The sequence below is a fragment of the Panthera pardus genome, unplaced genomic scaffold, assembly GCF_024362965.1.
Source record: "Panthera pardus isolate Hobbes unplaced genomic scaffold, ASM2436296v1 HiC_scaffold_10, whole genome shotgun sequence".
Classification (NCBI taxonomy): domain Eukaryota; kingdom Metazoa; phylum Chordata; class Mammalia; order Carnivora; family Felidae; genus Panthera; species Panthera pardus.
This window is the reverse complement of record NW_026526655.1, coordinates 83002838-83074926: the sequence shown is the minus strand read 5'-3', so window position 1 is coordinate 83074926 and position 72089 is coordinate 83002838.

Here is a 72089-nt window from a genome sequence, read left to right as displayed (position 1 = left end):
CATGAAGCAGCAATGAAAGGCCTGACTTCTGATCATGCATAAACATACATTTAAAATAATCTTTCACAGCAATTAGAGCTAATTATATATACTAAATATACCTTCTTTTAGAAGCAGGGCTTGCTACTGAGTTATGATGATACCATTGTCAAGTGCTGGCTCCCTGAATACCACCAACATAGCCTGTTGATTTGTTGAGGCAAAGCTAAGTTTGTTGCTTACCATGTAAGATACCACCCTGACAGTGCTTTGGCAGTGTCTGAGAAAGGCAAGATCAGAATTTATCGAGAATTCAAAGTTTGGTTTAAGGTAGTTTTTTAATTTAGGAGGTGGGGTTGGAGGTGGGGGGATTGGTTAGGATTGGTTAAGGATTATAAAACAGCAAGGCAAGAATTTCTGAGGCAAGGAATTCAAAGAATTTGAGGGTGCAAACTGATGAAGCTTTCCACTGAGGAGTTAAAGCCATTAGCTTGGCAAGAGTTTTATAAAACAGTGAAGTTATGTTACTATAGATGGTATGCTGTGGGGCAAAGTAGTTTTAATTTTCAGTGTCCAAGTGTTTTGTGTGTGTGTGTGTGTGTGTGTGTGTGTGTGTTGGGGGAGAGGCAAATTATTTTGATTCTCCCATCCTAAAGAAAGGGAAATTCTCACATACTATTAGAAGTAAGTTTCTTCTTCAGAGAAGGAACCTTTTACTACCAGTGCCTAGCAAATACCTGGCACTGAATTAAATGTTGGAAGGAAAGAAGGGAGTGAAGAGGAATTCACAATGGATATTCTGCAATCCCATAGAAGTCCTCAAGGGTACTGTAGGACTCAGGGACTACCAAATATTTTCTCATGTGCAAAGAGTTTCCTAAATGTAATATAAAACCAACAGGGAAGATTCTGGTGGTCATTAGGAGAGTGAGTTGCTACAATGTGGATCCTACAATGTCAGTCTGAAAAGGGCTGGTACTCCCTCCAAAAACAAGTTTGGAGGGTCCCCAAATTCCAGATGTATAGACAACCAATGCCTGTGACAGGATTATTGTTCATCTGAATTGGAGTCAGCTCAGGGCAAATCAGTATGAAGAGATTAATGCCCTCTCTCTAAAAATGCTGCATCCTGGCACACATTTATAATTAACATCAACCCCAGGGAGAAACAGAGGGGGCAAATCTTAAATTTGACTGGATTTAAACTTGAAATCACTGAGGGGTACCTGAGTGGCTGAGTTGGTTGAGCATCCAACTTCGGCTCAGGTCATGATCTCACAGTTCGTGAGTTGGAGCCCCACGTCAGGCTGTGTGCTGACGGCTCAGAGCTTGGAGTCTGCTTCGGATTCTGTGTCTCCCTCTCTCTGCTCCTCCCCCACTCATGCATGCTCTCTCTCTCTCTCTCTCTCTCTCTCTCTCTCTCTCTCTTAAAAATTAATAAAGCATATGGGGCGCCTGGGTGGCTCGGTCGGCTAAGCGTCCGACTTCAGCTCAGGTCATGATCTCACAGTTCGTGGGTTCGAGCCCCGCGTTGGGCTCTGTGCTGACAGCTTGGAGCCTGTTTCGGATTCTGTGTCTCCCTCTCTCTCTGCCCCTCCCCTGTTCATGCTCTGTCTCTCTCTGTCTCAAAAATAAATAAACGTTAAAAAAATTTGAAAAAAAAAGAAAAAAAATTAATAAAGCATAAAAAATTTAAAAAAAAAACTTGAAATCACTGAGAAACCACTAAAACTATAAGAACTAAATGAAGTTTTTTGCTTCGGACTGAAAAGGGGGCTCAAGATTAAAATTAAGTTTAGTAATGGAAAGATAAAGTAATATTTTTGCATCTCTGTGGCTCATGCAATTTTTACATTGCTATACAAACATATATTTTTCCTTTCCAATAAAAGGACTAGGCTCCAAAACTCCCTGTGCCAGCAGAATTCACATTTCCAAAAAAAATAAGCCTTTAAAGGAAAAGTAAGTTTGGGCCACCAAGGTTGAACGAAGCTCTATGGAAGTTGTTTTAAACAGATTTTTTCGTTCTTGAAAGCCAAACAATGAAGACAACATACCAAAATCTCTTTCCAGCATTTTCAACAACATACCTGTATATATATTCTATGTAATGTCACATGCTTTTCTGGATGGATGAACAATTTGTTGATCCTTGCCTCCTAGGTCACATGGCCACCTCAAATATGTAACTTAACTGAAGGAGCCCTAGACAACTTTTATTCAAGAAACTAGGCAAACCAAATAGGCACCTCTCAGGTCTTCACATCCTACCCACTAACAGAACTTTGGGTCTGCTAGAACACATGCGCCTCTCCACCTTCCAGCCAATGGGATGTGGTTCTAACTTTACCTCAGCCACCTTAATTTCTACCAAGGCTGCATTTTAAAAATCTCTCTCCTGCTCTGCCACCTGTTCTACCTCTTTTGTCTCTTTTTTAAATTCCCAACTCCTTACTCCTTCTTTTTCAAACTATCCCCAACAGGTGTGCATCTAATCAAAGTAAGATTCTCCTGATTGGGGGAAAGTGTGCAAAAGCAAACCACATATGTACAATTTCATGAAATGGAAATTGCTTTTGATAAGAACTTTTCGTAAATGAAATTGTGTGTGAAAATGCTACAGTAGTTCTGTGGACAAACTGCTTGAGAAGCACTTGAAATGACTTTGAAACTTCAACACCAGGCAGCTGAAGGCAAGAGAAATCTGTAGTAGAAACTGTGCCAGGAGAATTCACATTTCCAAATAATAAGTCTTTGAGGAAAAAATAAGATCGGACAGCCAAGGTTGTGAGTGAAACTATGAAAATTATTATAGCTAACTTTCAGTAGAAACTGGGTCTTTGCCTATAAATCCACTAATAAGAAAACCACAGTCAGATTTCATTTATTGATTCACTTATTCAACAAATATTATTAAGAACCTAATATGTTCTTACATCTGTGTTAGGCATTGGGAATACAAAGACAAGCAAATACACACTCTGGCCCTGCACTCTTGATTCTTGGAGTCTAGTTTCCCCACACAGTGACTGACCTCTGCCAAGAAAAAGCAGCAGTCCCCCAAGGAAAGGGAAAAAAACAAACAAACACACACTAAAACAACTATCTTTCTTCAGTTTACTATGCTTTTAAAACCAACCAAGTCTAAAATGAGATCCAAATGTTTGTTCTCATGATCATTTAACATTTTATAAGTTATTCCATAATTTTTCCCTTAGCACTTTTTTGTATTTTAGAATCCAATCTTTAGTACATGTCCTTTTCTTCACAAAGTTTGATACTAGTGAAATATCATTAGACTACATTCTTTCCACCAATAAAATCAAAATGCATTGCTGTAAAAAGGTCACAATCCTACCATTTCTATAGGATTCATTGATCTACCTATGATGTGGAAGAAACCACATTCAGTGCTGTCAGAGCAGAGTCCAAAGTGGGGCTCAAACTCATGAACCTGAGCCAAAGTGAAGAGTCAGAAGCTTAACCAACTGAGCCACCCAGGTTCCCTTGAAACCATATTTCTGTCTTTACTGGAATTGTCTTATTCATGAACTCATTAGTGTATGCCTACATGCAGAAATTCATTTCAACAAATATTTGATGAACAATTACTATGTGCCTGCCATTGAACTAAGACATGAAGATACATAAGATAATAAGGCATAGTCTCTGATAAATAACTATTAGACTACTACTACTACTATAAACAATGATAATAATAATTCATTATCAGTGATATAAAATATAAACAAATTACTTTTGGAGGAAGGATTGACCAGTTCTGCGAAAGTATATTGATCAAGATTTCACAGAAGATATTTGATCTACTCCTTAATAAACACATAGAATTTTGCCCTAACATATAATCTGCTTTCAAAACAGGATCTTATGTAGTGTGTAGCTCCCATTATTCTGTTTGTTAGTAATCTAGTTCTACATTTTCTTTGACCTAAGCAACCCATGAGTAATATGTTCCTAATCTGACTAGCCTACTCTGAAGCATGTTTTTAAACATCCCATTTTTTCCTTCATAATAAGCAACCCACAGGTGTCATTGGTTGACTGAGCTGTTTCTAATGAATGCTTTGCTGTAAGTAGGTTCTGCATAAAATTAAATCAGATCTTACAACATAGTATGTTGTGGTACCTAGAGTGTCGATGATATTTTCTGATAGGTAATACTTCTCTGAAAGTAAGGGACAAGAAGGTCTAAACAACAGTCCCTCCATTAATAAAGCTGGCAGAGCATTGTCCTAACTCTTCTAAGGAAACAGTTATAGTGTACATTAGTGTTTAGAACAGAAAATTTAGTCTTAACTCCAAGACTCAACACATAATCATGGCAATTTAGCTTCAAAATTGAGAACTAACATTGAAAAACAATGTAGTATTTAACTTTGGAAGAATAAACTGGGCAATTATAACCATAGGGCTATTAGAGGTATAGTTTTTCTAGGCAAATTAACCCTGGAAATTGGCTTTTTTTACTCTTACAATATGATTTTTCAAATAGGCTGAAAAGTTACTTGCATCTGGTTGGTAGGCAGGTACCCCAAGTGTCCTCAGCACTGGGGAATGGACAAGGGGGAAAGAAAAATCCTAACGAGAATGGTGAATTGAGCTTCCCCTCCATACCTGATAGTCTCCTTACCCTACTCAGGTGGTGTCACTGGCATTGGGTCATGATTATGGAACCTGAAGTCCACAGAAGCTTGTCCGATCAAAGGGCAATATGCTTCTTCATCTTTTTTTGTCTATGTATCATAAATTATATTCTTTAGCTACAACAAAGGACTTATACCTTCTGTCCATTAGCATTTCTCCATGGATCACCATCAGCCCATGGCAGCTACATAGGCTATTATCTGGTGTGTTAAAGATTGTTGATCTTGATTTAAAGTGTTCTAAACCTTTAGCTTCTAATGCAGCCACTCTCAAAATCTCTAATATATGTATGAAGAGACTCCCTCCCAAAGGGCTAAAATCTTCAAGTCTCAAGATAATATCTACTAGCAACTCAATGCCGACATCTTAGACAAATACAAATCAACTATAAGGAAATAAATCTGAATTTGAATAACTCTATTCAAAGTTTATCTTATTAAAAAGACTACCTGTAAAAGGGGAAACGTACATCATACCTCAATTTCATACCATTATTTTAACTTAGAGTATAAATGTTAAAAACAAAACAATAAAACAAATGGAGCTACTACCTCTCTTTATACCACTTTCTTGGGTGATGAGAATACTGCTTCTATACAACACCCTTATACTACAAACTTTCTAAATCTCTTCCATGAGAGCATTTCACAGGAAATAATTGGGAAGGAAGGAAGAAAATGTTAATGCACATCATACCTTAGAAGGTCTGATGCCCAGAAGTAAGGGTTATACACAGAAAAAAGGACTCTGAACAAAGTACATGCTTAAAATAAAAATTTTCAATTACCTCCACACCTCGTCACAAAGAATGTTTGGGAATGTGATATATCTAATGAAGAAAAATAAAGGGGTTTGGTAAACAGCTAATAGTCTTTGCCTTATATACAGCTCTACCAGATTAATTTTAGACAGATATTAGAATTTGCTCAGGAGCTGGCATATTGCCCTACCCTCCTGTTATAGCCCTATGAAAGGAATTTCTCTAATGTTCAAGACTGTGGCAAATAGGACTAGCGCTCTGGCCACCTGGCATAGTATCAACTTAAAGTATTAAAACAGTGTTTCAAACCCTCTGAAGTCCAGAGCTACCTTTTTCTGCCAAATAGTTTGTAGAATCCCCATTACTGCCCTGAAATTAAATTCATATATGATATAAACTATTCACACAAATACTCCTCAAAAGTATTAGTAACCTGCCTTAACTGTACTATGAAGTAAAAAGAATAGAAAGGTAATTTGTAATAAAATGATATGTATTTATAAATGAAAATGCTCAGGTATAATAAAAAGAAGCCATATGAAGTAGTCAGATGTTTGTGTCTATACTTAGAATCTGTATGAATGTGACAACTACAAATGGAGTCAGGTACAGGTGTGTTGCATTGGCAACTCAAATACCACAAATGGCGTTGCCATTGGTGATGTGATTTTCTGAAATGGTGAGCAACTCCTGATAGAGCTCTAACAAAACAAATTTTACAATTTTTTTCAATTTACAATGTAGCTGCATTCCTAGAAAATTCAGCATATATTAAAGTCACACACACACACACACACACACACACACGCACACACACACAAAACCCTGTGTTTATACATAAAATGGAATTAGGTTTTAGGTCTAGAATAATTTTAAGTTGATCTTTTTCACCTACATGAATGCCTGGAAAAAATATTTGAAAATCATGTAGGATTCAGAACTGTGCTTCATTTCAAGGACTGTCCTGCACATTGCAGGACATCTTAAATCTCTGACTCACACACACTGTTAGTAATGCCACCAAACATCACAACAAACTAAGACGCACCCACAGATTTAAAAAAAAAAAAACAGTGTGTGGTATTTCCCTGTTAAAGAAATACTAAGAAAGGAAGGCAAGTATGGTTAGTGCACAGAAAGCAGAAGAAAGTAGTAGGAAATGAGTCAGAGTGGTAGGAAGGGGCAAAATTACATGGCTGTTGTTGTTGTTTTTAAGTGTGGGAAACCAATAGAAGATTTTGAGAAGGAAGCGACATGATTTAATATGTTATTTTAAAAGATCATTCATTTTACTGTGTATAGAATGGATTATAAAGGTACAGGAGTGGAGGAATTTATAGGTCAATTAGGAAGTCAATGAAATAGACTGGGAAATATGATAATACCTTGTATTATACTAAGGTGGCAGAGATGGATATGGGGATACCTGTGTATTCATGATTTATTTTTGAGATGAAGACAAGGGAACTTAACTGATAAAGTGATGTGAGAGCCTAGCGGAAGAAATGAAGAATGCTTCAGAGATTTTTTGGCAACTAGGGAAATGGTGGACAGTTTTTGAGATGGAAAGCACTACTGAATAAAGAGGTTTTGGTGAAAAAACAAGAGTTTTGTTTTATACATATTGAGATGCCTACTAAATATGCAAATAGAAATACCAAGTAGGCAATGTCTATATTGGTCTGGAGATCAGTGAAGTAGTAAAGGGAATTGAATGACTTAAGTTAAAGAGTATACAGATGAATCAAACTCTGACACAATCAAAGGTGACACCAGAAAATGACCTATTAGAGACTGAGAAGGAGTAGCCAATGAGGTAGGAAGATATGGTATTACTGAAATCAAGAGAAGGAAACATTCTTTAAGAAAGAGGCACGTATTTGTTGAATTATGCTGCAAATTGATTGAGATGAGGGTTGAGAAGTGATCATTTGGTGTTGGCATCATAGAGATGATTGATGAGTTTCTTAAGAGCAGTTTCAGGATGGTGAGGACAACAGAAATCCTATTGGATTTTGTTAGGAAAAAATGGAGAGTGAAATCATATGCAACTACATATAACTCTTCCAAAAAGTTTCTATGTGAAACAGTGGAAGGAAATAAGGCAGAACTGGAAGGAAATGTAGGAACTTTTTTCTTTTTTAGGTGGGAAATATTCAGAAGTTTTTGTGCTGATAGGAATCAATCAGTAGAGAAGAAGTGGTGGTTATTGAAAAAGAGCAAGACACATAAAGTACTGAAAAAAAGGGAATTAATGATCAAAATCTGAAGTTAGTAGGGCTGAGAAGTGGGGCAAAGATGTTGTTAGTGTTCTGTCCGCATCCTCTTCACTCACCTGCACGCGCTAAGAGCTGATTACTGGGTAATACTCTCAACTCTGCCTAAGGACTATTTTTCTGGACACAGAAATGAGGTTGGTCTACATGGTGGGCAAACTGAAAATACCAGAGAGGTAATGTCCCCCAAGCAGTTTTCAACCATTGATGGGTGAGGTGGATAAATAGGCCAGCTTCTTCACCACTAGGTTAGGGTGATGCTGAGATATGTTCTATACTATTTCCCAGACATTCCCAACCAGGATTAAGTGCTTGGTACCTACAGTGGTAACTTTCTTGAAACACACCTTTCATTAACTTCCTTCCCTTTACTATGTACTTCACTGCCAGTATTTCTTGAGATGACCTCTCAAAGTATTAGTAATTATATATTTGCCTTAAGGTCTATTTCTGGAAGAATGCAAACCAAGCAAGACCCAAAGCATAGAATATCAAAGCAATAAATAGGATTTCAACTTTGTTAAAATACATCGTTTGAAGAAAGGCTGATATAATACAACATACATAACTTGAATCCATTTATGAGGAAAAATCAGACAAACTCAAACTGAGGGACATTCCACAAAATAAGTACCCTGTAATCCTCAAAATTATCAAGGTCATAAAAGTCAAGGAAGGACAAAGTAACTGCTTCAGATTAAAGGGGACCAAACATTCATGACACCTAAATGCAAGATGTGATTCTGGATTAGATCTTTTTGCTAAAGAAAATATATTACTGGGAAAAAAAATTTTTTTTAATTTTAAGTTCATTTATTTTGAGATAGAGAGAGAGTGAGCATGTGTAATTGGAACTGGGGCAGAGAGAAAGAACACCAAGCAGGCTCTGTGCCTTCAGCTTGGAGACTGAAATCTGGCTCAATCCTACAAACCTCAAGATCATAACCTGATCTGAAATCAAGTGTTAGAGGCTTTAACCAACTGAGCTACACACCCAGGCACCCCTAAAACTTGAATGGGTTCTAAAGATTATATGGTAGTCATATATCAATGTTAATTTTCTGATTTTGATCATTTTATTGGGGTTATTGTAGAAAAATGTCCTCACGGTGGGAAATATACACATAAGGATTCAGAACTGATGGGACATGAGATCAGCAACTCTCTTGAATGGTACAGGAAAATTACAGCTCTTTATACTGTTATACTGTACTTAAAACTTTTCTATATTGCTAGTGATTCAAAACTTTAAAAAATAACAGAAAAACACTGTATAGTGTTGACTTTTCATTTAGGAAGTCCTTGTAAACCAAATCACAATCTTGTGTGATGGTAGTTCTTTCTCCCTTACTCTTCTTGTACTAAACCTGAGTGAGGTGTCTAAATTCTCCCAAATTCTAGGTTCAGTCCCATCCTTTATATAAACCATTTATTGTCCCTTGGCAGGGAGAATGTAAAAAAAAAAAAAAATCTACTTTCCAACTTAAAAGTTCTCTAATCCATTTTACAGGTGTTGGGAGTTTTCATCTTTGTCCTTCTGACCTGCTATCAGAAGACTGTTTTTAGGCCTGTTTTGCTCTAGCTACTTTGACTAAATCCTCGGCGTTCAGTTAGTCTTTCATTTTTTTCTTTCAGTCAACAAAAGACAGAAAATACCTGAATACCAGCTACATGCCAGACACCATCCTAAACACAGGATAAAGATGTAGCCAAGGCTCTTCTTACAAACCTCTGGGATTGAAACTGACAGGACTGATAATCTTCAGGAAAAAGGTCACAAGTATTACTCTTCACACACACACACAAACACACACACACACACACACACACACACACACACACACACACACACTAGAAGGGAGAAGATAATTTTTAAAAAGGGCTTTTAGATTGTGATTCTGATGCCATTGCTATTGGAATGGACAGCACAGTCCTGGAAAATAAATGACCAGTACCTGAGCCTATTAAATTGCTGTGACTCATTCCTAAAGTATCCCATTTGGCTTATAATGCGTCTGAATGAATTCTATTAAAAATATCATTAACACTTGCTTATATCATTTACATAATGTGAAGGGACTAAATTAAAAGAGTTGAGAACAAACAGTCTATCTCAAGGCCTGGATTTAGTGTTATTATATGCCACACAATTCCTAGCTCTTATTACAACATCCTGACACCCATGCTAATGTAAAAACACTTGTCTGATCCTTAAATGTTGTCATTTATAAGCAACATATCTATACTTTTAAATGACTTACAGATATAAACATTCTGCCACAAACTGAACTGCTTCCCAAGAAACATGGGAATCAGATTATTTTAGTGCAGGTTAATGCATTAGGTTCCAAACTTCCCAAGAAAATTTCACAGTTAGGGTCTTGCCTAAAGCTGTTTACACATTGTACATTAAATACTTGAATTAAATTTAAGTTTTAATTTTATTTAAAAAATGATAATCACATAGGTGTTTAAAATTCAAGATCTTGGCAGTCTGGCTGTCTACATAAGCTACACAATTCCACCCAGATCTCATGCCTATCTGATGCCCATAGGTACCACTACTCTATTTAGACCATATCTTTCAAGTAGTAGGTTTTCAGTTTGACGTAGTTAATCAAACAGACACCTTTTACAACCCGTTTCCTTTGTTGCAAATCCCTGGCTCCTTTTAACCTAATCTACTTTAAAACCCATACTTGACAATTGTCTGTTCATTCTGATGCCATAAACTGTATGCAGAACAGGCCAGAGTGTGCTACAGTCCTTAAACAAATCAGCTATAAAAGACAGAAGCTCCTACTCTTTACTAACTTCCTGTCATTTTCAAAACATTATAAAGCCCTCTCCTTGTGAGACCTCACCAATTTATTCAGTTATCCCTACACATGGTGAAAAAGGATGTATTGTTAGAACCCATAGCATGGAAGGAGAAACACCACAAACAGGATGGTGTTAATCTTTGTGGTCTCTAGACTCCATATTTAATACAATGTTTCACATTGCACTGAAAATGGGGTTGAGGAAGAAAGAACATTTTAACTTAGATGTAGACAAAGAAATAATTTACATTCAAATCTAAAACTCCAGTAGGGAGACTCAAAGATGAACAGGTTTATCCTACTGCCTTCAAACTAGTACATTATCATCATCCAACATTAAAAAGCCCATGAAGCTATGTCCCCTACAACTCCCTATCTTCAGAACTTGCATTAATGCTGTACTCTCTAGGATGTTAGGAAAGTGTTAGAAATGTGCATAGTATTCTTGGTTATACTCAATGTGTAATGTATACTCTACTTCCCCAACAGACTGTGAACTCTTCAAGGACAGGGAATTGGTTTGTCTTCTCAGAGGTCTGCTATACCACCCCCTGTACATGAATAATACCTGGAACAGAGTGGTGACACTCAATACTTTCTGAATGATTGGCTGAATTGGGAGGAAAAAAAAAGCTCATGAAGGATATAGGTTAAGCTTTAATATGATGTAAATCTAGAGGTTCATCTGTATGCCTAAAATAATCTCTCTTACCATTTAACTCAAACTCTTGTTTTATTAAAAATAAAAAGCAACTAAAAAAAATTTAAGGGGCACATAGGTGGCTCAGTCGAAGTGGCAGACTTCAGCTCAGGTCATGATCTCGCAGTCCGTGAGTTCAAGCCCTGCATTGGGCTCTGTGCTGATAGCTCAGAGCCTGGAGCCTGCTTCTGTTTCTGTGTCTCCCTCTCTCTCTTTCCCTCCCCCATTCACACTCTGTCTCTCTCTCTGCCTTTCAAAAATGAATAAATGGGGGCGCCTGGGTGGCTCAGTCGGTTAAGCGTCCGGCTTCGGCTCAGGTCATGGTCTCACGGTTCATGGGTTCAAGCCCCGCGTCAGGCTCTGTGCTGACAGCTCAGAGCCTGGAGCCTGTTTCAGATTCTGTGTCTCCTTCTCTCTGTGACCCTCCCCCATTCATGCTCTGTCTCTCTCTGTCTCAAAAATAAATAAACATTAAAAAAAATTAAAAAAAAAAAGAATAAATGTAAAAATAAATAAATAAAATAAAAAGCAACTGGTGACATTTCTTCGCACAGAAAAATTTTATGCATTTGGTGATGCCAATTAGGAATTGGGTGTAGATGACTAGAATCCAAGCAGGGAGCTAAATTGATGCTGGATTACAGATTCTGTACCTTGATTTATGTAACTCTGGTTCACCAATCCCACTGTATACCTTCCAGAGGTCCCTACAGAGAGACTGGTGAACTCTTCTTGCTTGACAGGTCATGACTCCAATTTTTGGCCTCTTTAGCGCCAAGAGGTTGCCAAAACCCCACACTGCTTTCCAGAGACTTTCTAGTTTGTCTTTCAAATACTTGGCTCTCCCAGCTCAAGAATTTCACAAAAAATTCAAAGGAGAATCTGAAAATATTGGCTTTATTTATCTGTACCTCCCCTCTCTCCACCATCCCAGTCCCTCAAGTCCTGGCCACCTCATTACCCTGTCCTTCAATTTTTATCACTTCCACACGGTGACATTATCAGAAGTTCTGCTGGGTTCTCTGACTCATTGCTGCATCCCTCTGCAGGATTCTTAACCTGCCTCCATAGGCCAAGAATTGGTAAATATTCCTAGGAGGAAGGCAGCTCACAAAATATCAGCTCATCTCTCAGTAATTACCTTCTATTCTAGTACCCTGGCTCCTCCATTGTCTCAGGAGCTCTCCAAATTCTTCAAACAAATCATTGTATATTTTGTCCAACTCTTCTGTCATTTCCAGTAGGAGTATTGTTCTGCTATAAACTAATGCATCATGCATTTGGGGATCTTTTTTGATGAGCTTTTAATCTGAACATTCATCATAGTTTAAAAGAATGCAACTTAAATGCAAGTTTGTAAAGGAGATTTGTAACTCCTACTCCCATGTTATTGCAGCATCTTATCTCAGCTGATGTGATTTGAATAGTGTAGAAAAGAGATGCCTGCCACAAAGTGTTTTAGTCACACATACCTGTGTCTTAAGATCCCACCATAAGAAAGATATTCAGGGCATTGTCTCCGTTAACATTCAGTTGCCTCTAGAAGATTAGCAGTCATTAACATTGATGATGATGAATATCAGACTTTTGCAAGGGGAGAGAGAGAAGGAATAGGAGTCTTGAGTTTTGATAAAGAGAGAATCCCAAGACTAGATTCAAGCTACAAGTACCCAAGAAAAGGGAAAGAAAGCACAATGTAAGGAAAATATGGTGACAGGATTAAGCTTTTTTACTACATGTCTTTCCCAAGACTGACTCTAATCTGCAGGATTATTGCACCTCTATCCAGATGAACAAATATTAGAAGTATCATGTCTACCAAAGCTGGCCACTCTTCCCAGGTGCTGATATGGAACAACATTTGTCTGCCTGCTTTGTAAAGGGTGTATAGCCCCACTGGGCCTGAACTAGTCTCTACCTTCTTATTTCTCTCTTTACTAGAGGAACATTTTAATTGATCCACTATGTTAACATTTGTTATATATTTGTTGCTTTACCGATCATGAAACCCATGACAAAGTCTTGCATGTGCACAGCAAAAAAAAAAAAAAAAGTAATAAATATATAGAAATTAAACTTTTGATCCTTATATGCTTGTGCTATGAGCAACATATGCTAAATCAAACAATTCTGTATGTCCAAACTCTGGACTTGGGTTTGGTTTGGACTAAAGAAGTTTCTGTTACTCATTATGAAATGGGTGTGCTTCCTGTTACCCAGGAAGTAGGAGCTGGTCTGCATCCAGATGCTTCATACAGAGAGGAAAACCACAAATCAGTGTATGTGATCAGTATTTGACATTCTACGAGCATGGTGCAGCTGCTTCCAGCTCCGCTGGGATAAAGCGTTGACACGTTATTTGATAAGGTCCATGTGAGATGGACTGAGCTGTGAGAGGAAAGCCACAAGGCCAAACTGCTGCAATTGGTATTGTTTTATTTTTTTTCCCAAAGTGAGCTAAAGTGGTTACAACCCCTGCCAACCTTTGGCCCTCATGGCCAAATCTGTCCTAAAACCAAGAGATAGCACCTATATCTCAAAGATCCGCAGATGGAAAGAAATGGAAAAATGTTTCTATAAGCAGTAACTAATTTCAAATGAGGGGTGGGGAAAGGAAATAATATTTATTCATGGCCTACCACATACCTGCTAGGCTCAGAGTTTATTTACATTATAACATTAAACTTTCAAATTAGTCCTAGGGTAACTGGAGTAACATTTTTAAAAAGAGATATGTGAGGCTCTGAAAAATTAAGTCATTTACCCAAGATGATCCAGTAGTGAGTGGCAGATCTGAGATTTAAACCTGGGAATTACAGTTTCAAAACTCATATGCTTTCTATTACTCATGATGCTGAAACACCCACTTTGTACCATCCTGTCTTTTGGACTTTATGAAGACCATATAACCATGATAAGCCAAATTCAGTGTCTTTTAAAGTCACATGAGGCATGTGTTCCTTATGTTTCACAGTGAAATCGCTGAAGACATAAATTAAGGTCTAAGCATGTACTTGCCAGTGCCCTGATAATATCATCCTGGCATAAACTGACATAGTGGTGGGCCTCCTCAATTCAAGTTCTGTCAAATCCAATCACATAATTAAAGCCCTGGGTATGATGGGAATTTCAATAGCAGGGCACTCTAGGAGCATTCTATAATATAAAGCAAATACAGAAATAAAACTACTAGAGAGAACCTATCAAAGCCATAATACATCTATTACCACAGCTGTTTCTCCTCAGACACTAGGCTCCCTCCTGAGCCTATTATTAAGTGCAAATGACCAGGCTCAGTGACTGTTATTTTTAAAAACATTACTTATCGTGCATTGTGTTCTGAAACTTGTTGACTTATTTTAATTTGCATAATTACAGTAATTTTCCACTATGTCAATGCTGTAGGATTATATTAGGGTTTTGCCTTTTATTTAAAGAAATACACAGGTTCAAAAGTAAGTTGTTGTCATATCATTTTTGACCCTTTCAGGCAGTTGAGATGCAGTGATCATGAAAAGATACATTTTGCTAAGTTCACCCTTGGCTCAGGATTGGAAGAGATGGCATAGGTATGAGAGACAGAAGAAGGGAGAAAGAAACCAAAGGGAGTAGTATAGTAAAGGAATGCAGAAACAAAGGAAAGAAGAGCTCTCTCTTTGTAGACCTTCTTCAGAGTGTACTTCAATTTTTATTGTAACATTTCCTTTTTTAGCAACTCAGGGAATTTGGCCACATCATCCTTATTTTACAGATAATGAACTTAAGAATAATCACTCATCTAGTTTACTTTACAGCCAAGTCTGACACCCAGATTTATCAGTTCTTAGTCTGATCATGTTCCATCCCATAGAATAAGCACTTTGTCCAATAAGATTTGCTTAGTGAAATACTGAGACTCCCAGGCTATTAGTTGTCCACACTTAAGCTGTATAGTGAGTCAGGAAACTTTCCACTTTATGGGCATTTTTATTTTTAAAGGAAGTTTTTCTGTATTTGCCATATATTTTCACAATTTAAATTCTCCTCCCAAGTATTTCCACAGGTATCCCTAGGTCCTTCTAGCATGTCTAAAACCAGAAAGATAACACATCTCTGACAGAATCAAGAAAAGAGAACTCTGTACTTAGTTCTTGCCCATCAATCCCATATCCAAAGCTGCTCAAGAAAAGTAAAGACAGGTTGACATAAACTCCAGGACACGCACTCCCAACTCCAAAGGGTAGATGAAGAGAGAAGCACATGCATCTAGAACGTGCATATTGCCACTCTGTCTTCCTATTTCTCTTCCTTCTTCTTAAAATTCTGTGACTTTCCAGTAAGTAATAGGAGGATCAAGTTAGTTAAAACAGTCCAGAAGGCCATGGGAGAAGCACGAAGACAAGGTTACTAGACTTGCAAATCAGTAGAAAGGCTTCACCTTAGGTCATCTGAGCCCCTGAACTATATCTCCATCTCTCTTCTAAATACACCTGTTGGTTCACTCATCACCCTTTCATGTGTCCCAGGATCTATATCAAAGTTATCCTCTTCCCCTCCTAAGACAGTTCTTCTTTATAACTCTAAGTTCGCACTCAGGTCAGAAACCACAGAATTACCTCTAAATCCCGCCCCCCTCCCCCGCTTTCTTCATCCAAGCAGCAATGTGATGTAATGTGGGAACTATGGACTCAGAACTCACATGTATGCATTTGAATCTCAGTACTTCCCCCTCACTACTTGTCTTCAACCTCTCTAAGCTTCCCTCTCCTCATCTGTTCCTTGGAGATAATACCTACCAAAGATAGGTTGTGAAGACAAGAAGATATACATGAGTGTCTGTAAACATCCAAAAATGTTACACTAATTATTAAATTTGTCCCTTCTTTTTTCATTTCCAACATCTTCACAAACTTTAAGCCCTTATTACTCACCTGGGCTATTACAGTCTTTTTTAGCTTTGTGGTTCCCGAGTACATTGGTCCAATGTTCTATTCCAGGATTATCTTTCACTGTATTATTTGTATACATCTGTTCCAGTCACAACATACTGTTTTCAGAATACTGCCATGCTTTTCTACTTCTCTGCATTTGTTCCTAATAGCCCACTTCCATGGAATGTCCTACTTTCCCTTCTCTTCTTAGTCCATCCCAAATTTCTCCCTATCTATAAAATCTTTGATTCTCCAAAGTATATCTGATTTGTGTTATATATTCTGAGTTCATCCCACTCTGAGAATTTTGTTAGTATCTTCCTTGTAACAATGATTCAATTCCTCATGTGTTACTCATTTATCTATGTCCAAATATAAAATTTATGTTCTGCCTGCCGATTTTTAACTTCTTAAGATCAAGGTCCAACTTACATTTACATGACCAGGATTTAACCTAATGACTTCCAAATATTTTAAGTGTTTTCCATGAGTTCTTAATTTGACTTGGAAATACTTCCTTATACCCCTTCCATAGTAACACAGAATACTATCAAATTTAATTGCAATTATTCCATAGAGAAAACTACACATCTAGTCTTGAGATGACTGGAGAGTTCTTAGGATGTCACCAAACCATGACTGAAACTACTAATGTGCAAAACAGATGAACATAGGGGAAGGGAAGGAAAAATAAAATTAAAACAGAGAGGGAAGCAAACCATAAGAGAACAAACTGAAAGTGGCTGGAGGGAGGCAGGTGGGGGGATGGGCTAAATGGGTGATGTGCATTAAGAAGGGTACTTGCTGGGATGAGCACTGGGTGTTATATGTAAGTGATGAATCACTAAATTCTATCCTGAAACCAATACTACAATCTATGCTAACTAAGTTGAATTTAAATAAAACAAAAACATCAAAAAAAAAAAAAGAAAAAGAAAAACTACTAATGTGAACCAAGGTTACTCTAAAATAAGCTATTTTCACAGTTGCAGCAGTATTGCCTTTAAATATGTTATTTTCAATACATACATATGAGACAGAGATTATATATGTATCAGCAATAAGAGAGCTGAGGTTTAAAAAAGATGAGTAACTTGCCTAGGGTAGTGCAGGTAATAAACAGTTAAATCAAGACTTAAGCCAAGACTTTTTGTCTTCAGACACCAGGCTCTTCTCACTATTTTGCACCAACTGTTAGAGTTTTATCAACTCTACTTATAAAAACTTCAAGTTCTTCCTGGGTTTGGGAATAGGCAAAGAAGATTAAAATATAACATTTCCTGAACCACGCCAGAGCTTGGCAAACTTGCTGTAAAGGACCAGATAGTAAATATTTTAGGCTTTGTGGACCATATGGTCTACTCAAATCTGCCATTATAGAGTGAAAGTGGCCATAGAAAACACGTGATGGAATGAGCATGGCTGAGTTCCAATGACACTTTGGAAACTTTATAAAAATCAGACAGTGGACCCAATTAGGCCTGCAGGCTGTAGCTTGAGACCCCTGTTAAAGTCCCTAATAAAGGTCTATATTGTCATTGCAAAAAAGCAGTCTAAGTGCTGTCTTGTGTCAGTATAAAATGATTAATTAAATTTTCACATTACACTTGTATTAGATATTTAGGGCTCAATACTGCATAAAACATGGAAATTGACACAATTATACATAATTACAACTCTAAAACACATGTTGTTCCCTCAACAGACATTGAGGTAATCTACTAAAACACATTTTAAAAATCTTAAAGGTATAAAGCATTTTTCCCTGCAGTTGCTTGAATATAGGATATGTAATTAATAGATTTTAAGTCCAGAAAATAAATGAAGCCAACTGCCTGTGACCTTTGGTTTCCACATCCTTGCTCCTGAAATAAATTGATCCGTTCCACTGAGTGTGCACATATAGCACCTTAGACTGGAGATGACTCAGTAATGAGCTGATCTTTCATGAGAAAAGCCTTGCATTAGTGAATAGGAAATAAGATTACAGAAATCATGGCACAGAGACTATAACTTGTTCTTAATAGAGATGGGTTTTGTTTTCACACAAGCTAGTGGAAATATTTGGCCAAACATGGCAGACAATATATATTTATATAAAAGCCTCATTTTCCCTTGTAAGCCGGGTGAGAACATTCAGTAAGAACTTTATGTTGGCCATATGAATTGTGAAAAGCTCACACTACATAAGGTTCTGACTGAATAAAAGAAGAGCGTCACATTTTTTCGCTGCCCCCCAGCTTTGCCTAACTTTCACAGTATGAGCTCTGTCTCCTTTAAATCTCTGGGCTCACAATTCAGAATATTCATTTGCTCCTATGTACTGATATTGTTACCCATTTTTCAAACATGTGGCTTACTTTTGGAATTAGACTAATACATGGAATGGGACACATGTGAGCCTAAACCGCAATTTCACTTTCTATTAGTTTTGTGGTTGTTACCCAACTCTTCCTCATCTCTGAGTCAGTTTCAGATAATAGCAGCATCTATTTCATAGGTGTGTTATCAGCTCACATTTAGAAACCTGCATAACCATTGTCATCACCATCATTGTGTTATTTTCATGTATTTTCCTCTATGAAGTTTTCCTCAACTTCCCAACCAGAATTCAATGGTCACCATCTCACAGAACTTTTGGAACTTTCAAATTCTTTATCATTTTTATGCTGCATTTAAATTATATGTTTGCATGCCTGTATCTCCCAATATGAATTGAATGATTTTCTAATGATCAAGAAAATTACCTTAGACATTTATCTTCAGACATAGTGCACAGTAGCATCAATAAAAAAGACAAACATTGATTTAGTGCATCTTCCTATGCTGATGTATAAATATTTTGCCCAGAACTCTCTTCTATTATCAACTAAAGCTTGAGTTTGTGTAAGTAGGAGTTTGCTTAAATTTCTATCAAAACCAATGAAATAAATTACAATGTCAAGAAAATAAGAAGAAAAATATGTCCATATACAAAAATAGCCAGAGCATGTGAAAGCATGCTGGTGCCCACCTCACATGTTGGGAAGCCCAGGATGAGGGTAGGTCTATTGATTCCTTATCTTGTCCATTGATTCCTTATGGTTATAGATAAAAACCAGATAAAATATTAAAATGTGAGGAAGGGCTATTGGTCTCTCCTGGGGGCACTGTTTCTCAGCTCGTAGCCCAAGCCAGCTCCACTAGCCGGGCAAAAGCAACCACCCTATAAAACCAAGTTGTTGTTGGTTGTTTGTCTGTTTTTTCGAATTGTAGTTTCTGTTGTTAATTCTCCCAGGCACCCGCCTAGTCAGGCTAGTATACAGTTCGACTCTTATCTCATACCATCTACAGAGTATACCTCTTTCTGTACCTTTCTACCTGTACAAATTGAGGCATCTGACATTTAATCCTCACGAGATTCTCCTTTAATAGTATCTGCTCTGACCCCCTTCCAACGCCTGCTGTGTACTACTGAATAACTGTTCATCCAGATATGACTTACTACATGATACTACCTGATCAAGACCTACAGTGACCTTCTGCTATATTTTTTAAGTTAGATAGGATCACCTATGTAAAAGTAATCCTTAAATTCTATCTTGCCCAACACGATAGAAGTATAGTTCATGCAACTATCCAATGTGGCTATTCCTTTTCAAGTATCCTCCTCTAGATGGCTTTCCATCAAGTGATGACTTAGGGACCCAAGCTCTTTCTGTTTTTGCCTTCACCTTCTAGATCTTCAGAGTCTTCTTCCGTATTCAAATAAAAGAAAATGTGGAAATTGTGTCAGATGTTTTTATGGGACATGCTTGGAATTGGCATACATTAACTTCACCCACATCCCATTGGCTGAAACTCAGTAATACGACTCCACCTCACTGCAAAGGAAGGAAAGTGGGAAATGTAGTCTAGTTGTGCTCCTAGAAAAGTGAGACAGGGTAAGGATGAACACCTAACAATTTTTGTTATCCAGATGAAGCATAAGGAGAGCAACTGGACATGTACTCTTCTTTTTATTACTAGCATCTTAAATGAGAGAATACAAAACAGCTTAAAATGTTCTTCAAATACTACCTTTTCTCATCTTCCCAATGAATCTGATGTGCTTGCATTTTTATCCCTGTTTTTCAAACGATGAAACTAAAGTTGAGAAAGTTAATAAAAATTGGTCAAAGTTATACAACTAAAAAGTATACAAAGAGTCAGAATTTGAACTCAGGAAATTTGATTCTTTTCGTAATGATATTTCTACTGGACTGGAGCTAAAATTACTTATGTGGACCACTTTACATATGGATTCTTAACTCAGGTATCAAAGCCAGACAGAAATTATATATAAAATTCCTACCATGTGTCAAGTACAAGCACTATCCTAGGTACTGAGGAAACAAGCCAGACACAAGCTGTGCCTTCCTGGGCCTTACAATCTAGAAACTATGTCTTCCAGTTTTTTTTTTTTTTTTTTTTTTTTTTTTTTTACTACAAATGGTATGTTCTATTGAGATAAAGTACAAACAACAACAACAAAAACAAGTCATATGGAGAACACCTGTATATAAAGTTTGTTGGCCACCTTGTTATAAAGCTGAAGATGAAAATATTATGTTGTTTAATGTTCTTTCGATAAGGTCAAAACTGTAATAAATTCTTATGAGAATGAATAATCTGAGAAAAGGTCACTTTTCTTTAAAACAAACAAACAAACCTGGAATACCTCTTTCCAAAAGAAAATATTAACTAATTATATTTTTACTGGATTCTCCAGAATCTCAGTAGTAATCTCTCCTATTTATTATGTTTGATTTTTCTTTTTCGGGCGTGTGGGTTTTAAAAAACAACTCAATGACATATATATTAACATCTTTCAATTTACATGTTGGGTAAGTTCCTGGAAAGTGGCAAGTGATTCAAAAACACTTAAATCAAACTGAAATTTTGCATAAGAAAAAAAAGGAAATATACTCCGGTAGGTTAAAAAAAAAAAAAAGGCCAGTTGTGCCCCATTTTTTTCCATATCACATCAAAATGAACTGTAAATAGCATATATAAGTATATTAACATTAAAAATGTTTATTAATGAACAAAAACACAGTTCCTGAAAATGTCTAATAGATCTGTAATAGACATAAGGCATGAAACTGTTAGGAATTCTTGCACACAAAGTGCCGCGTACCAAGGTGAAGCACGAAGCCAATAATGTTTATCAATTCATGTTTTAAATGCACCTAAGAAAGGCTGTACTCTTGCTCCATTGATGTCAGACTTTGTAATTTCTTTATCTATAGAACTCCTAGTTCACATTGCATTTTTCAGTCATGATTTCACTTGAACTAGGGACATAAGAGTCCATAAGACATAATCCCAGAATACTTGAGGGCACACATAGTAACCGGAAAGGATATGGCTGCTGGCCAAGAAATCACTGTATTATGATGAGAATAATGTCACATGCTATTGGCTTGGTGATTAAGCAATGCCCTAACTAAACTGCCACTGAGAGAACCCTTCACATCCCAAATTTGGCAAGCAGTTTAAACTATGTCATTCCAAACTTAATACACATATCTGTTACATACTGTTAATTTATCACTTTATTCCCATGAGATGCAAATTAATCACACAAAAATTTATAAATTAACAGATATGTTTGAAGACATGAAAATAATTTTAAAGTGAATCCAATCCTCAACTTGTGTAAGCCCTAATTTTCCTAATTATAAATCAGTACTAATATACATCTTTCATGGAATTGTTATGGGAGTTACATGAAGTAACAGAGTGTATAGAAAAAAGCCTAACATAATAACTACCCATGGTTAGCCATTATTATTGGCTATTACTGAAAAGTGGCAGGTTCCAATAAATAAGTGTTGACAAATGTCTATTCTGTTTCTAGCTCCTCACACCATTCTGATATATAATTTTAAAATTCCTCTATTTGGCCCATGGAGGTGAAGAATGAACACCAGTCAACATTTGCTCTAATCTTATTTCTACGAAATCCCAACATTAAGTCCTAATGTTGTAAACCTCAACCACCAGTTAACACCCAGAGACACATGCTTCTGTCTTGAAGAAGTACTAACATTATAATTTTTTTAACGTGCAAAACCAACATCTTTGTACCTATCTTTATAACCCCTGCACCTCAGCAGCATCCCTAAGTTCATGGGTATTTAGAATAGTTGATGACTTCTACCCTCTGTTACCCAAGTACAGAACAACCCTCAAGCAGCAAGGAAAATAATAGTTCTAAACTCTCTTCTCCCAGCTCTTTTTATAGCTGGAGCTATGAAAAATACTCACCTCAAGTCACCCACCATTCAACCTGATCCTGCACAAGACAATGCTATCTACAGATGCTCTTAGACTAAAAGAAACTGCCTGCCAATACAAGGAGGAGCAGCAGCCAGTGATATATTTAAATGGATAGGTTTTACAGAGGCCAAAAGAATGCAAATGATATTTTAAAAGCTAAGGCCTCATGGGAAAGCTTTCAAATATTTCTTAAAAGACATAGGTGATTAGTAGGGATGAATTTTAACAATCTGCAAGTAAATTTGCAACAAATCCCTAGATGATTCTAAGTCTGCCTTTATCTTTTCTTTTTAGCTCTCAGAATCCTAAACATATTCAATACTACCTCCAAAGGGACTGCCATTTACATGCATGTGCACACACACAGTGGTGTGTGCGAGCCAATGAGTTCTTATTCACAGTCAAATGTTAAATACCCAGGAATTTGTGAACTGGTTGATAAACTTGGTAACTGAAGTTGGCCATGGGGGAAATATTTAGACGACAGAAATCAGTACACACTACAAATCAGGATTTTTTTTTCTTTCATTCAGGTAATCAGTTTACCAGCATATTGCCACAGATGTCCTGTTCTTTATGGAATTAACAGGAAATATTCAGAACTCTTCTTGAGGTCATCTGTAGGAAAGCAATGGAGTAATTCATTTCCAAAAGAGGGTTTGGGTATTTGAGAGAATGGCTAAATATCAAAAAAGTAAGCACTTTAAAGGTTGAAGTTTAGAGAAACTAGACTCTGTCTTGCTTAGATTTTAGTATAATTTTGAATGTTGCTGATGCTGGTCACTCTTCTGTTTATGCTCTAGAAACCCACTCAAGTTTTGGATCAAACTGAGGGTTCTTATGAACACCATGGCTGCTTTCTGGACTAAGAACTATAAAGTAAAGTTCATAAAGGTACAAAAGTGATATAAAAGTGACTAAATCTCATAAGCTAAACAAATGTAGGCAACCAGCTTGGTCATTCAAGGCTCTAAATGCTTTCTAACAGTGATTTCATGAACCAAATAATTGCCAGTGCTCCTAACACATGGACGTGGAAGAGATACCCTAAATTAAAGAGTCACCAGAGTCCCTGACAGCCCTATTCTCTATTCTATGAGCTAAACGTCAAAAATGATCCATTCTCTAAGATGAGGAGGCTGCTGGAAAGATTTGAACACAACTAAAGGTGCTACACTTCTACAGATCCTCATGAGGAGACGGATGGGAAGACTAGCATCACCTGTGATTAGAATGGTGGACTCTGTATCAAATTGCTAAGGTTAACCATCATTTCACAGTTGTGAGAACTACACATTTACCTTTCTTGCACTTTTTTCAAAAAGCAATTTGTGATCTTTGTCCAAATGTAGAAGTATCATGAACATTAAAACATCAATTAAAAGATTCATTAGTACAGTGTTAATGATGTCACAGCTAGTGCAATCAACATATAGAAACTAATTTTGCAAATAGAAGGACAGTAACAAGTTTTGAGCATTAAGCTAATCACCATCAAAAATAATTTGAGCATGAAGCATATACATAGTATTGTTTTCAGAAATTCAGGCAAATATAAGTTGGAGATATACCTCATCATAAAAAAACAAGAAATCAATACCTTAGTTTATGAATATCTTACTAGAAAATGTAATAGATGCACTCAGAAAGTTTCTAGGATTTACTTGTTTCACTTAGTGAATTTACTTTTAAGGACCAATACATATAATACATAATTCCAGTAATAGGATAGCTGTTCATGGCTTTGTCCTTATATTATGGATAATATGACTTTTAAACATGTTATGTTTAATTGTTTCTCTGAACAATGAGAAGTCCATAGTCATATTGGTGACATACCTAGGAAATTACACAAGTGCATAGTAATCATATCTCTTATTTTGTCTCATATTCCTATTTGTTTTGTTGTTGTTACTTTTGCAAACTGCCACAATTTTTCAGCTTTTTATCTTTTATATTAAAGCATTTCTATAAATATGTTGATACTTCTTAAATGATGTGAAAATTAAAGCATTTTCCATGTAAGTTTTTTCATCTTTATCAATAATAAAAAAAAACCATCTTTAATGTTTCTGTGCCATTTTTATTTCATTTATGATTTTACTGCTCATGTCTTTTGCCCAATACCTACTGAGTAGTTGTATATCTGTTTTTTATAACTGATGATAAATAACACTTATTTTTATTAAGAATAATAATTTATCTTGTGATAAAAATACATTTTTCTGTTTGCTACCTGCCTTTTCAATGTTTATATTGATTTTTGCTCTAGAGAAGTCTTTTAAGTCTTTTAGGAGTCAAATTTTTCTCTTCCAGTTATGGTTTCTCTTTTTGATATCATGTTTTAAAAAACCCTTTGATACCCCAGCATCATATAGGTTTTACCTAGTTGCTTTAAATTAATGTTTTATACTTAACAACATAGTTCTCTGGAAGCTTATTTTGGGTAACTTTTAAAATATCTCACTAAATATTTCAGCACCCATCAACCAACTATTTCATCTTTTGCCATTGATTTGATGGAACATGCTTATTATGCATTAGGTCTCTTTCTTGGCTTTCAATTATGTTCTTTAAAATTTTTCCATCTATTTTGGTGCTAGTGCAAATGCACTACAATTATTTTAGCTTTATAATTGGCTTCAGAATCTGGCAGTATAAGTACTTCCTCCTTATTTTTAAAAATCTCTAGGTATTTTTTCTTCCTATTTTTCTAAATAAATTTAAAAGTATTAAGTCCTCCATAATTGGCATGCACGCGCACCCCCCCCCCCGCCCCCCACACACACACCTGGAATTTGATTAAAGTTATGAATAAATTAGAAGGCTAGATAATATAAACGCTTATCAGCCTGACAGAAAAAAAATATACTGTCTCTATGGCTTCTTCCCCTAATTGATGAAATCAAAGCATACTTATGTTGACCTGACCTGCTAAATGATTTCCAATTTAACCAAAGTTGGTTTGTCGTTGTCAAGTGCAGTGAAAGGAGATGGAACATGAAATTTAGGTAAATTTAGGTCTCTGCCCTGGAAAATCTTGTGATCTAGTATAATTCCTGTACTTCAAGGGAGATACCAATAATGTTAGTGGGGGAAAAAACACATATTTAGAGGCCTCTAGGCTATGGTATTCACTAACTAGCTTGTATCTTTTCTTTTTTTGGTATATCCCTTTCTTCTTTCTCATGCATTCAGTTTGTCATAAACATAAATACAACCCTTAATACTTAAAGTGTTCATTCTACTAATGCATAGGTTATCATTTGAAAATATTATTACTGATTTGCTCTCTAAAAACCATAAGAAATGTATTCTAATTTCTAATATTTATTTTAATACTTTTACATTTTGGTTTGGTTTATTAAACAGTGGTGTGTGTGTGTGTGTGTGTGTGTGTGTGTTTTCATTCTTTACTGAGAAAATACTAAGTTCTGTCTGAAGACCGCAGAGGCTGGCTTTGTTGGGGCCTTGTGTTGCCGTAATCCAGCACAAACTGTGACTATGACTGGTATGTGATTAATAACACATAGCAAAAATTAACCAAAGCATACCTACCTATATCTAGAGTATGTCTACCATTTAAAACATTTTTTAATGTTTATTTATTTTTGAGACACAGAGCATGAGCAGGGGAGGGGCAGAGAGAGAGAGGGAGACACAGAATCTGAAGCAGGCTCCAGGCTCCAAGCTGTCAGCACAGAGCCCAACGCAGGGCTCAAGCTCATAAACTGTGAGATCATGACCTGAGCCAAAGTCAGCCGCCCAATAGACTGAACCACCCAGGCACCCTGAGTAAGTCTACCATTTAAAGCAGATTTTTTTCTTCAATGACATACCATGAAGTGATAAAATGAGAAAGAGAATGTGCATCATTAATTATAAATAATTCATTTCACAGATGAGAAAACAGAGTCTCCAAGAATACAGAAACCATACAAGGTGATATGAACTTGCCAGTAAAGATCTCTGAGACTCTGTTTCTCTCTTTGTAAGGAGATTCCAAGAAAGTGACAAGTGAGTTTGTTATTCCATTACATTATATAAAAAAATATAACCATAGATATTACAATGAAAGAACTGCTCCCTCTCAATCTCAATCCTAGAAGTGAGCAGGAAACTGAGTCCCAAATTCCAGTACAAAAAGTCTTCATAAAGAGCAAGAACCAAAACTTCTGGAACTGACAATGAAACCCAAGTTGGATCCAGGTAGGCAAAAATAGTTTAGTTTTTAATTTTTTTAACCTTTATTTTTGAAAGACAGAGAGAGACAGAGCATGAGCAGGGAAAGAGCAGAGACAGAGAGAGACACAGAATCTGAAGCAGGCTCCAGGCTCTGAGCTGTCAGCACAGAGCCCAATGCAGGGTTCAAACCCACGAACCATGAGATTATGACCTGAGCCAAAGCTGGACACTTACCTAACTGAGCCACCCAGTGCCCCTAGGCAAGAGTAGTTTGTAACAGGCAGAGAAAAAGCCATCTGCCCCAGGCTTTTATGCTCCATGTTTTGGTGGTGTGGGGTAGGTCATGTCATTTAAAAAGTCACAAGCAGGATGGAATAGAATGGCAAGAACTGGAGAATTTGACTAATTTTTCCTATATTTAACAATTACCTGAGTAATACATTCTCATTTGTAAAAATTTCAAGCAAATAAAAACATAAAGAGTAAATCTCATTTTATTTCTCTCTCCTCCCCCCATATTCACCCTCCTTCTCATCTGTTTCCCAAAGGCAATCAATTTTAATAGTTTAAATGCTTCATTCAACACATATTTTCAAGCCATTCCCCTAATGTATGGACAAATATGCAAATGCATACTTTTTAATATAAAGGAAACCATATTATATGGTCTGCTCTGCATCTTACCACTTTCATTTAGCAATTATATATTGGTATCTTTCCAAGTTAGTTTATGAAGTCATAGCTCATTCTTTCTAATGATTGAATAATATTTTACAATATACATAAATCACTATTCATTTAAGTACCACCTGATTGATAGAAACTTGTGGAATTTCCATTTAGTGGGTTTTAAAACTTGGCTTTAATTACCATCCTTTTACATGTTTATTTTTGTATGAGTATGAACGTCCTACAAGTTAGATATGGACCAAAACTGCTGACTACATACATAGGTTTTCATAGACAGTCAAATTTCTATCTCAAAAAAAAAAAAAGACCATGCTACTTATAATGCCATCACAATGTATAAGAATGTGTGGTTCCTCACACATAATAAATCCTGGATATCATCAATATATTTAATAGTTGTGAATCTTAAAAGCAGAGACTGGTATCATATTTTTGTTTCAATTTTTAACTCCCTAATAACTAATGATGTTTATTTATTCTTTTTATTTGTTCTTTATGTTATTAATTTATATATTATGTTCATTTTCTTCTTTGGGTTCTGATATTTTTATTGATTAGTAGAAACTCTTGAAATAAGTTGACCACAAATTACTGGATTTTCCAGATGGACTCTTCCACTGTGCACAGTGTGACTGTTTATCTCTCCCTTTCTAGTATTAAAATCTCTAATACTTTTAATCTTGCCTCATTTCATTTGTTAGGAATTTAATTTTAACAGTAGCAGTATTAATGGGCGTCTTTCTTTTGTTACTAACTTCACTGGGTAAATTTTTAATATTTCATTAGTTATCAATATTGCTCTAGAGTTTGCAGATCCTCATTGTGACAGATTTTCTATTTCTACCAATAGAACTCCAGCTCCCTTTGATGTTCTCCCCATATAATATGGCTAGAAGCATGAGAATAGCACTTTCTAAAATTCTTTGCTTACAAGTTTCCGGTTTAGATTCAACCACTGAGAAATACTTTGGAAGGTCAGAGAAAAGCCAAAGCAGTGATTTCTCCTCCAACAATAGTGGACAGATTATTGAGCTTTGGCAGACATGAGATCTTACAGCAACCCCTAAAATTCTCTCTGGAGTCAAACCAACTCAATGCAACAGCCAGTTGTTACCAGCAGCAGTGATTTCCTGAAGTTCCCAACCAGGATGTTAGCAGCAACTTCCTAATCTCCTAAAAACTACTAACAAACCTGAGATCTGATGGTGAACTTTCCATAGCTTATGTTTCTCTTGCCCTAATAACTAATGAGTTCCTAAAATAAGTCTTTAAAATAAGCAATTTCACTTATTATACAAAATATATATTAAGTTCTTATTTAAATACTTAGAGTAGCTTTTGTTTCCTAGATAGAGCACCTATTATTAAATTTCTATTTTGTTCAGAGTTTTGGTTAGAAAAGAGTATTAAACTTTACCATGTAATTTGGCTGCTGTGAGAATGGCATTTGATTATTTAATTCAATAAATTACATTATGTGATTTTCTAATGTTAAACCATTCTTGTATTCCTGGGATAAAGCGTACTGTAGCATGATCTATTATTTCTTTAAGATGGTACTGAATTTGGGTTAAATTTTATTCAGTTTTTTTAATTTATTCATATGTAAAGTAAACCTATGATTTTTATGTTTATTATTCTTTAACAGAAATACATTAGAATTACAGAATGCTTTGAGATGCTGTTTTGTCAATACTCTGAAACAATATTACTTAAGGATTCTTTTTCTCTGGTGGTTTTGTCAATATCACTTTTACAACTATGTGTGTCTAATACTGTTTTGAATATAGATCACTGACTATCTTTTCCATTTTTTCTATGTTCGTATGTTCATTTGTCTACATCGTAAGTCAGTCTTAGCCATTTATATATTCCATAAAATAAATAATATACATAGGTTGTAAAATACATTCCATATAGCCAGGCAATGCACTTTTTTATTTTATTTTTTTTACATTTTCAAAATCACCTCCATAACAATGTTTTTTCACTTGTACCCAGTATATGGATAGTTGCTCATGTTTAGTTGGACCTTTTGTTTGTTTTATATGGTGTATTCAGAGAGCCACCTTCTGCTTTTATTATGTCTATTATGATATGATTTTGTTTCATTAATACCTGCATGTTAGTTGTCAATTTATTAATTTTTATTTAATTAATTCCTGCCTAATGATTTCTTCTGCTTGATCATTTTATTCAGTTTCATTTATTACTGTAGATCATTGCTTTGAAACCTTAGTTCATTTATTTCAATTTCTCTTATTGTATAGTAGATGCAGTTAAAGGTAAAAGTTAACAGAAAAGTTAATCTTCACCAACAGGGAATTTATTGAAAATATATCACTGGATTTTAGGAAGCAAGTGAGCAAGGAGTGCTAATTGCTGAAATGTGGATGTCTTTCATCTTGGAGTGGAGCAATTCAATGTACTAGAGAAGTAAGATTATATGGCAGATAAGAGTGAGGCTAGAGAGCCAAAGTGCAAACCCTAGCTTTAACACTGTCTATCTCTGTGATCTTAGGTGACTCACTGTACCTCTCTGAGTCTTAGTTTCCTCATTCATAAAAGGGGATAATAATCATAATTTTCCTCATAAAGTTTTTGGAATAAATAGATAAGAATATGCCTTTAAGTCTTATAAGTATTGTTTTATCCTCCTGAAAATTTTCATTTTTTTTCTATTTTCCTCCATATTTTCTGAGGAGCCTCCAGAGCTAAATCAAGCTCTTCACTGCTTCTTTCTCAGGCTCAATAGCCAAGCTGGTAGCCCACCATGGGCTTTTTTTACCCTCTGAAAAGAGAAGTTTCCAGGATCTAGTCTGAAAACATGGGCCAGAGAAGAGATGGGGTCAGAAATGTAGACCAGCTATTCCAAATGTCATCTTTAATGTCCCTGGATGTAGTACCACATTGATACTGAAAATATTTAACACAAGGAGTACATGTAAGATGGCTGAGTAGGAAGATCCTGAGCTTGTCTCTCCAACAGACACACTGGGACAAAAACTAGATGCATTGCAACTCACTCTGAAAACAACCTGAAGACTGGCTGAATGGATCTCCATAAGCCAGTCATAAGAAGGATACATGGAAAGGGTAGGAAGAACAGAGGCCTGGTTGGGAATGAAATTCCCAACACAACTTCACCACAAATAAGAGAGACATCACAAGCATTGAGGAGTGAAAGCATCAGAACCCTTAGACAGGAACTCCCAGCAATGGGAGCTCACAGTGAGAAGACAGGTCGCCATAATATCTGGCTTTGAAAATCAGTGGAGCCTAAGTGTGAGTGAATTGGGAGGGTTATAGGAAACCCATTCTCTGCCCTTGAAGAGTCAGCATACTAGCTCAATTGAAAACACAACATGGGAGCAGTATTTTAAAAAGTACCTGGACTATATGTGAAGGAAATTTTTTGACTAATTTTAAGACCAGTGTCAGAGAGGTAGGGATCTGTAGATTTCTCCGGGGGAAAAAAAAGTGCTGGTAGGTGTTATTTGTGTGTGTGTGTGTGTGTGTGTGTGTGTGTGTGTGTGTGTGTCCTTCCCTAGCTTAGAAAGCATGATGCTTGGGGAGGGCAATTCTAAAAGTCTCCATCTACCATGTTAAGACAGCATGCCATGCCCCAGCATTCCCCTGTGGTCCTGTCCCACCCAATTTGCCCACCTTGGCAGGCATCTCTAAAAAGTGACTCCTGTCCTGGAGTGGGGGGAAGATAACCCTACACATCACAGTTCTAGCAGCTATGCTGTGCAGGGAACAAATTCTTGCCCTTTAGTGCACCTGCAGCTGTCTTAGCAGCTAATTGTAGATAGCTAGGATGAGAGTTGTCCCACCGGAGAGCCAACCCAAGGGAGCTAAAATCAAGCTTCTCAACAGAGTGGGGGAACAAGCACTTCCCAGCAGGCTCAGAAGGTTAATTAGGTCACTTCAGCCACCTACCAGTCTGCACACAGCAATCAAGGTTCAAACACAACAGAAGGGTATATGCAGCCCACACAAGGGATACCCTTGGAGTGCCTGGTTTTGATGACAATGGGGATTATGCTACAGGACCCCATCTACAGAAGAGACTACTTTCAAGACCAGGAAATGTAGCTGAATTACCTAATACAAAGAACAAACACATAGAGTTAGACAAAATAAGAAGATGGAGGAAATCTCCAAATGAAAGAACAAGATATAATTTTAAAAAGAGCTAGATGAAACACAGATAAGTAATATGCCTGATAAAGAGTTGAAAGGAATGGTCATAAAGATACTCACTATGGGGTGCCTGTGTGGCTCAGTCAGTTAAGCATCTGACTCTTCATTTTGGCTCAGGTCATGATCTCATTGTTTGTGAGTTTGAGCCCATGTCAGGCTCCATGCTGACAGAGTGACATACTGATGCTCTCTCTCTCTGCCCCTCCCCCTGCTTGCACACTTTCTCTCAAAAATAAGTGAACTTTAAAAAAAAGATATCAAAATTAAGATAAGAGTGGATGAACTCAGTGAGAATTTCAAAAAAGAGATAGAAAATGTGTAAAGTTACCAGTCAGAATTGAAAAATACTATAACCAAAATGAGCAATACATTAGAAGGAACCAACAACAGATTAGAGGATGCAAAATAACAGATCACAGATCTGGAAACAGGGTAATGGAAAGAAACCCACACTGAACAGCAAAAAAGAAGAAATAGCAAAACATGACAAATGGTTAAGGAATTTCTGCAACATCATCAAGCATAATAACATTTGCATTTGCCAGAAGAAGAAAGAGAGAACAGGGCAGAAAATTTATTTACAGAGATGATAGCTGAAAGCCTCCCTTATCTGGAGAAGGAAATAGACTTCCCAGGAAGTACAGAATGCAGCAGATTAGAGAAGCCCACAAAGGTCCACATTAAGACATATAGTGACTAAAATGAAATAAATAAATAAATAAATAAATAAATAAATAAATAAATAAATAAATGGACTTCCAAGGAAGATAGCAGAGTAAGAACCATAAGCTCACCTCATCCCATCAATTCAACTACATAACACTCCCATCAGTGTAAATAACCAAGAAAATGACCTGAAGGCAGAAAAATCTTCACAACTAAATGGAGAGAAGAGACTACATCAAAGAAGTTAGGAAGAGCAGAGACACTAAATGGACATGTGGGACTGTCTGTGGGATAGAGGGATCTTAGGGGTGGAGAGGGGAGAGAAACAGACTATCACATCAGGAAGCCTACAAAGAGAAGACCTAAGTCCATAATATTTGGCTTTAAAACCAGAGGGGTGAATTTTGTGAGTTCTTATAACCAGTGGAACTTAAAACTTGGAACTTTAAAAACCAGTGGGCTTGGGGTGCCTGGGTGGCTCAGTCGGCTAAGCATCCAACTTTGGCTCAGGTCATGATCTCATCATTCATGAGTTCGAGCCCTGCATCAGGCTCTGTGCCAACAGTTCGGAGCCTGGAGCCTGCTTCAGATTCTGTGTCTCCCTCTCTCTTTCTGCCCCTCCCCAGCTTGCACTCTGTCTCTCTCTCAAAAATAAATATTAAAAGTAATTAAAAATAAACAAACCAGTGGGCTCATGGGAGAGCCAAGAGAGTAAGAGGAAACTGAGTCTCTGCCTTTAAAGAGACAGCACAACAAGCAGCCCCACAGAGATACAGCATAGATGCAGCAGTTTGAAAACTCCTGGAGGTATATAGGTGGGAAATTTGTTTACTAATCTCAGAGTGCCTGCTGGAGGGACAGAGATTCTTGGGAGATTCTGGGGAGACAAAGGAGCTGGAAGGTACCAATTCTCTCCTCCACTACTCCAGTAAAAACACATAGCCACCTGCAGGAACTAGGGTAGCTCCAATACTGCTACCTAACTTGGTAACACCTCACCTCCTGCCACTCAGTACTTTGGCATATTGGCTCCCTCCAGCCAGGTCTGCCCCAATACCCACTGCTATAGATCACCTCCCACAGTAGGAGTGTGCAAAACTTGCTAACATCATGCCTCCCACCCCCACACCATGTGAATATGCCTTTCCAATACACTCTTGACTGGAACCAAGCCAAAATAAGGCCACAGCCTGGCAATGTGTAGACAGCTGTAATAGGGGATAGCACCACTCCAAAGTGATTCTTGCCCTGGAGATAGGGAAAGATAACCACACACAGCACTCATACTGCACCCCAGCAGTGGGCTGGGGGCAGACAACTGGTCCAACTGCAGGCCCCACCTACCGATGAAAGCTTCTCAGGGCACCATGGGGAAAGAGTCTTGCAGATTGGTGCCGCTGCATCTCTGGCAAATGCCTCTTTGACTAAACTCAAGCCCCATGTGGGCCCAGACTATCTCACTAATAACACAGGAACCACACCCTTCCTACAATAGGCAGAAAAAGCTTCTGCAGATGATTGGACTGAAGGAAAAAGTGATTCAACCACAAGAGCAGGGCACATGCAACACACACAAAAGATACCCCTGAAGCTCCAGGTTTTGGTGAACAGGAGACACTGCACTGCAGGACCTCTTCTTTGTAAGGGCACTACTTTAAAAAGCAATAGACATAGCTGACTTTCCTAACACATAAAAAAAGAAAGAGTTAGATAAAATGAGGAAACAGAGAAAAAGATCCCAGATGAAAGAATAGGGCAAAACTATAGCAAGAGACCTAAATGAAATGGACAAAAGTAATATGCCTAACACAGAATTTAAAGTAATAGTCATAAAGGTACTTACTGGATGTGAGAAAAAAGTGGAGGACATCAGTGAGACCCTTAACAGATCAAAAATACAAGAAAAAAATCAGAGATGAAGAATTCAATAAGTGAAATTAAAAATATACTAGATGGAATAGAGTAGGCTAGATGAAGTAGCAGAATCTATTAATGACCTGGAGGAGAGAGTAATGGAGAGCAATCAAGCTGAGCAGGTGAGAGAAAAAAAGTAACTCCAAATGAAAATAGATTTACAGAACTCAACAACACCAACAAATGTAATACCTTTCACATTATAGAAATCCCAGAAGGAGAAGAAAGTGAAAAGAGGGAAGAAAATTTACTTACAGAAACAACAGCTAAAAACTTCCCAAATCTGGGAAAGGAACCATAAATCCAGATCCAGGAGGCTCAGAAAGCCCCTAATAAAATCAACTCAAGTAGGTCCACACCAATACACATAGCAATTAAAATGGCAAAAGTAGTAATAGAGAATGTTAAAAGTAGCAGGAGAAAAGAAAGCAATTAGATACAATGGAAAACCCCAGAAAGCTATCAGCTGATTTTTCAGCAGAAACTTTCCAGGCCAGAAGGGAGTGGCTTTATATATTCAAAGTTCTGAAAGAAAAAAATCTGCAGCCATGAATATTCGATCCAGCAAGGCTATCATTCAGAATAGAAAGAGAGAAAGAATCTCTCATACAAACAAAAACTAAGGAGTTCATGACTACTAAATTAGCCCTACAAGAAAGGTTAAGGGGACTTTTTGAGTGGAAAGGAAAGACCGTAAGTAAGGGTCAGAAAAGTAGGAAGCACAAAACGAGTAATAATAAGTATATCTGTATAAATCAATCAAGGGATTTATAAAATAAAAGGATATAAAGTATGACACCATATACATAAAACATGGTGGGCTGGGGAGGAGGAGTAAAGAATGTGTAAAACTTAGGCAACCACAAAGTTCATATAGACTGCTATATGCAGAAGACATTATATACAAACAGAATTGTAATGAAAAATAAAAACCCATTAAAAGATATGCAAAGAATAAAGAGAAAGGAACCCAAGTATATCACTAAAGAAAGCCAACAAACCATGAGAGAAGAGAGCAAGAAAGGAACAGAGAAGAACTACAGAGAAGAACAGAGAAAGCAACCATAAAACAAGTAACAAAATGGCAATAAGTACATACTTATAAATAATTACTTTGAATGTAAATGAACCAAAAGATATAAGGGGATGGAATGGATAAATAAAAATAAGACCCATATGCTGCCTATAAGAGACTCACCTGAGAGCTACATCTCATGCAAGTTGGAAGTGAAGAAATGGAGAAGCACTTATTATGCAATGGATGGGAAAAGAAATCTGCAGTGGCAATACATAAATCAGAAAAAATAGACTTTAAAACAAAAACTGTAACAAAAGACAAAGGACAACACTATGTAATCATAAAGGGAACAGTTCAACAATTGTAAATATATTGTGTCCAATGTGTTAGCACCCAAATACATAAAGGAAGTAATGACAAACGTAAAGGAAGTAATCAAGAGTAATACAATAATAGCAGGGGACTTTAACATCCCACTTACATAAATAGATCATCCCAACAGAAAATCCATAAAGAAATAGTGTCTTTGAAAGACATATTGGACAAGATAGATTTAACAGATATATTCAGAACACTCCACCCTAAAACGGCAGAAAACACATTCTTTGCAGGTGCACATGGAATATTCTCTAGAATACATCAAAGATTAGGCCACAAAACAAGTCCAAATAAATTCAAAATATTGAAGTCCTACTATACATCTTTTCTGATTACAATGTTGTAAGTGTAGAAATCAACCACAAGAAAAAAATGCTGAACAAATATAAATACATGGAGATTAAATAACATGCTACTAAACAATGAATAGGTCAAACAAGAAATCAAGGAGGAAATTAAAAAATACCTGGAGACAAATGAAATTGAAAACACCATTGTTGAAAATGTTTGGGGATGCAGGAAAAGCTGTTCTAAGAGGAAAGTTTATAGCAATACAGGCCTATCTCAACAAGAAAAATCTCAAATAAAAAACCTAACCTTGCACCTCAAGGAACTAGAAAAAGAACAAAACTCAAGTTCAGTAAAAGGAAGGAAATAAAGATAGAAGCAGAAATAAATGAAATAGAAACAAACAAAAAAACAATAGAACACATCAATGAAGTCTTGATCCAGTCCTATGAAATGGTTAACAAAATCATTAACCTTAAAGAAGTTTAAAAAAAAAAAAAGAGTGGACTCAAAATCAGAAATGAAACAGGAAAAATAACAAATGGCACTACAGAAATACAAAGGATTTTAAGAGAATATTATGAAAAATTACATGCCAACAAATTGAACAACCTAGAAGCAATAACAAATTCCTAGACACATATAACCTACTAAAACCAAAGCAGGAAGCAAAAACAAAATTTGAACAGACCAATTACCAGCAATAAAACTGAATCAGTAATCAAAAGATTCCCGGGCACCTGGGTGGCTCAGTGAGTTAAGAGTTGGACTTCAGCTCAGGTTCATGATCTCACAGTTCGAGCCCTGCACTGGGCTCTGTGCTGACAGCTCAGAGCCTGGAGCTTACTTCCAATTCTGTGTCTCCCTCTCTGCCCCTCCCCCGCTTGTGCTCTGTTTCACTCTCTCAAAAATAAATGTTAAAAAACGTTCTTTATTTCCCAAGAAGGAAAAATCCAGAACCAGATGACTTCACAGATGAATTCTACCTAAATTTCAAGAAGAGTTAATATTTATTCTTCTCAAACTATCCCTCAAAAATAGAGAATGGAAAGCTTCCAAATTCTTTCCACCAAGACAGTATTACCCTGATACCAAGACCAGATAAAGACACTACAAAAAAGAAACCTAAAGGCCAATGTCTCTGATGCATATAGATGCAAAAATTCTCAACTAAATATTATCAAATTGAATCCAACAACACATTAAAAAAAATTATTCACCAAGAATAACTGTGCTTTACTCCCAGGATGCAAGCATGGCTCAATATCTGCAAATCAATGTGCTATATCCCACCAATAAGAGAAAGGATAAAAAACATTGATCATTTCAATAGATACAGAAAAAGCATTTGACAAACTACATCCATTCATGATTAAAGATCTCAACAAAGTAGGTCTAGAGGAAAATAAGTCAACATAATAAAGGGCGTATATGACAAACTGACAGCTAACATCACACTCAATGATGAATAACTGAGAGCCTTTACCCTAAGGTCAAGAACAAGACAAAGATGTTCACTTACCACTTTTACTGAAATTAGTATGGGAATTCCTAGCCACAGCAATCGGGCAAGAGAAAGGAGTAAAAGGCATCCACATTGGTAAGGAAGAATTAAAACTTTCACTATCTGCAGAGGACATGATACTATACAACATTGGTATACAGAAAATCATTGCATTCCTATAAACTAATAATAAAGAAGCAGAAAGAGAAATTAAGAAAACAATCTATAATCACGCCAAAAATAATAATATATGTAGGAATAAACTTAACCAAGCAGGTTAAAATCCCATACTCTGAAAGCACTGATAAAAGAAATTGAAGACGACATAAATAGAAAGATATTCCATGCTTATGGAATGGAAGAACAAATGCTGTTACAATGTCCATACTGTGCAAAGCAATCTGCACATTTAATGCAAACCCTATCAAAATACCAACATTTTCCACATAAATGGAACAAGCAATCCTAAAATTTGTATGGAACCACAAAAGACCTTGAAAAAGCAATCTTGAAAAAGAACAAAAGTGGAGGTATCACAATTTCAGATTTCAAGTTATACTATGAATCTGTAGTCATCAAAACAGTATGGTAGTGGGACAAAAACAAACACATAGATCAAAGTAAGAAAATAGAGAGACTAGAAATATCCAATGATTATATGAGCTACTAACCCTGAACAAAGGATGTAAGAATATACATTAGGGAAAAGACAACCTCTTCAACAAATGTTTCTGAGAAAACTGGCAGTTACACGCAAAAAAAAAAAAAAAAAAGAAAAAGAAACTGGACCACTTTCTCACACCATATGCAAAAATAAACCCAAAATGGATTAAGGACCAGGGTGTCTGGGTGGCTCAGTCAGTTAAGCATCTGACTTAGGCTCAGGTCATGATCTCACAGTCTGTGAATTTGAGCCCCATGTAGGGCTTTGTGCTGACAGCTAGGAGCCTGGAGTCTGCTTCAGATTCTATGTCTCCTTTTCTCTCTGCACCTCCCCTGCTTGTGCTCTGTCTCTCTCTCTCTCAAAATAATAAACATAAAAAAATGGATTAAGTACCTAAATGTGAGATCTGAAACCATAAAATCCTAGAAGAGAGAACAGGCAGTAATTTCTCTGACCTAGGCTGTAGCAACATTTTTTTAGATAGGTCTCCTAATTCAAGGGAAACAAAAGCAAAAATCATCTATTGGGACTACATCAAATGAAAAGTTTGTAGTAAAGGAAACTATGAACAAAACTAAATGACAACCTACTGAACAGGAGAAGATATTTGCAAATAACATATCTTATATAGTGTTGGTATCCAAAATATATAAAGAACTTTTACAACTCAATGCCAACCTCCCTCAAATAGCCCAATTAAAAAATGGGCAGAAGACATGAACAGACATTTCTCCAAAGAAGACATACAGATGGCCAACAGACAAATGAAAACATACTTGACATAACTCATCATCAGGGAAATACAAATCCAAACTACAAGGCAGTATCACTTCACCTCTGTCAGAATGGATAAAATCAAAAGTACACAAAACAAGTGTTGGTGATAATATGGAATAAAGGGAACCCTTGTGCACCGTAGGTTGGAATGCAAACTGGTGCAGCCATTGTGGAAAACAGTGTGAAAATTCCTCAAAAAAATAAAAATGGAATTACCCTATGATCCAGTAATCTCACTACTAGGTATTTACCTAAAACACAAAAACACTAATTCAAAAGGATATATGCACCCCTATATTTATTGCAGCATTATTTACAATAGCTACATTATGGTTGCAGCCCACATATCCATCAATATATGAATGGATAGAGAAGAAATTGTATAATTATATATAAGAAATTACAAACATACACACACACACACACACACACACACACACACACACACACACACAAGAATATTATTCAGCCATAAAGAAAAGAATCTTGCCATTTGCACCAACATGGGTGGGACTCCAGAGTATAATGCTAAGTGAAATAAACCAGTCAGAGAAAGAAAAATACCATATGGTTTCACTCATATTTGGAATTTGAGAAATAAAATGAGCTGGGGGCGGGGGTGCAGGGGAGGCAAACCAAAAACAGGTTCTTAACTATAGACAAAAACAGATGGTTACCAGAGGGAAGATGGGTAAAAACAGGTGATGGGGATTGAGAGTACATTTATCTTGATGAGCACTGATATAGAATTGTTTAAACACTATATTGTATATCTCAAACAAATATAACACTGTAGTTAAATATACTTGAATTAAAAAGAAATAAGTTAAATATAAGGAGAGACTTAAAAGCAGCAGGAGAAAAGCAATCAGTCCTATACAAGAGAATTTTCTTAAGGATATCAGCTAATTTTTCAGCAGAAACTTTGCAGGACAGAAAAGAGTCCCATGATATAGCCAAGGTGCTGAAGAAAAAAAAAAAAACAACTAACTACAACTAAGAATACTGTACCTGGCAGAGTTAGCATTTAAGATTGAAGGAGAGAGAAAAAGTTTCCCAGAAAAACAAAATTTAAACGAGTTTATCACGAGTTAACCAGCCTTACAAGATTGGCTAAAGGGAATTCTTTAATTGGAAAGAAAAGGTAATAACTAGAAGTAAGATATTATGAAAGGAAATAATTTTAATAGTGAAAGCAAACATACAGTAATGGAAGTAGACTAATCACTTATAAAGCCAGTATGGAGGTAAAAACACAGTATAGTAAAATCAATTGCATCTACAAAAATTAGTCAAGAGATACACAGATATAAAGATGTAAAATATGACATCATAAACACAGAACAAGAAAAGGGGAGTAAAAATCTAGTGCTTTTAGAGTCTTAAGTCAACATAATATAGACTCCTATACACACAGGGTATTGTATATGAACTCCATGGTAACCACAAATCAAAAACCTAAACTAGATACACATACACAAAAGTGGAATGAATCTCAGCATAACACTAGAGAAAGTAATCAAACCACAAAGAAGAAAGCAAGAGAAGAGGAAAGGAACAGAAAACCATCCATTAAACAGTTTAAAAATGGCAAGAAGTCCATACCTATCAATAATTACTTTAAAAAACAAGACGAGAGTATTGCTTATATAACAAACTCACTACAGAGAGACCTAAAGACACAGACAGAAAGTGAAGTGTTGAAAAAAAAAAAAAACTCCATGCCACAGAAGTGAGAAGAAAGCTGAGATAGCAATATTCATATCAAAGTACACTTTAAAATAAAGACTCTATAGCAAGAGACATAGAAAGTCATTACATAATGATAAAGGGATCAATTCAACAAGAGGGCATAACAATTTTAAATATCTATGTGCCTAACATAGGACCACCTAAGTACATAAAGCAAAAGTTAACAGAGAGAAACTTATCATAATATAATAATAGTAGGGGACATTAACATCCCACTTACATCAATAGTTCATCCACAGAAAATCATAAGGAAGCAGTGGATTTGAATGACACATTACAGCAAATAGACTTAATATGCTGTATTAAGCATATTAATACATATAATACACACACATAAATGGGTTGTGTGTGTGTGTGTGTGTGTGTGTGTGCGCACAGCATTCCATCCCACAACAGAATATACATTCTTTTCAAGTGTTCAAGGAACATTCTCCAGGATAAATTACATGTTAGGTCACAAAACAAGTCTCAAAAACTTGAAAAGACTGAAATCATATCAAGCATCTTTTCCCAACCACAATGATCTGAAGCTAGAAGTCAAATTCAAGAAAAAAAGAACTTGGAAAAAAAAGCCTGTAGAGGCTCAACAACATGCCACTAAACAACCAATTCACTGATGAAGAAAACAAAGAGGAAATTAAAAAATATATGTATGGAGACAAATGAAAATGGAGACCTAACAGTACAAAAATACTTGGGACACAGCAAAAGCAGTTCTAAGCAAGAAGTTTATGTGATACAGGCCTACCTCAAACAACAAAAATATGAAACAATCTAACCTCACACCTAAAGGAAATAGAAAAGGAAGAACAAAGCAAACCCAGTGTTAATACAAGGAAGAAAATAATAAAGATTAGAGCACAAATAAAATCAAGTGTAAAAAAAAAAGTTCAATAAAATGAAGAGATGTTTCTTTGAAAAGGTAAAGACAATTAATACATGTTTAGCCAGACTCAAGAAAGAGAGAACTCGAAAAAAGAAAAGCAGAAAGGAAAGAGGAGAAGTGAAATCAATACCATAGAATTCAATGGATTATAAAAGCATACTATGAAAAATTATATGCCAATATATTGGACAACATAGAAGAAATGGACAAAAACATTAAACCTTCAAAAACAGATTCAGGAAAACTTTGAAACTTTGAACAAACTGATTACTAGTAAAAAAAAATTGAATTAGTAATCAAAAAACTCCAAACAAAAATTCAGGATCAGTTTTCCTCACAGATGAAATCTAACAAGCATTTAATAAGAGTTAACATTTATTTTAAAACTATTCCCCCCAAAAGAAAAGGAATGAAAACTTCCAGTGAATTCTACAAGAGCAGTTTTATCTTGATACCAAAACACACTAAGGCACTAAAAGAAGGAAAGAAGGAAGGAAGGAAGGAAGGAAGGAAGGAAGGAAGGAAGGGAAATCAATGAAAAGAAAAAAGAAAGAAAAGAAAAGAAAAGAAAAAAGAAAAAGACAGAAAGAAAGAAAGAAAAGGAGGGAGGGAGGAGAGAGAGGGAGAAAGAAAGAAAGAAAGAAAGAAAGAAAGAAAGAAAGAAAGAAAGAGGCAGGAAGGAGAGAGAAAAGAAAAGAAAGAAAATGAATTATAGGTCAATGTCTATAATGAACATAAATGCAAAAATCACCAACAAAATATTACTGAATCAAATTCAGTAATACATTAAAAGGATCATTCACCATGATCAAGTGGGTTTATTCCATGGATGCAGTATGTTTCAAAATTTGCAAATCAAATGAAGTAATACATCCCATTAAGAAAAGGAAGAATAAAAACTATATCATCTCAATAGATGAAGAAAAAAGTATTTCATAAAACACAACATAGATTCATGATAAAACATCTCAATGAAGTGAGTTTAGAGGCAATATACTTCAACATAATGGAAACCATATATGAAAATCCCACAACTATTATACTCAATAGTGAAAAACTAAAAGCTTTTCCTCTAAGATCAGGAACAAGACAAGGATATCCATTCTCATCTTATTTAACATAGAATTACAAATCCTAGCCATAGCGATCAGATAAGAAAAAGAAATAAATGATATTCAAATTGGTAAGCAAGAAGTTAAACTGTCTCTATTAGCAGATGACATAATCCTATACATAGAAAATTCTAAGGACTCCACTAAAAAACTATTGGGTCTAATACATGAATTCTGTAAAGTTGCAGGATGCAAAATTTATACATAGAAACCAGTTTCATTTCTATACACTAATAACAAAGGACTAGAAAGAGAAATTAAGAACACAATCTCACTTATAATTGCACTGAAAACAATAAAATATCTTTAACTAAATTTAACCAAAGAGGTGAAAGACCTTTACTCTGAAAACTATAATGTATTGATGAAAGAAAGTGAAGGAGATACAAATGGAAAGGTATACCATATTCATGGATTTGAAGTATTAATATAATTCAATTATTTGTAATACCTTAAGCAACCTACATATTCGATGCAATTCCTACCAAAACAACAACAGTATTTTTCACAAAACTTAAAGAAAATCCAAAAATTGGATTTTCCAAATCCAAATTGGTAGGGAACCACAGAAGACCTCAAATAGCCAAAGCAATCTTGACAAAGAACGAGAAAGCAAGAGGTAGTACAATCCCAGATTTCAAGCTATGCTACGACACTGTAGTAATCAAAACAGTATGGTACTGGCACAAAAATAGACACATAGACCAATAGAAAAGAAAAGAAAGCCCAGAAATAAACAATGCTTTTTGTCAACTAATTTTCAACAAAGAAGGCAGGAATATACAAAGGGGAAGACTGTTTCTTCAATTGTATTGGGAAAACTGGACAACTATATGCAAAATAATTAAATGAGACCACTTTCTTATGCCATATACAAAATTAAACACAAAATAAAGATCTAAATGTGAGACCTGAACCCATACACTCTTAGAAGAACACAAACAGTAATCTCTTGGACATCTGTCTTAATAACTTATTTCTGAACATGTACCCACTGCAAAGGGAAACAAAAGCAAAAATAAACTCTTAAGACTACACCAAAATAAAAATTTTTTGCACAGTGAAGGAAACCATCATCAAAACAAAAAGGCAATCTACTGAATGGGAGGAGACACTCACAAACTATGTATCTAATAAGGGGTTACCATCTAAAATATATAAAAACCTCCACAACTCAACACCAAAAGAAAAAAACAAAACAAACAAACAAACAGAAAAACAAATAATCTGCTTAAAAATGGGCAGAGGACCTGAATAGACATGTAAAGGTATCAAAGAAGACATCCAAATGGCCAACAGACACTTGAGAACATGCTCGACATAATTATTCCTCAAGGAAATGCAAATCAATACCATAATGAGCTATCACCTTACACCAGTCAGAATGGCTAGTACCAAAAACACAAGAAATAAGAAGTATTGATGAAAATATGGAGAAAATGGAACCTTTGTAACTATTTGTGGGTATGTAAACTGGTGTAACCATTGTGGAAAATAGTACAGAGATTCCTCAAAATTAAAATAGAAACACCGTGTGATCCAGTAATTCCACCATGCGGTATTTACCCAAAGAAAAAAAGAACTCTAATTTGAAAAAAAATATATGCACCCCTATGTTTCTCACATCATTTTTTACGATAGCAAAGTTATGGAAGCAAACTGTGTGTCCATTAACAAATGGTTAAGAAAGAAGTGGCATATATATCTATATTTATTAGGATATTACTCAGCTATAAAAAAGAATTAGATCCAGCCATTTGTAGCAACATGGATGGATATAGAGGGTACTATGCTAGGTGAAATAAGTCAAAGACAATATCATGATTCACTTATATGTAGACTCTAAAAAAAAATCAAACAAATGAACACATAAAAACCAGAAACTAATAAGTACAAAGAACAAACTGATGGTTGTCAGAGGGAATAGGTGTGGGAGCAGATGGGTGAAATAGGTGAAAAGGATTAAGACATCTAAACTTACAGTTATTAAATAAGTCTCAGAGATAAGAAGTACAGCATAGTGAATGTAGTCAATAATATTGTAATAACTTTTCTTATGACACATGGTGACTACACTTACCATGACAAGCATTGAGTAATGTATAGACTTGTCCAATCACTATGTTGTGCAAGCACAACTAATATAACATTGTACGTCAAGTATACTTGACTTAAGAAAAATAAAGTAAGAAGATAAAATGTTTAGCACAGGCAGCTGGGCACCTAACAATCAGAACAGGGGCAAGGGTCTGAAGTTCATGTGTGTGCTAAGTATTAATCCCTTGGATGCTGAGTCAATGGGAGATTAAGGGAGATTCTGAGCAAGGGCCCCAGGTGATCCAGGCTCATGGCGGGAGCTATTTATCGGTTTATAGAATGCATTTTCAATATTTAAAAACTGGTATAACTTTACCTGTATAGGTCTAAATACCAACCCTGCTAAGAACCCAGTCCACTCTTTAGTTTATTATCTGACCTTTCAGCATCACTGGAAACACTTATTTCTACAGTCTTCTCTGGTGACTGTTTTGAGATGTGTTTTCACAACTCTTCTATCAATCTGATCCTATCTGTTTTCTATCCTCTAAGTAATTCCTGAAAGTCTTTGACCAAACTATTATATCTTTTCCTATTTTTCATTAATTTTAAAATACATAGGCAGATACAGATATATAAATTATTTTATAGACCCTTATATATCTTTTCCAGTCATTTTAATCAAATTGGAATGGAAAGGAAGACACATGCATTTAGTTTATTGACCTGATTATACTTTAAAAAAAAAGTGAACTACTGATTATGAATTTATCTGGGAAAAGTTTACTTCCATTTCATGTCTGAGAGGCCATATTTTCAATATGCTTCAATTAATTGAGTTGAGGCTCAAGTTAAGAGAAATTTTAAAAAGCATTTGTTCTACCTCCCCTTGCAATAATTTAAATAATAAACCAGTCTTAAACAATGATAATTGCTTAAATTTTGTTAAACATCTTTAAAATTTTGACTCATGGCAAAATATTGGGTAATATAAAAAGTTCCTATAAACAATCAAAACCTATTTGACCACCTATTAACAACATAATCTTTGAATTAGCAGCCGTGCCTCAAGGTTATAAACTTTGCGTGGGATTTACATTTTTAAAAAACTGCTCAAATTACTTATATTGACATCCCATGATTCTCATGTCATGGCTTATATTGACATTAAAGGGGTCTGAAAATTTAAAAAGGTAGGAGGAGGGATCTGGATTGGAATTGGACTAGACAGAAAGAGGTGAGGAAATTCTTATAAAAAAAAAAAACCTGCACATTTATTATCACCTGCTTAGATAGGCAGGGAAATCATTGGAATGATGTCCAGAAATAAAATAGTACAGACTCTGATCCTGATACAGATCCAGGTGTATATAATGGTTTCTAAAATACATAAAAGAGTCATAATCTGAAAACAATCTGCAGGAGCCTCATGGATATAAGAGGAATAGCAAGTGACACATAATATAAGGAAGCTGATCAGATGCCACCCAGTGAAGAATGTAGCACAAGGCATATACAGAGCTCACTAGTGCTCCAGATATGAAGATAAAGAAAGAGACATCAAGAAGAAGGGTGGGGGGAGAGTTGATGTTAGATGTGATTGGGTTTGCAATGATAGTTTTAATGATCTTAGCAATAAACTGAAATTAAATTCTGGTCAAAATAGTCAATTTGATTTTTTTCAAGAATGTTTTCCAGACCAAAGTTAATTACTGCAAACAAGTTCATAGATAAAAGGAAACCTAGGCTTCATTTTTACCAACTTCTGCAACATCTTGTATACATAAGGCACAGGTAAAGAGCAGTTTATGACCAAACTTTTCATTATCTCAGTCTTATACAATTTCATAGACTTTTGCCTCAAAGAGCTCATATTGTCATTACTTTACCAAACTTAAACAGTACCTGCTGACAGAATGAAACTTCAATATGTGAGTCATATACCTACATACCCAGTTAAGAGGAGTATATAAAACACTCTGGGCCCTTATGTTTTACTTGGTGTGAATCAAAAGGAACAAATGTATATATATATATATATATATATATATATATATATATATATATACACACACACATACATATATACACACATATATATAAACATATATATATAAACATATATATATATATATATACATACACACACACACGTATATGAACATGCAACTTATAAATTAAGAGTAGAAAATCTGTGGTATTGCTTCCTCCCACACCACTTCAAACATTAGTAAACAATTATGATAACTTTTTCCACTAAGTAAAGACAGCCTCCGATTTCTTCTGTAAGCAGAATTCCGGGCTATATGTTATGGGCAATCTAGGTAAAATCCTATTTGACATCATGACATGCATGCAAATTTCTTTTATGATTAAACAGTCACACCCATACATATAATGTAGTTTAGAGTATACAAAGGGCTTTCATATACTTTACGTCATAATTCATAATAATGTTAGAAATGGGTTTTAGCTTTATTTAACAAATGAAGACATTCAGAGATAAAGTCATGCAGCTTGTAAGTTAAAGAGCCAGGACATGAACTTGAAACTCTGTTTATAAATCTGATGTTTTGTGATTTTTACTATAATCACATCTAGACACCCATACACCTATACATACATATATACATATAAAATAGGAAAAAAAGTAAAACAACAATTATTATGCAATGCTACTAAAGTAACAGTGATGATAAAATTTAGTAACAATTTTTATTTCTGCTGAGTTTCTTGGTATCATTGCTGGTACTCAGTCATCAAATAGTCATAGCTTCTGGGGGTTTTGCGTTTCCAGATGCCAGGTTCCTTTAAGGAGTGAATCCAATTTCATAATTCTCTACATAGCTTGGATCTTCTAATTCTTAACCTTTGAGACAAGATTACAGTGAAGATTTTCAACCTATACTGACATTATCAATGTAATCATTAGAATTACAATTTACTGCTGTATTCTGTGTGCTGGCACTCTACATTGTACTCTGCATACATTATCTTCTTTTCTCACTTTGTCACAGGAAGCATTATCCAACCTCATTTTGTAGATGAGGAACCCAAAGCTCAGCATTAAGGTAACTTGTCCAAATTAATTTAGCTCAAATAGGACAGAGCTGGGATTTAAATTCCAATCTTGACTTCAAAGTCATGCTTTCCTCACAATGCAATAGTGCCTTCAAACCGAGAGACAAAACAGTGAACTTAAAGGACTTAATTTACACGCTCTCAAATTTTCCTACTGCCCCAAACATATGGTCTAAGGCTGTTCTTCCAAACATCACAGATAGTATCTTATACCTCTTAAGATTGTACAGTGAGAAATATTTTCCTTCTGTCCTTATACAGAGATGACTTTCTTTATCGTGATCTCATCCTCCTATACCCTCCTCCCCCAAAATACTGCAACATCTTCATTTATTTGTTCATCTTTCACAAGTGTTAGTAGAAAAAGGAGGGGAGGGTACATGTATACAAAGAAATAAATAAGTTTTTTATTTTTATTTCATCTTTAGGCAGTGCTATAGGCTAATATTTGTGTGCCCCCAAACTTCATGTTGAAAACCTGATGCCTCAGGTGATGGTATTTGGAAGTGAGGTCATTGGAAATTGATAAGGACATGAGGGCAAAACGCTCACAACAAGGATTGGTGCTCTTATAAAAAAAAAAGACCCCAGACAGTCAGTTCACTCCTTCCTTATGATAAGACACAGCATGAAGTCTGTGACCTTGAAAAGAGCCCTCAACTCAATTATATATCACTCTGATCTCAGACTTCCAGCCTCCAAACTATGAGAAACAAATTTCTGTTTTTCACAAGCTACCCAGCGCAGGATATTTTGTTACAGCAGCCTGAGCAGACTAAGACAGGCAGATTAGAATGAGGGCAACTGGACCAGGGTTTAATTACTGAGAATAATTTTTCAATATTCTGTTCTTCATTTTCCTTTTCTTTCTCGTCAAAACTCTCTTCTTTGGCAATATCAAAATCATATTTTACTCTAATTTTAATTTGCAAATGCCCTTCCCATGAGCTCTGACATCATCCCATGAGCTATACTGTCCCACATTTTCATCTGTCACTTTGTCTACTTATCTGAATTGCTCACTGTTACCTCAAACCATATATATATGTATATGTATATATCAGCAAAAAATAAGATAAAAACAGGGAGGCAAACCATATGAGACTCTTAAGTACATAAAATAAACTGAGGGTTGCTGGAGGGATGTTGGGTGGGAGGGATGGGCTAAATGGGTGATGGGCATTTTGGAGAGCACTTGCTGGGATGAGCAATGGGTGTTATATGTAAGTAATGAGTCATTAATTTGTACTCCTAAAATCATTATTACAAAATATGTTTACTAACTTGGATTTAAATTAAAAAAAAATAAAAGACAAAAAAACTGACATATGAGGAATGTAGATGTGTGGGAAATTCCAAAAGAGGAAAGCAAGATCCTTTAATAGGCTTTGAAAAGCATCTTAACTGCACTTATGCTTAGAAAAATGCATGTTAAAATCAAAAGAAGATGTTCTTTTATGATAATCATAGAGGAAAAATTTAACAAACCTGACAATACAAAATAAATAAATAAAAATGTACCAGCTACATCACCCTGATTCCTTAAAACCAAAACAGACAAAAGGAAAAAAAAACACACAGAAACAAAAAACAAACAAAAAACTCCTCCCGTTTTTGGCTATGGTGCTATGATAGTAAATATTAGTGTCAATGTCATAATTATTTAGGCTTAAAATCTTGTGTTCAGGTTTGATATTTCTCCTTGTTTGCCTAAATGTGGCCAATTCTACCTCCACCCTGTTTGTAAATGCACCTTTCTTTTCCATCCCCATGAAAACCACATCAGTGGCTCATTTCCTCTGACACAAACTGCTATTATAACAAGACTCCATGCTTTTAAGAAATCTGATTCTAACCCATATTTGACACTGATTGCCAAAAAATTTTCCCAATACATATCCGGTTTATATCTCACTGCTGCCAATAAGCCTGATTTAGTTACCAAATGATGTCTCCACTCCTCTGGCTGGGCATTTAAGACTTTTTATGATTTAGCACCACTCAAATCATCAAGTAAATTATTAACTATTCCTCTTTGTGTGTCCTCTACTATCTGTACAATGTTAAGTTATTTCAGTCCCAATTTCATCAGCTGATCTTACATATATATATATATATATATATATATATATATATACACACACACACACACATATACATATATACACACACATATATACACATATATATGTATATATGTATGTATATGTAGTTTTATGTTGAAAATATAATACATAAAATTCTGCTAATAATAAAATAGCAATATGCAAAATTATATGGTTACTGGTAATAATAGTTGTGATAAATTATCTTTTTATAAGCTATAGAGCAATTTCCAAATATAAAGAATTTTGTTAACTAGATTTAGAAAAGGTTTTCACACAAAACTGCACATTCAAATGCTTCTAATAACAGCTGTAATGCTATCTATTCTATGAAGCCTTCCCTAAACCATCCAGTCACTAATAAATTTTTTTAACTCTGATTTCTCCTTATCTAATCTTAATTTACAATACCTATCACAGTCTACATTGCTACAGCTGTTACTCTACATGTTCTATTCTCTCTGTTCGACTGAAAGAAATCAGGACTGGACCCCACAACTGCATCTTGCAAAGCACATACCATAGAGTCTTTCCCACAGTAAGTGCTTAATAAATGTTTAGAAGTACCTGAACAAATGTATTTAGTTTATTCAGATGTGCACTTGACTATAAACTTCATGAGAGAATAGAGCTGTTTATATTTTTATCAGTAAATACCCAATATCTTACATTTCAAGATACATAATAGTTTGAATGACTTATCTTAAGCTAAAACAGATAGGTGAGGATATTTGAGGGGAAAGAAAAAGCCATGAATATTTTTACTTAAGCATTTGCAATGTGCCAGTGTGGTGGTTTTAAAACATATCTAAAAGTTTTTGAGAATCCTATCAAAAAGTAGAATCTATTTTCTTCTCTTGAAAATGGGTTGGTCTTAGTGACTATCATTCTAACAGATGAAATGAGGCAAAAGTGATAATGTGTGGCTTTCAAAGAAACTCAATTTCTGCCTTACTCTGGCAATTCTCACATTGAAATGAAGCCACTATTTGCAAAAAAGCTCAGTCCATGTGGAAAGGCCACATATAAGTGTTCCAACCACAATCACAGATCAAGTCCCAACTGACAGCCAATATCCACTTTCAGATAGATGAATGAGTCAAGTGAGTATTCAGATAATTCTATTCCATGCCTCTGATGCCTAGTGGAGTAAAGACTCCACTGAGTCTTTCTCAAATTTAAATTCACAAGCAATATGAATGTTACTGTTCCTTTAGGCTACTAAGTTTTGGAATGTTTTCTTACACAACAGTAGGTAACAAAAATAGGTGTGTGTGTGTGTGTGTGTGTGTGTGTGTGTGCACCTTTTACAGAGGAGGGAAACCGAGATTCAGTTAGACTAATAAAAAAGTGCTGAAGACCTTCTACTTCATAAATTACTAAGCTAAAATATAAGTCCTTATCAATTTAATGGCAAAGTTACATTTTTTCTCCATCACTACTTTCTCCCTGGTTCTTTAGGGGGAAAAATGGAAGACTAAACAAAACACCTTCTCATAACCTTTGTATATTTAAAATTTCCAAAAAAGGGAAACCCAACTACTTCATGAAAATATGCATTCAATGATACAAGTCACAGTTTTCTTTAAAAAAAAAAAAGGACTCATCTCTTCTATGTTCACAAACAGCTTTTCCCTTAGGCAATTATCAATACAAGATTCTCAATGCATCAAAAGCCCCCAAAAGTACACCACATTGCCTAGGAATTTAAGCCCTTAATTAAATAAAACACATTCATGTTTCAGGCATTCTTGATAATGTTTAAAGCTAGAAAGTATATGTTATATACACACATAAAAATACAAATCTTATTCTACAGTCTCCTTTATATGCTATAACACTAGTTGATGCATGGCAATTGGAAATATTTTATTAGAAAACTTAGTTGAAGTTTAGAGACTGTCAACAGGTGTCCCAGAAGATTGACGAATTATTCACATTTTTGAACCATAAGCTCTTTCTTTCAAGTAGTCAAACATCTTGATTCTCATCTCTTAAGCTGACTACCAGAAAGATAAACCTCATAAGGTTGAAATTGTGCCATCTATCAGTTTTTCTTATTTAAAGAAATTCTCATGTCACTTTTGTATTTGGAGGTCAACACTCCAAATGCAATGCACAACCCATAAGTCCTACTTTTAGAAGGAAAAGTCTACCTCAGGCCAATTTGTATTATAAATGAAATGGACAGGTTAAATAAAGGTCTCTTCCTCTGCAAAGTAGAATCTCATATATGAATCAAATGGACAGGGAATTTGTAACATTTACTTACCAACTGATTGTTCCAATAAACTTTAAAAACTACCTCTTTATATGGCACCTGGGTGGCCCAGTCAGTTGGGTGTCCGACTTCAGCTCAGGTCATGATCTCACAGTTCATGGGTTCAAGTCCCACATCGAGCTGTGTGCTGACAGCTCAGAGCCTGGAGCCTGTTTTGGATTCTGTGTCTTCCCTGTCTCTTTCTGCCCCTCCCTGGCTCTCACTGTCTCTCTCTCAAAAATAAATAAACATTAAAAAAAAGCTACCTCTTTATGAAGCTCAGTGACATCCAAAATATTCAGTGTTTTTAACTATGGGTCATGTTAAGGTTGGTGGTGACTGTTATGGTGTAGAACATACAAAGTACATTGCTGTGGCCCTTAAATATCCATGCCATGCCCCAAAATGATAGCTGGAGATCAGTAATAAAATAAAACAGAACAAGAGAGCATACAATAAACCAGTGCTTTATTAAGATGAAGTTAATAATAAGTAATATGTACTGGAAATATATCTGTGTATGTATTATTACCACAGTGCCTGGAACATATTTCCTGTCAATAATAGGACATCCAAAATTTAGCAGAGCACATCGTACCCTGGAAATGAGACTAGATTTCTCAGTCTTATTAGCTTGTTCATGAGACAACATCCAAGCCAATGGGATACATGAATGGGCATGTAGGGAAATAGATACCAAAATGATGGTTGGATGGATGGATAGATGGAAAGAAAGAAGGAAGAAAAAGGAAGGAAGAAAAGGAAGGAAGGAAGGAAGGAAGGAAGGAAGGAAGGAAGGAAGGAAGGGACAAAGAAAGAACTGTAACAAATTGTTACTGTTTTAGGAATCTGGATGATGAGTATATGAGAATTCTTTGTGCTATTCTTTTATAATTTTCAAAGTCTAAAGTTTTATAAGAAAATGTTTGGTTGAGTGTCTGACTTCGGCTCAGGTCACGATCTCGCAGTCCATGAGTTCGAGCCCCGCGTCGGGCTCTGTGCTGACTGCTCAGAGCCTGGAGCCTGTTTCAGATTCTGTGTCTCCCTCTCTCTCTGACTCTCCCCCATTCATGCTCTGTCTCTCTCTGTCTCAAAAATAAATAAACATTTAAAAAAATTTAAAAAAAAATAAAATGTTTTTCAAGCAAGTAAAAAAATAAAAATTCCAATTATGAGTCAATCGCTTCTAAAAGTTAGGTACAAGCTAACATTGTTGAGAGTGATAATCCTACACCACAGGACTTCTTCTTCATAAGGCCACTACTTTAAAAATCAGGAGATTTAACTGATTTTCCTAATATATAGAAACAAACACTGAGAATTAGACAAAATGAAGAGACAGAAGAGTATGTCCCAAATTAAAGAGGAGGACAAAAGCCACAGCAAAAGAGCTAAATGAACCAGAAATAAGCAATATGCCTGATAAAGAATTTTAAGTAGTGATCATAAAGATACTCAATGGACTTAAGAGTGGAGGATCCCAGTGAGCCAGAGATAGAAAATATTAAAAAGAACCAGGGTGCCTGGGTGGCTCAGTCAGTTAACCATTGGACTCTTGATTTTGGCTCAGGTCATGAGCTCATGGTTCGTGAGTCTGAGCCCCGCATTGGGCTCTGCAATGACAGTATAGAGCCTGCTCTGTATTCTCTCTCTGACCTTTCCCTGCTCATTTTCTCTATCTCAAAATAAATAAACTTTAAAAAAAAGAAAAAAGAAACCTATCAGAGATAAGTCAACAACTGAAAGAAAATATACACTAGAGGAAGCAGAAGAATGAATTAACAACCTGAAACACAGGATAATAGAAAGCAACCAAGCTGAAAAGCAAAAAGAAATAAGAATGAAAAATGAGAATAAGTTAAGGAAACTCAGCAACATCTTTAAGTGCAATTACATTTGCATTATAGAAATCCCAGAAGAAGAAGAGAGAAAGGGGGCAGAAAATTTATTTGAAGAAACAATAGCTGAAAAATTCCCTGATCTGGGGAAGGTAACAGACATATAGATCCAGAAAGCACAGAAAACTCTCAACAAAATTAATGCCAGAAGGTCCATATTAAGATACATAATAGTCAACATGGCAAAAAAACAAAAACAACAACAACAAAAAAAAAACAACAACAAAAAACCCTAGTGATAAAGATAAGATTTTAAAAGCAGAGAAGAAAAGCAAATGGTTAATACAAAGGAAACAGCAGAAGGATATCAGCTGATATTTCAGAAGAAACTTTGAATGTATTTTGCCAGTCTCTTCTGGTCTGCAAAGCACTGAAAAGAAAAAATGTGCAACCAAAAATACTCTACCCAACAAGGTTATCATCCAAAACAGAAGGAGAGATAGAGTTTCCCAGACAAATAAAAGTTAAAGGAGTTTATCAACACTAACCTATACTTACAAGAAAACTAAAAAGGAATTCTCTAAGTGGAAAGAAAAGGTCATAATAAGTAGTAAGAAAATTATGAAAGGAAAAAATTTCACAGGTAATGCAAACATACATAATGGTAGATTAAGTACTTATAAAACCAGTATGGTGGCTAAAGCACAAAAGTAGTAAAATCAATTCTATCTATAAAACTCAGTCAAGGAGGGCTTCTGGGAAGATGGCAGCATAGGAGGACGCTGAGATTATCTCGTCCTGCAGACTAATTAGACTCCACCCACATCTGCCTAAATAACCCAGAAAATCGCCAGAAGACTAGCAGAACGGATTCTCTGGAGCCAAGCGTAGACGAGAGGTCCATGGAAGAGGGTAGGAAGGGCGAAGAGGCGGTGTGCGCTATATGGACTGGCAGACTGGTGGGAGAGACCCGGGCCGCAGGGGTGGCCCACCGGCCAAGCAGAGCCCGAGTCTGGCTGGCAAAAGCGAAGGGGCCAGATGGAGTGTGTTCAGACAGCAAGCGGGACTTAACATCTGGAAGGTTATAAATTAACAGCTCTGCTCGGAGAACGGGAGGGCTGGAGGACAACGGGAGGGAGAGTTGTTCAGCCCTGGACAACAGAGCGCAGCTAGCGCCATCTCCCTCGCCCATCCCCCAGCCAAAATCCCAAAGGGAACCAGTTCCTGCCAGGGAACTTGCTTGCACCCCGCAAACACCCAATGCTGTGCTTCTGCAGATCCATCCTTCTGGCGGGTCTGACTCCCTCCCGGTGGCGCAGGGCCCCTCCCGAAGTGGATCTCTGAAGGAAAAGCGAGCTAAGCCTACCCTTCCCGCCCCTGTGCACCTTGCAGATCCACCCCAGCTAATACGCCAGATCCCCAGCACCACAAGCCTGGCAGTGTGCAAGTAGCCCAGACGGGCCATGCCACCCCACAGTGAATCCCACCCCTAGGAGAGGGGAAGAGAAGGCACACACCAGTCTGACTGTGGCCCCAGCGGTGGGCGGGGGGCAGACATCAGGTCTGACTGCGGCCCCTCCCACCAATGCAAGTTATTCAAGACAGCACAGGGGAAGTGCCCCGCAGTCCCGCATCACTCCAGGGACTATCCAAAATGACGAAATGGAAGAATTCCCCTCAGAAAAACGTCCAGGAAATACCAACAGCTACGAACTGATCAAAAACGATTTAAACAATATAACAGAAAGTGAATTTAGAATAATAGTCATAAAATTAATTGCTGGGCTTGAAAACAGTATAGAGGACAGCAGAGAATCTCTTGCTACAGAGATCAAGGGACTAAGGAACAGCCAGGAGAAGCTAAAAAATGCATTAATGAGCTGCAAAATAAAATGGAGACAACCACGGTTTGGATTGAAGAAGCAGAGGAGAGAATAGGTGAACTAGAAGATAAAATTATGGAAAAGAAGAAGCTGAGAAAAAGTGAGATAAAAAAAAAATCCAGGAGTATGAGGGGAAAATTAGAGAACTAAGTGATGCACTAAAGAGAAATAATATACGCATAATTGGTATTCCAGAGGAGGAAGAGAGAGGGAAAGGTGCTGAAGGTGTACTTGAAGATAATAGCTGAGAACTTCCCAGATATGGGGAAGGAAAAAGGCATTGAAATCCAAGAGGCACTTCAGACGTAACTTGAATTGATCTTCTGCACGACATATCATAGTGAAACTGGCAAAATACAAGGATAAAGAGAAAATTCTGAAAGCAGCTAGAGATAAACGTGCTCTATCATATAAAGGGAGACCTATAGGACTCGTGACCCATCTCTCTACTGACTTGGCAGGCCAGAAAGGAATGGCAGGAGATCTTCAATGTGATGAACAGAAAAAGTATGCAGCCAAGAATCCTTTATCCAGCAAATCTGTCATTTAGAATAGAAGAAGAGATAAAGGTCTTCCCAAACAAACAAAAACTGAAGGAATTTGTCACCACTAAACCAGCCCTATGAGAGATCCTAAGGGGGATCCTGCAAGACAAAGTACCAGAGACATCACTATAAGCATGAAACCTACTGACATCACAATAACTCTAAACCCATATCTTTCTATAATAACACTGAATGTAAATGGACTAAATACACCAACCAAAAGACACAGGGTATCAGAATGGATAAAAAAACAAGACCCATCTATTTACTGTCTACAAGAGACTCATTTTAGACCTGAGGACACCTTCAGATTGAGACTGAGGGGATGGAGAACTATTGATCATGCCACTGGAAGTCAAAAGAAAGCTGGAATAGTCATACTTATATCAGACAAACTAGACTTTAAATTGAAGGTTGTAACAAGAGATGAAGAAGGGCATTATATAATAATCACACGGTCTATCCATCAGGAAGAGCTAACAATTATAAATGTCTATGTGCCGAATACAGGAGCCCCCAAATATATAAAACAACTATTCACAAACATAAGCAACCTTATTGATAAGAATGTGGTAATTGCAGGGGACTTTAACACTCTACTTACAACAATGGATAGATCATCTAGACACACGGTCAATAAAGAAACAAGGGCCCTGAATGATACATTGGATCAGATGGACTTGACAGATATATTTAGAACTCTGCATCCCAAAGCAACAGAATATACTTTCTTCTCGAGTGCACATGGAACATTCTCCAGGATAGATCACATACTGGGTCACAAAACAGCCCTTCATAAGTATACAAGAATTGAGATCATACCATGCATACTTTCAGACCACAATGCTATGAAGCTTAATATCAACCACAGGAAAATGTCTGGAAAACTTCCAAAAGCGTGGAGGTTAAAGAACACCCTACTAAAGAATGAGTGGGTCAACCAGGCAATTAGAGAAGAAATTAAAAAATATATGGAAACAAATGAAAATGAAAATACAACAATCCAAACGCTTTGGGACGCAGCGAAGGCAGTCCTGAGAGGAAAATACATTGCAATCCAGGCCTATCTCAAGAAACAAGAAAAATCCCAAATACAAAATCTAACAGCACACCTAAAGGAAATAGAAGCAGAACAGCAAAGACACCCCAAACCCAGCAGAAGAAGAGAAATAATAAAGATCAGAGCAGAAATAAACAATATAGAATCTAAAAAAAACTGTAGAGTAGATCAACGAAACCAAGAGTTGGTTTTTTGAAAAAATAAACAAAATTGACAAACCTCTAGCCAGGCTTCTCAAAAAGAAAAGGGAGATGACCCAAATAGATAAAATCATGAATGAAAATGGAATGATTACCACCAATCCCTCAGAGAGACAAGCAATTATCAGGGAATACTATGAAAAAATTATATGCCAACAAACTGGACAACCTAGAAGAAATGGACAAATTCCTAAACACCTACACGCTTCCAAAACTCAATCAGGAGTAAATAGAAAGCTTGAGCAGACCCATAACCAGCGAAGAAATTGAATCGGTTATCAAAAATCTCCCAACAAATAAGAGTCCAGGACCAGATGGCTTCCCAGGGGAGTTGTACCAGACGTTTAAAGCAGAGATAATACCTATCCTTCTCAAGCTATTCCAAAAAATAGAAAGGGAAGGAAAACTTCCAGACTCATTCTATGAAGCCAGTATTACTTTGTTTCCTAAACCAGACAGAGACCCATTAAAAAAAGAGAACTACAGGCCAATATCCCTGATGAATATGGGTGCAAAAATTCTCAATAAGATACTAGCAAATCGAATTCAACAGCATATAAAAAGAATTATTCACCATGATCAAGTGGGATTCATTCCTGGGATGCAGGGCTGGTTCAACATTCGCAAATCGATCAACGTGATACATCACATTAATACAAGAAAAGATAAGAACCATATGATCCTATCAATCGATGCAGAAAAGACATTTGACAAAATTCAGCAATCTTTCTTAATAAAAACCCTCGAGAAAGTCGGGATAGAAGGAACATACTTAAAGATCATAAAAGCCATTTATGAAAAGCCCACAGCTAACATCATCCTCAATGGGGAAAAACTGAGAGCTTTTTCCCTGAGATCAGGAAAACGACAGGGATGTCCACTCTCACCGCTGTTGTTTAACATAGCTTTGGAAGTGCTAGTATCAGCAATCAGACAACAAAAGGAAATCAAAGGCATCAAAATTGGCAAAGATGAAGTTAAGCTTTCACTTTTTGCAGATGACATGATATTATACATGGAAAATCTGATAGACTCCACCAAAAGTCTGCTACATGAATTTAGCAAAGTTGCAGGATATAAAATCAATGTACAGACATCAGTTGCATTCTTACACACTAATAATGAAGCAACAGAAAGACAAATAAAGAAACTGATCCCATTCACAATTGCACCAAGAAGCATAAAATACCTAGGGATAAATCTAACCAAAGATGTAAAAGATCTGTATGCTGAAAACTATAGAAAGCTTATGAAGGAAATTGAAGAAGATCTAAAGAAATGGAAAAACATTCCGTGCTCATGGATTGGAAGAATAAATATTGTCAAAATGTCAATACTACCCAAAGCTATCTACACATTCAATGCAATCCCAATCAAAATTGCACCAGCATTCTTCTCGAAACTAGAACAAGCAATCCTAAAATTCATATGGAACCACAAAAGGCCCCGAATAGCCAAAGTAATTTTGAAGAAGACCAAAGCAGGAAGCATCACAATCCCAGACTTTAGCCTCTACTACAAAGCTGTAATCATCAAGACAGCATGGCATTGGCATAAAAAGAGACACATAGAAGAATGGAATAGAATAGAAACCCCAGAACTAGACCCACAAACCTATGGCCAACTAATCTTTGATAAAGCAGGAAAGAACATCCAATGGAAAAAGTCTCTTTAACAAATAGTGCTGTGAGAACTGGACAGCAACATGCAGAAGGTTGAAACTAGACCACTTTCTCACACCATTCACAAAAATAAACTCAAAATGGATAAAGGACCTGAATGTGAGACAGGAAACCATCAAAACCCTAGAGGAGAAAGCAGGAAAAGACCTCTCTGACCTCAGCCGTAGCAATCTCTTACTCGACACATCCCCAAAGGCAAGGGAATTAAAAGCAAAAATGAATTACTAGGACCTTATGAAGATAAAAAGCTTCTGCACAGCAAAGGAAACAACCAACAAAACTAAAAGGCAACCAACGGGATGGGAAAAGATATTTGCAAATAACATATCGGACAAAGGGCTAGTATCCAAAATCTATAAAGAGCTCACCAAACTCCACACCCGAAAAACAAATAACCCAGTGAAGAAATGGGCAGAAAACATGAATAGACACTTCTCTAAAGAGGACATCCGGATGGCCAACAGGCACATGAAAAGATGCTCAACGTCCCTCCTCATCAGGGAAATACAAATCAAAACCACACTCAGATATCACCTCACGCCAGTCAGAGTGGCCAAAATGAAGAAATCAGGAGACTATAGATGCTGGAGAGGATGTGGAGAAACGGGAACCCTCTTGCACTGTTGGTGGGAATGCAAATATTGCAGCCACTCTGGAAAACAGTGTGGAGGTTCCTCAGAAAATTAAAAATAGACCTACCCTATGACCCAGCAATAGGGCTGCTATGAATTTCCCCAAGGGATACAGGAGTACTGATGCATAGGGGCACTTGTACCCTAACGTTTATAGCAGCACTCTCAAAAATAGCCAAATTATGGAAAGAGCCTAAATGTCCATCAACTGATGAATGGATAAAGAAATTGTGGTTTATATAGAGAATGGAGTATTATGTGGCAATGAGAAAGAATGAAATATGGCCCTTTGTAGCAATGTGGATGGAACTGGAGAGTGTGATGCTAAGTGAAATAAGCCATACAGAGAAAGACAGATACCATATGGTTTCACTCTTATGTGGATCCTGAGAAACTTAACAAAAACCCATGGGGGAGGGGAAGGAAAAAAAAAGAGGTTAGAGTGGTAGAGAGCCAAAGCATAAGAGACTGTTAAAAACTGAGAACAAACTGAGGGTTGATGAGGGGTGGGAGGGAGGGGAGGGTGGGTGATGGGTATTGAGGAGGGCACCTTTTGGGATGAGCACTGGGTGTTGTATGGAAACCAATTTGACAATAAATTTCATATATTGAAAAAATAAAAATAATAAATAAAATAATAAAATTAAAAAAATAAAAATCAGTCAAGGAATACACACAATAAAAGGATACAAAGTATGACATAATATACATAAAACATAGTGGGGAAAGGTTTAAAAATTCAGTGCTGTAGAGTAAGTTCAAACTTAAGTGATCATCACGTTAATATAGACTGCCATATGCATAATATGCTATACTTAATGCCATAATGGCATAAACTGATGGTAACCACAAATCAAAAACCTGTAATAGATAAAAATAAATAAATAAAGATAAAGGAAGTCAAGAATATTGCAAAGAAAGCTATCAAACCACAAGGAAAGAAAGCAAAAGCCAAAGAAGGAACAGAGAAGTACAGAAACCACCATAAAACAAGCAACAAAATGGCAGTGCATACTTATTAATAATCACTTTGAATACAAAGGGAAGAAATGTTCCAAAAAAAGACATAGGGCGGCATAGATTTAAAAAAATGTGCAAGATTTATCTATATACTTCTTACTAGAGACTCACTTCAGACCTGAAGACACATGTATATCAAAGGTAAAAGGATGGAAAAACAGTTACTGTGTAAATGGACATAAAAAGAAAGCTGGGGTAGCAATACTTATACAAAATAGACTTTAAAATAAAGATTGTATCAAGAGACAAAAAAGAACACCACATAACGATAAAGGGAACAATCCAACAGGATATAACCACTGTAAATATTTATGCACCCAACATAGAAGCACCTAAGTACATAAAGCAACTATTAACAGACATAATGGAAGAAATTGACAGTAATGCAATAATAGTAGGGGACTTTAATACCCAACTTAGATCATCCAGACAGAAAATCCTAAGAGGGCCAGCTCTCTGAAGGACACAATGGACCAGATGAATCTCAGATATTTAGAACATTCCATCCAAAAATAGCAGAATGAGCATTTTTTTCCCAAGTGAACATGAAACATTCTGCAGAATTGATCACATATAAGGCCATCAAAAAATGTCTCAATAACTTTGAGGAGACTGAAATCATATAATGTATTTTTTTTCTGACTGCAACAGTATGAAGCTAGAAATCAACCACAGACAAAAAATCTGTAAAGAACAAATCACATGGCAGCTAAACAACATATTACTAAACAATGAATTGGTCAACCAAGAAATCAAAGAAGAAATCAAAAAATACATTGGACAAATGCAAATGAAAACACAATGGTCCAAAATCTTTGGTACAGCAAAAATTGTTTTAAGAGGGAAGATTTTAGCAATATAGGCCCACCTCAAGGAACAAAATTCTCAAGTCAATAACTTACCTTTACACCTGAAGGAGCTAGAAACAGAAAAACAAGCCCAAATCCAGTAGAAGGAAGGACATAATGAGGATGAAATAGAGAAATAATGAAATAGAGATATAACAGCAATATAAAAGCAATATAAAAGATCAATGAAATCAGGAGCTCATTCCTAGCAGTGGCAAACAAAAGAAAACAAAACATGAACAAAAGCAAAAACATAAAAAAAGAGAAGACTTATATAAATAAAATCAAATGAAATAGGAGAAATAACAAATGACACTGCAGAAACACAAAGAATTATGAGAATATTATGAAAAATTATATGCCAACAAACTAGATGACCTAGCAGAAATGAGTAAGTTACTAGAAACATATAACCATCCAAAATTGAATCAGGAAGAAATAAAAAATCTGAACAGACTGGTTACTAACAATGAAATAGAGTTCATGATAAAAAAAAAAATCTCCCAACAAACTAAAGTCTAGGACCAAATGGCTTCACAGGGGAATTCTACCAAACATATCCAAAAGAGTTAATACCTGTTCTCAAATTATTCCAAAAGTTAGAGGAATTATTAAAGCTTCCAAATTCATTCTACAAGTACAGTGTTACTCTGATCCCAAAACCAGACCAAAACCAAACAGACAAAAACACAAAAACCTACAAGCCAATGTCTTTGATGAACATAGATGCAAAAATCCTCAACAAAATAATAGCAAACCAAATTCAACAATACATTTAAAAAATTATTCACCATATTCAAGTGGAATTTTTTCCAAGGATTTATTCAATATTCTCAAATTAATAAACATAATACATCACATTAATAAGAGAAAGATTAAAAAGCATATGATCATCTCAATAGATACAGAAAAAGCATTTGACAAAAAAAAAATCCATTCATGACAAAAATTCTCAACAAAGTAGGTTTAGAGAGAATGTACCTCAATATGATGAAGACCACATAAGAAAAACCCACAGCTAGCATCATACTGAATAGTGAAAAACTGGGAGCTTTTCCTCTAAATTCAGGCACAACACAAGGATGTCCACTCTCACTACTTTTATTCAACATAGTACTAAAAGGTCTAGCCACAACAATCAGACAAGAAGATATATCCACATTGTAAAGAAACAGGTAAATTTTTCACTATTTGCAGATAACATACTATTTACCAAAAACCTTAAAGACTCCATCAAAAAAACTAGGACTGATAACTGAATTCAGTAAAGTCACAGGATAAAAAATTAATATGCATAAATCTGTTCAATTTTTTATACTAATAATGAAATAACAGAAAGAGAAATTAAGAAAACAATCCCATTTACAATTTCATCAAAAAGAATAAAATATCCAGGTATAAACTTATCCATGGAGGTGAAAGACCTGTACTCTGAAAACCATAAAACATTGAGGGAAGACATTGAAGATAACATAAATGGGAAGACGCTTGAGGCACGCTCATCGATTGGATGAGCCAATATTGTTAAAATGTCAATACTACCCAAGCAATCTACAGATTTAATGCAATCTCTATCAAAATACCAATAGCATTTTTCACAGAATTATAACAAACAATTCTAAAATTGTTGGAACTACAAAAGACCCTAAATAGCCAAACCAGCCTTGAAAAAGAATGAAATTGGAGGTATCACAATCCCAGATTTTAAGCTATGGTACAAAGTTATAGTAATCAAAACAGTATGGTACTGGCACAAAACTAGACACATAAACCAATGAAACAGGAAAGCAAGCCCAGAAATAAAGTAATCTCCAAAAAAGGAGGCAAGAATATAAAAAGGGGTCTTCAATGGTGCTGGGAAAACTGGACAGCTATATGCAAAAGAAACTGGACCATCCTCTTCCATCATAAAAGTAAACTCAAAATGGACTAATTTTCTGACATTTCTCTTACAATTATACCCTCTGGGTTATCCATATTGTTGCAAATGGCAAGATTTCATTCCTGTTTATGACTAATATTCCTATATATATATATGTAGGATATACATACATACATACACAAACACTATATTTTATTCATTTACCTATGTATTGACTCTTGGATAGAATTACATATGATCTAGTAATTCTACTACTGGGTATGTACCCAAAGAAAGTGAAAATGTTTATTCAAAGTGATACATGCATCTGTATGTTTATTGCAGCATTATTTACAATAGCCAAGACATAGAAACAACCCAGAATCTACCAATAGATGAATGATAAAAATGATATAGTATACATATACAACAGAATCTTACTTAGACATAAAAAAGAATGAAATTTTGCCATTTGCAACAACACAGGTTGACCTAGTAGATATAATGCTAAGAGAAATAAGTCTGTCAGAGAAAGACAAATATGTGGGATTTAGGAAACAAATGAACAAAGAAAAAAAGGGAAAAATTTACTCTTAAACATGGAGAACAAACTATTGATTACCAGAGGAGAATAGGGGAATTGAGTGAAATAAAGGAGATTAAGAATACACTTATCTTAATGAGCACTGAAAAATGTACAGAATTGTTAACTCATTATTTTGTACACTGGAAACTAATATAGCACTGTATGTTAATTATACTTCAATTTAAAAATAAATAAATGAAGGGGGCACCTAGGTGGCTCAGTCTGCTGGGCATCCGACTTCAGTTCAGGTCATGATTTTGTGGTCCATGAGTTCGAGCTCCGTGTGGGGCTCTGTCCCACAGCTCAGAGCCTGGAGCCTGTTTCAGATTCTGTGTTTCCTTCTCTCTCTGTCCCTCCCCAACTTGCACTGTCTGTATCTCTCAAAAATAAACATTTAAAAAAATTTTTTTTAATAAAAATAAAAATGATGACCCTAACATAAACAAACAATGTATACTGATTTCAAGGAAGCAGGAGAAGCAATCTCTTTCAGGTGGTGGTTAAGAACTTGGGGTCTATAGCCAGGGATTTGAATTCCAGCTTCACCTTTCAATACCTATATAAAAAAGAAAAGTTACTCAATCTCTCTGTGATTCAGTTACCTAACTGGCACCTTAGTTACTTAGTTACCTAACAAAATGAGCATCAAAAGGGTAGACCATATGTGAGTATTATGATTAAAAAATGAGTTAATACCATGCCTAGCACAGGGTATTTAATAAATAATAGCTATTATTATATAGCGTATGAAAGTTTAGGAAGGAAAGACTATCTGTGGAGGCAAAGATAGTTTCTTTTCACAATTCATTAAACTAAAATAAAAGCACACTCATTAGAATTAATAGTGAAATGAGAAGTCTGTGTTACATGTGTAACAGAATTGTAAATGTACCAGATGTTTCAAACAATATCTCAACTAAAAGTATTTGAATCATTCTGAGATGTAGTCCCTGAAATTATCTTACAAAGCACATATGCATTATCAACCAAGATGGTTTTGGTCTCTTCTCACAGGAAAATGGATTCTTTTGAGAGATTATGATTTTTTATCTTTACCATTTATTTTTCTGTCAGACCTTGTTTCAAGCTGATACACATGCTTTAAGAATTTTTCAAATATATGACATGAAATATATGACATTCCAAATACATGTCATAGTGAAGCTAAGATTAGATGATGATGGTCACCCCTATAATGATGACCCCTATACTAATAATGGTGATTATTTTATAAAGGGTATAATTTTTGTTCCAGTCGTCAGCAGATGAAACTCTTCAGACAGTTTCTTTATGGTGTTAGTCATTAGCCCATCCTATATAATGTCCTCCTCTTTTGCCTTACTCAACCAACGTGATAGATCATGACTGGACTAAGCCAATCATGACCATCTGTTGACAATTTCCCACCTTCCTTTGCAGTCAGTGTTGGACATAGGACCAATTACCACCAAATGAGATGTATGGAGATGTTCCTGGGAAACTCTTCCTTTCCTGATTAAAGGGGTCAGAAAGAGATAACACCTCCCCTTCTACGTTCTTTCTGCCCTGAACACATATGTGGTGTTTGGAATCACTAGTATCTTTCTTGTGACCGAGAAGTGACAAGTATAAGGGAAAAGCCAAGAGATTCTGGTCCTTTCACCATCAAATCATTAAATCAAAACCAGCAGTCATCTACCTCCAGGCCTTTTGTTACGTAATAAGTGTAAGCTCCAATTATTTGTTTTTTTAATTTTTAAATTTTTATTATATTTTTGAGAGAGACGGACAGATAGACAGCACACAAGCGGCGGGGAGGAGCAGAGAGAGATAATCTGAAATAGGTTCCAGGCTCTGAGCTGTCAGCACAGAGCTTGACACAGGGCTCAAACTCATGAACTGCAAGATCGTGACCTGAGCCAAAGTCAGTGCTTAAGTGACTGAGCCACCCAGGAGCCCTAATTCTTTTAAGGCACTGTAAACTTGGTGGTTGTTACTTACAGCTGAATAAATTTCTCATTAGTACAACACACAAGTTAAGACCTTAGTTAATACAGATCTCATAGTTTCAACTGTATAATTTTTTCATTATTAAGCAGTAAATCAGGAAAGTCTTTCAATGTTGAAAATTTTACAGGGAAATGACACTAAATATAAATAAGGAAACTCAGAGCTTTCACTAACTCCTCTAAGCTTGTACATAAGTATTTAATAGCAATTGAGCAAGGAATTCTACGGATCTAGTATGTAGAATCATAATGAAAAGTAGAGATTTATTTTTTAAATGTCAAAAGAAGTTTGTAATTGGTACCAATTTTAACAGCTAAGCCATAGAATTCTTGAATCCCCTGATAGCACCACAATCCCCTTAATCTGCTTGTGCTTAATTGTGTTCTTATAATCAATTATTTGTAAGTCACACAAAATCAGAGTCTTCATGCATTTTTGGTTGTGTCAAAGCCAGGAACAAGATACAGTGATCTATCTTCACTACAACATGAACATAGACTTTGAGAGTCCTGAAAACATTCCTAAGTTCAAAGGCAAGCAGTATTTCACCTCCAAATCCAGAGCAAGATTTTTTGTCAAAAGGTGATGGAATCAATCAACATTTACTTTTCATTTTTAGAAGGAAAAAAGGATAGAAATCATATAGTTTCAATGACATAATCTCTTATTTCTTAGTAAATGTATTACAGATTGCATAAATTATATCTTGGGGAAGCTTAGAGTCAGCTGCTCTCAATTTTCTTAAAAGGTAATACTACAAATTCTAACTTTTTTCTAAATCTCTCAATTTTCTTAAAAGCTAATACTACAAATTCTAAGTTTTTTATAAATAAATTATTAATATGTCAAAAGACTATGAAATAACTTAAATGTTCCCCCAAGCTTATTTTTCTGTTAATTTCATAGTTAGGATATCATGGATACATGGTGTAGACTTGAAATCAGGAGCAGCAGAAATCAAATGTCATAACCCATTGGCCTCAAAACATGTCTGTATTTAAATAACAGGTCAACAAGAGAGAACAGTAGGAAGAAAAGGCAGTTCAAATTGATTAATGACTGTATTTAAGTACCCAGCCACCCAAATCACAAATACCAAACAACCTAACCTGCTTAAGTATGAACTTGACTGGCATGAATATCTAGAGTCCAAAATGATAGGCTAACACATGGCAGCAAGCTCTGAAAAAGGTAACTCATATTCAGGTGAGAAGGATAATCTTGTTGCCAGAGGAAAGCAGTCAGCTCATTCCCGTTGATATAGGAATGCAAAATTAGCAGGAGCTAGGAGGACCTGGTCACCATTCTCAAAGGAAAAAAAAAAAGGACTAGGCAGATAGAAAGGGCTCCAAGCCAAGTGGCTCTGCAGCATTCCTGAAGAAGCAACTATTGGAAATAGGTAAATTATAGTACTAGAGGACAAAGCACTTAGATTACTAAGCACAATGATATCAGATCAGGAATGAAATGATAATAGCTTTAGCATAGCAAAACTAAATGTGCATCCCACCCTTTGGCACCAAATAGTTTGCAACATGGTTAAGGTTTTCTGAGACAATGCATGGAGTTCAGAATGCAGGGAGAATAACTTCATAAATGTTACCTGCTGTTATGGAATAGATAGGAACTGCCATTCTGAATAAAAGCAGTTAATGAAGAATTTTCTTCAGTAAATTATAGCTTGAGCATCCTCAGGATTTGTAGGTAATATACGATTATTACAATAAACACAGTCAAGTTTTATAAGCTGTAAGAACTGACTTTAGATTTCTATCATCGACTCAGCAGAAGTGTTTCATAAACATTCCATGCCTTATTCTACTATTAAAGATGAGTCTCTGCACAATTAGTATATGTATAGATATACACCTATGTATATTTTATAGCTGGTATATCCAGCTGTTAAGTGACTATATGAAAAACAGCTCAGTTGATTAAATGTCCAAGAAGATCATCACTTTTTCCACATATAATTTTTCTTGTCAAGTTAATATTGAAATTACCAAATCCAAAGGCAATCATGTTATCTCTCTTTCATTAATTCCTGCTTCCTTAGTGAATATTTTGATAAATCTTGAGTAAGTTTTTGAAAACTGTCTATTCTAACAGCATAAATCCCAAGATATGGTTCAAGTTCTTTTTGTTAAGCAAGTGCCTTCCATGAATTATTTGCTTGACTTTTTTTCAAAAGGACTCATTTGGTGACAAAATTATTCACAATTCAGTTCCTGAAGCATTAGCTGGGTAATCATTGTGAGTGGCTTCACCAATCTGGCAAAAATCCTTGAGCCAAAATACTATACTGCAACTATGCCCTTATCGATACACTATTACTTGAATTTACTTACTAGTTGTATTTCACATTTTTAGGCTTTGATAATAACTGTTGTACATACTGCAATGTCCTGGGGTATTTTCCCCAGCAATTTCATGTCCAGTTGATTAATGATATCCAGATGCCCTGTGTTAATTAGGACTCCTTTTATTCCAAGTGATAGAAACCATGAAAATTTTTCTGACACACACACACACAATAATTTACAATGTAGTATATGCTTGGTAAGGAAAGGAAAAAGATCAAAACGGCAGCAGTCATGACTGCACGTAACTTGAAAGATACTCCCTTAATTTCCAGGTCATGAAGTGAAACACTTTCATTGTCTCTAGATTGTAAATCTTTAAATTGACTAAGAACTGAGATAGGAAAAGCCACCTTCACATAAGGCCTCCAAATGAGACAATTTTACAAATCAAACCATTAATTTGTTAAGATTCTATGTATGAGACAATGCATTAGCATGTTGATTTTCCCATACCCATACACAAGAAATTACATTATGCTACTGTTTATACTAAAAGGTCATGACAAAAGCACTTGGGTGACTCAGTCTGTTGAGCATCCAACTTAAGTCATGATCTTAAGTCATGATCTCACAGTTGGTGGATTTGAGTCTCATATTGGACTTTGGCTGACAACACGGAGCCTTCTTTGGATTCTCTGTCTCCCTTCTCTCTCTGTCCCTCCCCCAACTCATGCTCACACACTCTCAAAAATAAACATTAAAAACATTTTGAAATAAATAAATAAAAGCTCATTACAGTTTTATCTTCATTGTGGTCATTCCCCTTAAAGATTCTTCCTTCAAGGTAGCCTACTGAATGAGAGAAGAGATTTGCAAATGATATATCTGATAAGGGGTTAATTTCCAAAAAATATAAAGAACTTATACAACTGAACACCAAAAAAAAAAAAAAAAAAAAAAAAAAAAAAAAAAAAAGATTTAAAAATAACAGAGGACCTAGACATTTTTTTCCAAAGAAGATACACAGAGGGCCAACAGACACATGAAAAGATGCTCAAAATCTCTAATCATCAAGGATATGCAAATCAAAATCACAGTGAGGTATCACCTCACAGGGGTCAGAATGGCTAGTATCAAAAGGACAAGAAACAACAAGTGTTGGTGAGGATGTGGGAAGAATGGAACCCTCATGTGCTATTTGTGGGAAGGTAAACTGGTGCAACCACTAAAGAATCATTATGGAGCTTTCTCCAAAATTTAAAAATAGAAATACCATATGATCCAGAATTCCACTACTGGGTGTTTATCCAAAGAAAATAAAAACACTAATTCAAGTAGATATATGCACCCCTCTGTTTACTGCAGTATTTATAATAGTCAAATTATGGAAGCAACCTAAATGTCCACCAAGAGATGAATAGATAAAAATGTAGTATATAAATACAATGGAATGCTATTCAACTATAAAATACATAAATAAATACAATGCTGCCATTTGCAACAACATGGATGAACCTAGAGGGCATTATGCTAAATAAAGCAGACAAAAACAATTATTATATGATCTCACTTATATGTGGAATCTAAAAAAGGACAAATAATCATAAATATAGAGAACAAACAGGTAGGTTTAAGAGGGGAAATGGTTGAGAAAATGGCTGAAATAGATGAAGGAGATTAAGAGGTACAAACTTCCAGTTGTAAAATATGTAAGTCATGGGGATAAAAAGTACAGCACAGAGAATACAGTCAATAATATTGTAGTAACATTGTATGGTGACAGATGGTAACTACACATATCGTGGCGAGCATAGTGTAATATACAGAATTGTCAAATCATTATGTTAAAAAAAAATCTTTTCCATATAATGTTTCCCTTGCACTGAATTTTGTAGGGTATGAATTTTACTAACCTTTCAATTTTTGTTTCCTTTGAGTATACTTTCCCATGTTTTCTATCAACTTTTTACCTTTTATAGTCACTTTTTAAATTTTTTTAATGTTTATTTATTTTTGAGAGAGATAGAGAGAAAGAAACAAAGTGTGAGTGGGGGAGGGGCAGAGAGAGAGGAGACACAGAATTCCAAGCAGGCTCCAGGCTCTGAAGCTGTCAGCCCAGAGCCTGACATGGGGCTCCACTCAGGAGCCGTGAGCTCATGACCTGACTGAGCCACCCAGGAGCCCCTTTTATAGTTACATTTTAAAGTAGACTGCTTAGAAAGAAATAATGAATGAATGAATGAATGAATGAATAAATACCTTTACAGAGTCTAAATAGGCTCCATGCCCAATGCTTGAACTCATGACCCTAAGATCAAGAATTGAACTGAGACCAAGAGTTAAATGCTCAACTGACTGAGCCACCAAGGCACCCCAGTTTAGTTTCGTTTTTAAACAGATCTGGTAGTCTACTCTCCCTTTTGGTTTTTCTTTGAACTGGGGAAATTTATTTATTGTCAAATTGTCATTGTAATTTTAACAGATAATTTTGGATTTACATGTAACTCATTTGTTTTTGGTTTAATATGAGCTGTTATATGGTTATTGTTTTTTCTTTTGGCTTATTATTTTAGTCCTTAAAAAACATTTTGTTTGACACTTTGTAATTTGAAACCAATATTAATTGCCTTTCTACCTTCTCTTCCCACTAGCGTTAGTTAGCTCCCTCTAGAATTTTCATGCCAGAAAATGATTATCAAAATGTTGTTTTATACTATAGCTTTTACTTTTAGAATATAACAATTACCTTAATCATGGTAATAAATGCCAAATTTAACTGGACATCACTGTTAAGACTTTTAAAGGTATTTGATATATAGCACGTTTTCTCTCATACCTTGATTTTCTCAGTGAGGCTTTTTCCCCATTTTCTAAGATGTGTAATATATCCTATATAAAAAACAAATGATTTTAAGACACATTTTAATAATGATGAAAAAATCCACATATTACCGAGTTCATGCCCAAACCTGATTTTATTCTTTGCCTTTCTCTACAGTTTTGTCACATATATACATATATGTATGGACACATATGTACACACAGACATATATATGCTTTCTTAATACATTATTTCATTTTGGCTGGTTCGGATTCATAATGTAATCATTCTATATTGAGATTCATTCACAATGTGTGTATCTATAGTTTATTAATTTCCATTTAGACAATTCCACTGTGGAAAGATAGCACAAATCATGTACCCATTTAATTGGGGCTGGCTGCAGGATTTGTGAAATATAGGAATCTCCTGGTGCAAAGTAGGAGTTTCTCTGGAGTATATAGTGTATATATTTAGTTACAAGTGACTTGGCTAGTTACTGGACAGTCATTGTCATCTTTAAACCCAGAAATTGTTCCACAGTCTCATCAACACTTGATATTGTCAGACACTGCTACCACTCCAGAGAGTATGAAATGGTATCTTTTTATTTTAATTCATATTTCTTTAGTAATGTATAAGTTTAAGGGTATTTTCACATGTCTATTGGCCATCTTTTCTTTCTGTGAAATAGCTCTTCAGATTCCTTTGCTCAACCAATTTTTCTAAATGATGAAAATTTGTGTGTATTTAGGATTCCATGTTAGCTAAATGCATCTTCTTTATGCCTTGCTCAATCCAATGACCCTGCGATCATGATCCAAGCTAAAGTTAAGAGTCAGACATTCAACTGACTGAGCCATCTAGGTGCCCCCTGTTGTGA